General features: G+C 39.1%; 1 gene segment (V, D, J or C); it reads left to right on the forward strand.

Moving 5' to 3' along the window:
* The first annotated feature begins 52,739 nt into the window (after positions 1 to 52,739).
* Positions 52,740 to 53,292, forward strand: LOC100722065 (immunoglobulin heavy variable 3-23-like). The segment is given in 2 exon segments: positions 52,740 to 52,887; positions 52,997 to 53,292. Coding segments are annotated over 2 exon segments (444 nt in total).
* The last annotated feature ends 12,645 nt before the right edge of the window (positions 53,293 to 65,937 follow it).

Consider the following 65,937-nt stretch of genomic DNA (forward strand, 5'->3'; position numbering starts at 1 on the left):
ATTGAAAACATTTCTAAGCACAGGGCTACTTCTGCCAGGCACCAACTGTGTGATTGCCTGTTCTTGAACTCTCAGGGTAGAGAAAGACAAGGAGAAACTTACATCAAATACAGTTTTTTGAGAAAGGATAAACTGTATTTGATGTTTCTCCTTGTGATGTACTTTTACACCTTTAGCAACAGGTATGCACCCAAGAAGTTTGCACATTTGTTATCCTCACATTCTGATTCTCCAGCAAACTCAGCCTTCAGTAACCCATGAATTTCTTCCATCTTAATCTCCTGATCATGTGGCCTGGGTAACCTCAGGCCCAGGTAGTGGTCCTATTTTATTATGTCAGTCTAGTACCTCCAGATCCCATATTTTTATTGAATTGTAATGTCATCCTTTTATGTTCTAATGAAAATTTATTACTTTACACTTAATCCAGTGTGGCTTTTGTTATGGTTGCACTGTTTATTGTAAAGGAAACAACAACAATTGTAGTAAGTTCAAACAAAGCAAAATAGTATAAAACCAATCAAAAGAGAAGAATAAAAGTATGTGGGGATTGGAACCAGACAATAGGAAATCAACAATGGCTGTCATAATGTCTCTTATTCTCTTCAAAATAGCTGTCCATATCCTTACTCATATGGAAATCATGTGAAGGCATGGACAACTATTTTGAAGAAAACAAAAGACATGATGGTAGCCACTACTGATTTCCTGTTGTCTGGTTTAGAAGTCCTGTGTTGTTTGGATTGCTCTGTTCTGATTATCTTTGCACTTTTTTGATTTATTTATTCTCTTTAAAATCAAAAAGAAAGAACAGTATTTCTACATGTCTATATTTTCAAGACGATGAGTGGCTTTCCTTGTAATCACAAGAAGCTTATAATATTTGAATAACCATTAACATGCCAATTGAAGAATTAGAATACAGCACATTATTCCTTGGTATTTTTTGATTGTTTCCTTTCTGCTTTTCTTTGTCTTTTAGGGGATGAAAATGCCTCACAGCATATCAGCAAATAGTCTACCACTGTGCTGTGTCTTCAGTTCCATGTTCACATATTGCAAAATTCTTCAGGATAAATGTCTGTGAGCCCTGACTCTAATAATCATGTGTGGATATTTCAATCAAATATTGTGATAAACGATAAATCTGACCAAAGTTACAGAATGTGTGCTCTTTTTATCAATGTTGAAATAGTGGCATTAGTGGAAAGCAGCCTGAGGATAGTCACAACATGCCTGGGATTGGAGTGCAGGAGGGGAGCAGGGAAGGGAAGGACTGCAGAGCAGCCTCAGGATGCACTGACAATGACATTGCTATTGTGACTGTGTGTATGATGATGCTAGTGTCCATGTGTGTTAATACTTCTCAGGGGCAGACTTTACATGTGGGCAGTTTGTGTCTTATATCTGTCACAGACTAGCAAAGTGCAATTATAGGAAAGTAGTTAGAAACTTGATGCAGTTGAAAATGAGTTATAATATTTGAATAACCAACTCGGGGCTGGGGATTTAGCTCAGTGGCATAAGCGCCTGCCTTGCAAGCAGGCAGTCATGAGTTCGATCCCCAGTACCGATAAAAAAGAAAAAGCCAAAAAAAAAAAAAAAAGATAAAAAGAAAATAAGAGGCTCACAACCAAGAATCTCTTTAAACACTGACTCTGTTTTCTCTTAATAAAGAGCAGAATTCAGCAAAGTAACACCTATTCTTCCTGTAGAAAGAGGAGGATAGAATTATGACCATGTGTGTGAGCACTATGAATGAACTGGGACAGGAAACAGTTTGTTTAAAGTTTAGGAGAACATAGGCCCAGAAAGTGGGGAGAACATTTACAGCACAAAAGCTCTAGTATAAGAAAAGAAACTTTTTTGACACTTTTATAAATTTCATAAAGCAGATACAAGGCATAGAAAATGCATTTTATTTGAACAGGAGAAATAAAAGTACATGAAGAGATAGAGATAGAGATATCAAGACATTATCTCACAGTGAATTCTTATATCGTCTTAAATGAAATTATTATTGCCAAATTCCCTCTCTTACACACACACACACACACACACACACACACACATCTGAGGTGGGCACAAACCTGTGTCAACTTTTCTGGCCCAGAGCCGTTTATGTAGCAGGAGGCAATGCAAATAGGGATTCTCTGCGCTGCTGAAAACCAGCCCAGCCCTGACCCTGCAGCTCGGCAGAGGAGCCTAGCCCTGGATGTCCAGGCATTCCCATTCTATGATCAGGACTCAGCACAGATATCTCACCATGGAGATAGTGCTGAGCCTGGTTTTCCGGTTAGCAATTTTCAAGGGTAAGTTATTTAGAACAAAAGATTCTGAGGGCATCAGTGAACAAGAGTGAGTTAACAATGGACATGTGCAACATATTCCTGAACAAGATGTCTCCCTGTGTTTGTAGGAGTCCTGTTTGAGGAGGGGCTGGTGGAGTTGGAGGGAGGCTTGGTGCAGACTGGTGAGCCTGTGTGGCCTCAGGATTTATTGAGCTTCAGTAGCTACTGGATGTCCTGGATTTCCAAGGCTCCAGGAAAGGGGCCAGAGTGGATCTCACCTATCAGTAGTGGTGGTAGCACATACTATGCAAACCCCGTGAAGGGCCAATTCACCATCTCCAGGGACAATGGCAAGAGCACGTTGTATCTCCAGATCAGCAGCCTGAGACTCGAGGACACGGCCCTATATTAGTGTGTCAGAAGCACAGTGAGGGGAAATCTCAGTGGGAGTCAGTCATAAACATCCATGCAGGGGTGCTTAAGGCCAGCTGGTGGCGCTCGATACACACAGCACAGAATCTACCACCAGAGGACTCATATTTTACCATTTTATTATTTTAGGTTAGCATTATGACATTTTAAGAAATGATGCAATGCATAATAGAAACAACAAAGAAACAAATTTTTAAATCCACACTACATAAAATACCAACTACAATCCAGAATAATAGATTCATTGTGTAACTAAAGATAAGAATTCCAGGATAACAAAATAATCTAATACAGTTTGTTTTTGTCCATTATTGAAACTGTGTATTTTGCATTTTGTATCTTTGCTCAAAGAGGAGAAAATCTTTCTGAATGTTTTAGAATATAATATAAAACAAGTTGGTAAAATACAGTTAAAACTTGTAAGACTGTTTATACATACATCATCTTACCTGTCTCTCACAGATAATATGTTGGGCTAATAGACAAAAATATCTTTCAGATATATGATTACACACAAGACAAATTTCTACCTATTCACAATGCAAAATCACATAATACTATCAGAAAGTGGTCCTAAAACTACATTATTTAATAAGAATTTAATTAAAAAACATGATACTAAGTACCAAGGCTTTCAGAGATTCCAATAATTATCAAGTTTTTCAGTTGATAAAACACTGCCCACTAATTTCACTAAATTATCTTCTAAGCCAACACTACTGATAAATGTCACACATTAGTGTTTACTTCCTTTACCGTAAAAGGTCATTGAAAAACATCTAAAAATATCTACCTATAGATAAGTTGAGATGACACTGAATCATACATTTGTATTATGTTTATTACCTCAAGTTTTTCAATGTTACAAATTTATTCAGTGAAACAAACAGCATGAAAATTAGTATATTTCTGTCTTCACAGGTTTCCAGTGTGAGCTGCAGCTGGCAGGTTTGGTGCACTTAGAGGCATTCCTGAGACTCTCCCATGCAGCCCATAGATTCACCTTCCATGAGTGCTGGATGAACTGGACTTACCAGCTCCAGGGAAGGGGCTACCAGCCCTCACCAAGATGGAGACACACACTATGCTGACCCTGTGAGGGTTGATTCACCAGTGCCAAGGGACCACTGCATTTAAAGATGAACATCCACAGATCGGGGTTACACAGCCATCTGTTACCATGCAAGAATAACAGTGCAGGGATATTAGTGTGAGCCCAGACACAAAGCTGCCTGCAGGGCATCCATTTTCTCTCTCCGTGTGTCATTTTGAGGCTGATTTCAGGGTGCTCTTGAACTCGTTTGGTATTCCAGACTGGCCTTAAACTCACATCAGTCCTCTCACCTCAGGCTCCTAAGTGCTGGTATTATGGGCTCATGCCACAATGCCCATCTCTTGATCTCTTTTCAAGGGTTGCACATGATCAAGCTGATCCAGGATATGTTTTTGCCACCACTGTCCTGCACCCATGAAATCCATTCCCACACTTGCTCATCAGGCATCTGCTGATAGGAGTTAGGAATCTAAGATGTTCTTTGAGAGAACAGTAGAACTCCTCAAGGCTCACACTGCACCAGTGCCCTTTCCAAGCCTTCTGAGTTTCAAAACTGGTTACAGCCTAAAAGCCTGAGTGTATTTGAGTGTAGAATCTGAGGAGTGTCAGCATTATTGTGCTTGGTAACACAGGGTAAGTTTGCTCATGGAAGAGACAGAATGCCAACATCACAGGGCACGTGTGTGGGAATACCTCATGCCCTGTGTAAAGGGAAATTTCTCTATCTGGCAAGATAATCTCAGTAGAGTTTAGGAGTTAAGTATCCTCCACCTCATCTGGGTACTCACAAATATGTCCATCCCATTGCACAGAATCTAATTCTTTCTCATTAAGCACCCTCACTTTTACTTCAGGTATCTTTTAAGGCTGAGCATTAAAGTTATAATTTATGGTGTAGTCAGAATTTAACAGGAAATAAAATTAAATCTAGACACATAATTTTTAAGATTATTTTATATTATTCACTAGATGAGTAAAATGCAGAAAAGAGCCATGTGATCTGTGATCTGTCTACACAGACAGTGTGTGTGATCTGTCTACACAACTAAGGAGCTGGAACGCATAGAAGTGTCCTCCACAAGTTCAGCTGGAGGCCTAGATCCTGTGGAGTGTCTCATGCAAGTCAGTGTCAAGGATCAGCACCTGGAAGGCCCAAAAGTTATCAGCGGTAGCTAGAATGTCTGTACCAGCAGAATGAAGAATCTGAGCCACCAGGCTGACCGATCTGCTCTGGATCTAGGAAGCAACTCTCAAAATAAGTGTCTGAGCTCTGCTAAGAAGATCAGTAGCCATCCTCTGTGACTGACAGGATCTATCTCTTCTGACAAAGAGGATCTCTTAGTTTCTATCAGGAAAACCAGCATGACAAGCTTCTCCAGGAGAATCAGTAACAAGCCACCTTTCCCTCCACTTCTGCTTTTGTGCTGTTGGCAACAAGCTCAGGTGGTACTTAACAATCAGGAGCATGCTGACTGAGTTCAAGCAAGTGTCACATCTGATCATAGTTAACTCACAGATATGTATGTCAGGGAATAAAATTATCAGGACTATTTTGTTTTCAAAGCACAAATAAAAGCTATTAGAGTTACCATTAGAAAAACAGTAAACAAAAACCAGTATCATATTCCTAGTGTGATTAAGGGATTTCAGTGCCTCCATACAAGTTTTAAAAGATGCAGGACTGCTAGTTCCAACCACACCTCTATTTCAGTCTATTTGAGTTGTTCAGAGGATTGATAGGTCTTGGAGAACTGTAGTGAATAATCCTAAATTCAAACAAGTAGCAACTCCAATTGCACTTGCTGAGCAGAGGTGGTTTTTCTGATGATAAAGTTGGTTGTGGTTTTTTGATCTCTTAATAAGTGGGATGAAACTATTATTGCGACACGTGTTCCTCTCTATATCAGCCACAAGGCACAAGGGAAAGAATAAGCTTTCAAATGGAGAGATAAGCAGTCTAAGACCTGCAGTGTCCTTCCTCAGGGCTATATTAACTCTCCATTCCTGGGTCACAACTGACTTTCAAAGGATCTTGGTTACCTTTCTCTCCCACAAGGTGCCCCACTGGCCTCTTTCCCTGATAATGTCATGTCATTTGCACCAAGTGAGTCCAATGTGGGAACAACTCTAGACTTGACAGTAGAGCATGTGAAAACCAGATGATGGAACATAAATACAACTTTAATTGAAGGTCACTGTACTGCAGTGAAACTTCTAGGAGTCAAATGGGACATTCATAGTTATCCATTTTAAGGTGATAGATAAACTGTCACATCTGACTCATCATTAAATCAGATGTGTAAAGCTGAGTGGACCTATTTGGATTCTGGAATGAACATGACCTCACTTGAAGGTTTTGCACTAGCAGTTTACTAAATGATAATGATGATGATGAAGAAGAAGAGAGGTATGAGGAAAAGGAAAAGGAGGAGGAGCAGAAGGTTGATTTGGTTTGTGAGACATGGTATCACTATGCAGTTCAGGCTGTCTTCGAATTCACTACAGAAACCATTGACCACATCCCAGGAATCAGCATAGTGTCACAAATATGCCAATGTTTCCCCCCCCCGATGGACAGCAATTAATTTTTTTCAGTCATTCTCTCACTGCACAATTGATGCTTAAACATAGTGTATGTGGTAGCAGGTATGGGGTTCATGAGTATTAGACACATTTTGGAGATAAGTGCCCTGAAAATTTTTTTCATTTGATCCAAGGTCAGTTTAAATTCAGCTAAATTTTCTTGATTCTGAACATTACTGAAGCATTTCTATTGCTTTTGTGAGCTGTTAGATTTTTTTTGCTGGGTTTTGTTTGTTTGTTTTGGCTTGGTTTGGTGTGGTTTTTTTGCTTGGCAGATCTGGGCATCTTGGATCCCCACTGGCAGGTGTGCTCACAATGTTGGAAGTGTGTTCCAGCAGGTATTTTCTGACATTGTTCTTCTAATTTGTGTGCATAGCCAGTAAAGATTTTTGAAACTTCTGTAACTTAAAGTTGTTTCTTAGAAAGTTTAAACTCTAATCTTCTGTAGTTTTTAATTCCACCTCCTTGTTGGAGTCAAAGAGAGTAGTCCTTACTGATGGTAAACACATTAGTTGCAAGTATAGCTGGCTGTCTCACATCTATTGGCTCAGGTTATATTATTTGATTGTGAAAACACAATGTCTCTTCTGTATGACCTGAAGGTACAGAAACTAGGGAATTTAACCATGAGTGATGGCAAGTGTTGCACGTGGGTCTTGCTCCATCCCATCAGGGTCTCCTGAAAATGATTGCCAACAAAGCTCTGCAGGCCTCAGTAGGGTTCTCACTTCCTGGTTTAGCATGATGTTCTATCAGGGCATACATGGCATTGCAGCACAGTTTGTGGGTACCTTCTAGGAGGCCAAAATTTTCTGGAGCCACTTTGTCCCAACTGCTCTGAGGTGAAACTGCTGCAGAAAGGTTTCTTTTCTCTCCTAATCACATTCTTCTTGAGAGACTCAGAACAGATTTATGCACATGCCCAAGCATCCATAATAGCACTCCATATGTTATACAATTCCTGCTTTTTAAAGGTGGCAAAGATTCAGATATATCAAAGGACAGAAAAATCCAGATGAGTTGGCAAAATAATTGGGTTCAAAGCAAGTCTGGGTCAGGTATAAAGAGATTAAAGAATAAACATTAAGACACACTCAGGAGTGAGGGTCCTGATATGAAGAGGAATGATGGCTCCTCAAGCTGCTCTTTTTTTTTAAAGTGGGGTGATGAACACTTTATTAGAGGGTGGTATAGTGTGCATTGAGGAGCAGAGTATAGCTTCTCAAAGCAGTCAGGCATAGAGTGGCCTTTTGAAGGTGCGGTGATAGCACTTGTTACATGAAAATACTTTGCAAGGCGGGTTTTATTCTTTCCAAATCTATATTTGCCTTTAAACAGGGTTGCTCCAAGGTAATCTGTCTCCCTGGCCATGATTCATGGGTCCAAGAATCAAGTGGTGCCGCCTGGAAGGGTGCCAATTACAGCTAGTCCTAGTGACCTGCAAGCAAATTTTCTGCTTTAGGTTCCCACAAACGTGTGCACTGCTGGCCTAGATGTCTTAGTTTCAAAGAAGCAGGGAGGCTTGTTCCATGCAACACCATGATGATTTCACGTATCCAGAACTTGGATATTTGCCCTGGTTGTTTTGGTCTTCTCCTGTCTCTAAGGAAATAGCTAAAAAGGGAGCGGTAGTGTGTGACTGATCTAAGCTATTCAGTAAAAGTGGACTTATACTCTATGGTGTAGAATAGAAAAACCATATGTGGAGTGCAAATGTTCCTTTAAGACATTCCCTTACCATAGCCTTATATTAAAGTCAATGAGAAACTACAGCAGGGAGTGATGGGGATCCACCAAGCAGAGGCCAGAGCCCAGGAGCAGATGTAGAACAGGAATCTGGGGATTGAGGGCTTCCTGTTGGCCTCTAGAGTTTCCTCTGTGTGTTAACATCATATAACCAGACTAGAACCAAAATACGCAGGCTCCAGATGACTTATGAAATATTCAGGATACAAGTACAGCTATGTATATATTCTTAGTCTATTTCATATGATTTCCCTTAAATAGCGAGTAAAACACAGAATACATCTTGATAATTGTGTACCTTTTGAATGTCACATCATCATTACCTAAATCTACACCCTAGAGTTTAGTGAGGTATCAGGAAAAAGCACAACAGAGGTGCTTAGAGGTGAATACAGGATGCACTCAAGAATAGAGTGAAGGTGCCCAAAGAAATGAGACACTGTAATGTCCATTTGAAGGTGCAGTTACAGCATGAGTCAAAACAGAGAAATACCTTGCAGGGCTGGTTTGAAACCTCTTCAAAGCATCATATGTGCTTTGAACCAGGGTGCACTGAATGGTAATTTGTACCCCATAGCCACAATTAATGGGTCGAGGAATCAACAGATGATGATGAATCACAATTAAATTATTAGGAATGACAAAGTTATAAAATAACTTATTTAAACTGTGTAAGCCTCACACCTTTAATTCCCGTGCTCTGTAGGCTGAGGCAGGAGAATTGTAAGTTCAAGACTAACCTGGGATAGAAAGTGAGCTCAAGTTGAGGCTAAAATGTATAGCAAGATCCTGTATCAAAAAAACCACACACACACACACACACACACACACACACACACACACACGCGCAAATCTAACTTATAGACGTGTTACAGCAAATAAAAATCAAAAGGAGCCTCTGCCTAACTCCCTGTCAAGTAAATACCCTGTAGGATTCAGGAGGCCTTGATGCTTGTTTCCAGCTGGTTTTCTTCTGATACTGTTCAGGACCAATTTCACTATTCCAGCTGATGTTTCTCTCAATGAAGAAAATACATTGCTTCTAACTGGCTTCAAATACTTCAGTTGGCATGAAGTAACGCAAACAAATTTACACTTTCACTCGCTTGCTCAACTTGAACCCTCTCCTATCATCTCCAGAATGTTCCCATGTTATGATAATTCCTTTTAAGCAAATGTGTGCAGTGTTAGCATATCTGACCACAAATGACTGAATTCAATCCACGTAACCAATATGCAATGCCTTGTAATTCTAGTTTGCACACTGGATTTAAAACTGCCCCAAAACTCCCTCAGTGCTGATGATTTGGATCTGAGATCCCTATCAGTCTGCCAGCACAGTAAACAAATGCCTTCTTGATTCCTCAGTGCAAAGAGTCTTCCATTCATTTTGACACTGGTTTTCCTGTAATGGTGCAACTGGAAAGGGTACCAGTCACCATTATCCCTGGTGAAGTACAAGCAACATTTGTGCTTCCATTCCCCAGAATCATGTGCTATGCTGGCCTAAACATCCTACTTCTGAAAGAGAGCGGAGGCTTGCAACATGCACCACAATCATGATTTCCTAGATATGGAAGTTGAGGATTTATCCTGGTCATTGTGGGTTCCTCATGCCTCTGAGGAAACAAAATATTAATGAAGTGGTGGTGAGACAAGGGTTCCTGATTTAGACTATCAAGGGTAAACTGGACTCTTACTCCACAGATAGAAAAGAAGAGAGTACAAGAGAGAACACTCCCTGTTCTTAAGGTCACACTGCTGGTTAAGCTTTTAGAGCCTGTCCTTGAACACATTCCATGGTTTCATATCCATAGCACCTTAGAATGAGAAATATGAGCTAAAGTTGGGACAAATCTGAGAACTGAAAGAAAAGGGCAAAGGTGCCTGTAGCCAGCTCAATGATATGGGGGCTATTGAAGCTACCCTGATCAATATGAGTCAGAAAGTGAGGGAGAGAGTTGATAATCCCTTTCTGGAGACTTTGAGAGCTCAACCTCATGCTTAAACATTTGTAGCAATGGCCTACTCCCAACCATCTCTGTGCCCACTTCCTGAAGCTCAAATGGCCTCTCTGAATTCCTAAAGGAAGCAGCACTCCAAGGAAAACATCAGCTTAACTACTCAAATTCAAAATGGGTCAGAAGAGAGGAAATAGTTTTTTAGGTGCTCTTCATATTATCAGGACCAACATTCCTTGTGGAATATTTGAAAGTTTGGTGGACATTATATGACATTACCATGGGCACTAGCTGATTTCCAGGAGAAGTCCATGGATCTTGGAGACCTCACAGCCTCTTGAAATGTTTGCCTTTTTGAGACAGGGTCGCACTATGCAGTTAAGGTTGGCCTTGAGCTTACTTTGTAGCACAAGATGGTCTCGAACTTGCAAGGAACCTCCTGCCACAGCTTCCCAATGCTGGCATTACAGTTTTGCACCACCACATGTGGCTTATTGCAATTTTAAACTTTTGTTCATTGCACTTTGTTTAGGTTTTCGTCTTAGATCAATTCCACCCTCACGTACCATTTTTACTGATGGCTCTGGCCACATTGAAATGTATCATATTAAAAGGCTCCCTCTGCCAAAGAGGCAAAGATTTTTATCCACCATAAGGCAAAATTAGGTACTATCATCCTAGTTTTATCTACAACACATGATGGATTAGGAGCTCAAATTAAAACAATTATTGTACTTTGTAAATTATTAAACTACTGTCTTGAACATTTTTCTGAATTAATCTAACAGCACTGATTCAAGCTTTCTTAGATATCTACTATGTAGATGTTACTTAGATGTTGGCAGACACTCAAATATAAAATGTAACATTATGAGACTTTCCAATTGAGCTCAGCCATATTTTTCAGAAAAGGTTTATAGTAAGTGTGATGGAGAAAAAGATACAAAGAAGAATTTAATATAAGAGATATACTTTTGAGATGAGAGGATTTTCTGTGATAAAATATGTGCAGGCTTCAGGTCTAAAAACTTGATTCATTAGGAAAAGAGGTTTTTTCAGGGTCATGGATCAGGAGAAAGAACAGAATGTCTGTCTGTCATGAGGAGTCCCAGCATTTCCAGAGAGCAGCAGAGAGTCCTGATATTACAAACCCAAGAATGGACTGAGGTGGAGAGTCATGGGCTCCCTTAGATTTCCCCAGATCAGGAACCATGGGGATCTAAGTAACAAGGCCCTGACATTATCCATAGAGATCACAAGCAAGAATTAAACAGTAATTTTTCAAAAGGCAGTCATGGAGACGAGCACAGGCTTTGCACCAAGAAGCAAGAAAGTTTAGTTACTTTGGAATAATTTTTCTCCATCTCCAATAAGAACCCCACAGGTACACAGTTCTCTGCCCTTCTATAAACCCTCTCTTGGAAATGCCCACAAGAGTAAATGCAGTTAGCAGGTCAGAAAATGCCCATGACAAAAATATTCTAACGTTAAAGATTCGCATATAAAATGTGCTCAAAATCAACAAATCCTTCCCCGTGTTCAATTTCACTTTGCGTGGAAGTGTGACTACCTCAGAAGATGTAGAAAAATATCTCATTGTCAGGAGTCAGCACTGAACATCCTGTGAAAATCCCTCTCCCTGGGAAGCACTAATGCACCATGCCCTAGGCCCCATCCTTATACCTGCAGGGCTTCCCCCATCAAAGCAGCCCCAGGATCAGGGTGAAAAGCCATGTCTGGCTGAGCAACCCCAGTCTCCTCACACAGGTGCCTTCACTGAGCAAGGAGTTCTTGATTCTGCTCCTCTGCCTGGTGGTGGCTCCCCTGCTCTGAGTGTCTTTGAGGTTCAGGAGAGGGACCTGGGCACAGGGAGCCAGGTAAGCTTGACTGATGGTGATGCTTCTTGTCCTCACGTGTCCTGTTCCAGGTGCAGCTGCAGGAGTCAGGACCTGGCCTGGTGAAGCCTTCAGAGACCCTGTCCCTCACCTGCATGGTGTCTGGATTCTCCTTACCAGTTATAATATACACTGGGTCCATCAGAATCCAAGAAAGGGGCTGGAATGGATTGGTGCTACATGGAGTGGTAGAAGCACAAATTATAACTCAGCCCTTCAATCGCGAGTGAGCATCAACAGGGACACTTCCAAGAGCCAAGTGTTACTCACACGGACCAGCCTGAGCTCTGCAGATTCTTCCACATATCCTCAGACACAGTGAGGGGACTTCAGTGTGAGTCCAGACAAAAAAACCTCCCTGCTTGAGGACTAAGGACACCAGGGGCCATGTGAAACACACTGGCTCTTGTGAGGCTCAGGTCCAGGTGCAGGTTCCTGGCCTGCTTTGATATTAGATTCTGTAGTTTTCCCTTCCTTCTGTGACTTTGCTAAAGACACCCTGCCTTGCGAGCTTCTACATTTCTAATTTTATTTCCTTTTATTAGTCCATATTTGCAGTGCAGACAGTTTATAATCATCTTGGGGAGTGTGTACAAGTGTGTAACACAGCTTGATTCTCTTCTAAACCCCCTCCCTCTTTTTTCCTGCCTCTCATCTCTCTTTTCTCAATCTCCTTTCCCCAGCTTTATTAATGCTGATGATACTGATCTTATGTCACATGCGTGATACATAATGCTTACACTCATTTAGACTATTAGGCTGTAGGGAAGTTATATCTATGTTCTACATAATTCCCTTCCCTTCTCCTTTTTTCACATATGTTGTTTCAAACTCCTTTCCATTTGCAAAAGATATGTAAATTTGTTGCCTTCCAGGTTGAGGACGATCTATGAAGCAGAGGAAAGGACCCAAGAGCAGGTGCAGAGAAAGAAGCTGCGGAGCTAGTACTTCCTGTCAGCCTCTGTGGTCCCTCTGTGTCCTAAACCAAATGTCGCAAGGGACCTTGAACACATAGGCTATGAATGACTGATGAAGTCAACAAGTTACAAATGACAATTGTCTCAAATTTAGTTACATAAATGTAGCCTTACATAGTTACTTTTTAATCTATTAATATGCTATTAATTTATTTACTTTTGTCTTTTTGAGACAGGGTCTCTCTATGCAGTTCAAGCTGGCCTTGGGTTCAGTTTGTAACTCAGGCTGGTCATGAATTCACAACAATCCTTCCACCTCAGCCTCCCAAGTGCTGGGATTACAAGAATACACTTCCATGCCCAACTGATAGGAGTCTTGTTACATGGGTAAATTTGACTTGCATGAATTTACCCTGTAAATTTTGTGAGTTTGATTTCTTTTCAGTGTCAAATAATCATTATCTAAAAACAAATATGATAATTTTATGCCCATTACAAGGAGCTGGATCATGCAAAAATAAATTATTCACCCTGGGAATTAAATCATTCACACCCTACTCCTCAGGGTCTGCGAGCACACAGCTCTTCCATCAACCAGGTCACTGCAAGAGACTTTGTCCCCAGGATCAGTGCCAGCACTGTGGTGCAGCAGTGTGCTTATGGGAGGAGGGAATAGAAGAGACCTGGCTGTACTCAGCAGAGCCTCTGTGATCTTTTTCTTCTCATGGTGGCACAACAAAAGCAGGGGCTGTTCTTTCCTTATGGAGCTTAGAAATATGGATTTATAAGACACAGTGGTGACATACTATCCTTTGATTCTGTCTCTCTCTCTCTCTCTCTCTCTCTCTCTCTCTCTCTCTCTCTCTCTCTCTCTCTCTCTCTCGACATCATCCCTCCTTTGGATTGGATCCCATATCCTTTCAAAGCCTCATGGACTGGATTTTAGGTAAGATTTCTCAGAAAAGCATAAACCTAGTGTGTATATTGATGTTTTTAAGGGTGCATGTTAATTATATCCCTTCAGTACAGTTCTGAGAGGAAACAGTGGAAAAACTTCCCCGGCTTGCTTTCACCAGATTTGCTTCATCCCTTATATAGATCAGGAACAAGGAATTTTTCTCTGTATTAATAAAAGCATTGCAGTGCTGGGATCTGTATTTCCAAGACTAAAGCAACAAGTTGAAGTTGCAAAATACTTGACAAATCCTGAAGTGTGAATTTTCTGGAAGGTTATCCATTTTTGTTTTATCAAACAGTTTCTATTTCATTTGCCACTTCTTTTGATACCATGTAATCCCATTCTCAATTGGCAACTCCCCCTCAGGAACCAAATCTAGGTGCTCTTCCAAGTAATCTTAATCCATGTTTAGGATGATATTGTTAGTCAGCTTAACCAGTCAGCTCACAGAGAGGGTAAGTTGGCTTCTTGTTGTTCTTGTTACTTCTCCTTGGCCCAGCATGCTTTGCACTAGGTCACAGGAAGGGTGAATTTGGCTTCTTCTCCTCCCAGAATCTGCCTGGCTTGTGACAGGTCATGGGAATGGAAAATTGGATTCTTTTTCTTTTTGTTACTCCTTCCAGGACAAGTATCACTTCAAAAGTGTTCTTGCCTTTAATAAAATAGATTGTTTAACAGATGTGGGTGACACTGAAGTGCATGAAAATCTTTCAAGTGTAAAGTCACACACAAAATTGCAGGAAAATATTTTATTTGTCTCAGGAGTACATTCAGAAACATCAGCAAAATTTTAAAACATGAAAAAAATAGAAAAATTATGTAATCATTTAATTTTGTTAACAAGTGTTATGTTTGTGGATGATTGTGCATTAATCTACGTGTCTGATGATGCAGTATTAAAGTTATATTATAGTGTTACATGCTCATAATAGATAAAATTCCCAAATGACCTATTTATACTCATGAAGGTTAAACTAAGACAGAAAATGTGGCATATCCACACAATAGAGTTAAACTCGAGTTGTTTTTAGGAAAATAGTTTAATCTTGAGACAATAACAGTAAAGTAATTCAGACAAAGAAAGTTAAATATCACGTTATCTGTCTAAAATAAGACACACACTTTAGAAACAATTTGAAGGACAAAATAATCTTGTTAAGGAACTGAAGCATATCCTCTGCAGAAAGGTGAAGAAATCTGGTGCAGGGGGAATGATAGAGGGATCATGTGACACATAACCAATACATACCACAAACATACAGTGATAAGGAATTTATAAAGACAATAGTCAAACCAGTATGGGCATCTTAGTGAATCTTATTGCCTTCAAAGTAGTTGCCTAGATCCTCAAACTTGATACTATCATACAGAATGGAACAGAGTCTAATCAGTCAAAACAAGATCGTGGGAGTATTACAGGACTTCAAAACAAGTTAATAGAAAATCAAAAAGAGTTCCAACATTCTTTATAAATACTGTAATGTTTACAATGCCTAAGTTTTATTGGTCTTGTTCTCTACTGTTTTGTCCAACTTTATAATATCTAATGAGATAGACAATTCTTTTTAAGGAAACAAGAGACAACGTTGATAACCATTGTTGACAACCTTGTACTCTGTTCTACACCATGTGCTATGTCTATCCTTGGTTTTGACTGACATCTCTGTTTTGCCATATTTGACTGTATTCTCTCCCCCCCAAAAAAGTAATAAGCACTAAGGAGTAATAAAATCCAAAATGTGTAAATTTTGTTGTAAAAAAGAAAAAGAGCTCTAACGGATATAACAGCAAGTGTGTTTAGGGGTGTTAAATAGCTGACTATATCAATGTTTTTGGATCATTGAACACAGCTGTTTGCAGTCTCCCTGTTTGAATGTCCACCTTGTATTCTTTGATACTGTGATTTGAGCAACTATTTTCAAGATGATAATATGTAATCTATTAACAGGTGATTCCTTACTGTTATATTTTTTTTGTAGTTCTGTATTATGTGTACCCTTATGCTGCTTTGTTTTGTTTTGTGTTTTTCTCTTTTTCCTCTTAAATAAAAAATAATGTTAGATAAAAATACATGATAAATAATGCTGAAAGTTTTTTCAGGTGAAAATGATGGACTAGCCTCTGACCCCTCCAGGGTGAGAACTACCAGCATCTCATTAGATCCACACCATGTTGGAATTTAGGATACTGGGAAAACAAGCAACCAGCTCCCCTCCCTGGTAAGCAGCTGTGATGTGGCAGGCTGTGGTGCCTCCAGGGGGACAACCACCAACATCTCCTGAAAACCATGCTGTGTTGGAACTTAGGATGCTGGGACACCAAGCAACCAGCTCCCCTCCCTGGTAAGCAGCTGTGGTGTGGCAGGCTGTGGCCCCTCCAGGGGGAGAATCACCAGCATCTCCTGAGATCCATGCCACGTTGGAACTTAGGATGCTGGAAATCAAGCAACAAGTTTGCCTCTCTGGTAAGTGGCTGTGGTGTGGCAGGCTGCAGTGCACCCAGGGGGAGAACCACCAGCATCTCCTGAGATCACGCCATGTTAGAACTTAGGGCACTGGGAAACCAAGCAACCATCCTGTCTACCTGCTAAGCAATAGGGATCCTACTGGTTTATGCACTGAAAGTCAAACATCCCACTTCCCCTACACTCTGTTAGCAAATAGGAACCAGAGATCTGAGCATCTATTGGGAGGTTGACCTTATGCAATATAGCAAATAAGAGGGATTTCCTTCTACCATCTCTTTAAAGGAAAATAGTTTTACTACTGTTTTTGCTTTATTCTGATGAATGGTACTGCTCTATTCAATATTCTGTTTTTCTAAGTTCTATAGTGTTCTATATTTCATTTTGTTTTGCTATATGTGATTGAAAGAGCAACTATTGTGAAGATAATAAGATATACTGTGATACCTATTACTGTTATCCTGGTAATTTGCTGTGAAGTTCTTTACCAATTTCAAAAAAAAAAAAAAGAAAATGATGGACAAGAATATTGAGAGGAGAAGGAAGAGGCACCTGTGGCACAGAATGAAAATGAGGATATTTACAAACCAGTGTATGTAAATATATAAAGTTAAGAAACACATACCAGGATATATTGTAGACTAAATATTCAGGTAGCATGTTGAAGGTTTGGGATTGTTCCCTTGATTGCCAACTGTTGAAAATATTGCATTTATTTATTGACCATTTCTTCTTTTGTCAAAGAAAAGAGTCTTTTCATTTCAATCATTCATTTCTTATTTTGAGGGGATCTAATTTACTGAAGTCTCCATTCATTATATTCTTGATTCTAGTTGACCATAAAACTGATGGCTGGAACAACATAATGCATTATGTACATGAAATAAATCAGAAAATCTTAAATATTTAATGGTTTATTTTATACAAGAAAACAATTATATAAATAGGTTAAAAAGCAAAATAAAGAAGAGATTAAAAGAAACAAAGATATTTTGCAAGAGTAAATGGACTTAAGAAACAGAGGATGTTTGAGGGAATCTGATGAATCAAGATATTAAAAGTATTTTAGGCACATGAATAAGGGTCTACCATAAATGTATCAATTATGTACTATAAATGCGACTGATAAAAATTAATAAGAACCAAAAATATTAAAAAATGAAGGGAGAAAAAATGTAACAGAGGAAGATAATAACAGGGGAAATTGAGAAACTGATTAGCAGGCTCCTCAAGAAGGCTGGTGCTGTTTCCTTTCAGAAAAGAGCAAAACATAGCACAGTTACAATCATTCTCACCACAGGGAGAGGGGTCTGCTAACTGCAGAAGTAGAGTCCAGGAGATGGATGGGGAATCAGTCTGCTCACAGATCAGGAGAGCAGAGGCCTAGACACTGGGAGTGACATTCATGTGGCATCAGAACATATATGAAGATGCACCTCCGCTACCCCCCCCTCCCGCTCTGTACCTTAGCTTGACCAGCTTCATCATTCAGGTGTCCTGTGGTTAAGAACTGCAATTTCTTCTTCCTGATGTGATAGCCCATGTGTATGTGTTGTTTCAAAGACAAAACAAGGACACCTTCCAGAACACATCACCACTTGAGATGTAGATAAATCTGCTTGGTTGGAAATTTTCAATTCTTCCCACCAGGAAATACCAGAAATCTCTACTTTCCTGCTTCTCTTTTGTTTAGTGTTCAGTCCTGACTGTGAAAATGTCATTTTTAATTACTGATCTTAGAGCCCTGATCAATGTAAGAGTTTAAATTTGGCTACTGAAATTGGGCCTGCTTTTCACTTGAAACTGTAAGACATGCAAAATAATTGCCCACATATTCAAATCTATAAACTTATGGATAAAATAAAAAACATAATTTTCATGAGTCCATGAAATATATAAAATTACAGATTGAGTGATCACAAAGAAGGTACGGTACTGGGGCCTTAGTCTAACTCAAAATCTCATAAAATAAATGTACCCTAAAGGCTTAAGTAGAGAAAAATAGTATGGTTTTAGGGAGTCCAAAAAGGTTAGAACTGTCTCAGAGGTAAAGATCACAGGTTTCCTTCACAGCTTATATTTATTCCAAAGATTCAGGTGGGTGTAAAGACCAGTGAAAGAAGTTAGAAAACAGTCGGTCAATTTTTCTGCTTAAGAGAACTGTATGGTTTCTGAGGTTGACAGTTTTGTTACTCAGGAATCCTTGGTGTGAGATTCAGCTCCTTGGGCATCTGCAGCAGTATTTTAGAGTCTGTGACTCTGAGCTTTTCTGGGCATCCAGAGAGCACTGTGCTCATCATCTTAACTCCCACACAGCTTGCTCTCCTTCAAGTTAGGACATCTAGATTATCAGGTGAGCCCTGCATTCTGTTGTTCAAGGATCTGGAGGTACAGAGTGCAGAGAACATGTAAGGGGGATGTTGGATGACTGGAGCACAGAACACATCCAGGAGAAAGTCACTTCCTGCTCCTCCAGAGGCCCCCAGGATCTCTAGGGGGAAAACTAAAAATGGTCACACAAGAGTCTTACAGGTGGAAGGCAGGCTTGGTCACCGTGAAATGATCACAGACCCTGGTCCAGATAGAAGACACTGAGGGATGTACTTTTCCAGAAAATTATATTACTTGAAGAAAAATATTCTCATTACAGAATGACCACCCACCCTAAAGTATGAAGTAAATGAAAAAAAATAAGTTTATATGAGAAACATGTGAAGGAAATGGAATGTAACATACAAATGATTGGAGGACCAGGAGTACAGCTCAGAGTCACAGCATCTGCTTGAGTTAGGTATCTGTGTTAGGACCAATTCTTGTATCAGGAACATCACACTATTTCTTTTAGGTGGTGGAGGCACTGGAGATCAAATCAGGATGAATCTTCCAAAGACCTATGTCTGATTAAGATGGAATATGGAAGTCACTAATTTTTTCCTGTTTTATGGGTCAAGATAGAGTCAGAAGCATGACCAATAATTTTTCCATTAAGTGACTCTCCAAAAATTAAAATTACAGTGAGAGTATGACGGTCTCACAGTAAAGGAAAATTTTCAATATTTTTTGCATGACCATAGACTGCAGCAGCGACCCATGCAGTCAGAGGAGCAGAAAACACTTGGCCAGGACTGAAACTCAAAGCACCACTGCCAGACTCAGGATTGCCCAGTGTTTAGAGCCAGATCTCAACCTGGCTCTTCTCCTCTACATCCCAGGATCACATAGAAATTACATTGGATTCTAGCAGGAGAAATCCACTCCAGGGTAGTGTGTGGATGCCTTGATTCTGCAGGCACCATGCAGATGCTGTGGATGCCTCTGCATCTGATAGCACCTTCCCTCAGTGAGGGTCCTGGCGCTCCTACTTTTTTTACATGTGCCTGGATGTGGGATGGGAAAGATTCACTAAAACTTCTTTGTCCTTGGGCATCGTGTGTGATCTTACCCTTTGGGAGTCAATTAAAGGTCACACTAAAGACAGTGACCCAGGAGAACCTCAGAGTCCAGAAACAATTGAGATTTCTTTGAAAAGCAGGGGTGGCCAGCCAGCTGAGGCCATTGGAGCCACATAGTCAGAGCACTTCATTTCCTTTGTTCTCTTTCCTTATATAGCCCTCTATGAGTTCACAAGGTCAGGGGATTCCCTGGATACCATCTTTTTGCAGCAATATCATTGATTTGGAATTTTACAAGGTCTCTTACACATCTGGTTAATTGACACAGAGTTTGAGGTACTGGGCAGTATGATTGCCTTGAGATAATCCTGTTTGCTCCTCTTTTTGTAGTTTTTATAGCAAAATAAGTGTGTGGAGGAGTCCTTTTGAGGATATGGCCAAAGTTCAATTGCTATTTAAAATCAAACTGCTAGATAAGATTCTCAGGTGTAACTGATAGTCCATAAAATAAAGTTTTCAAATCTCATGTTTAGGGAGTTTTAGAATAAAATTTTAAAAAACTCAAATAGTGGGTGTTATGAATTCCCTCTCACCAAGACCTAGCCTGCTGAAGCCCACACAGACACTGTTCATTACCTGAACTCTTACACAGGTTCAATAAGTACCAACATCAAAAACTGCATTTGGCTCACTGCAGAGAAAGCCGTACAGTCGGTGGGGTACTTCATAGGGTGCACAGGCTAAAACCCAGATTTCAAGGGGTGCACCTTCATCTTTGCTGACACTGGCAAGAGCCAGTTCTTCCTGCAGCTCAACTTTCTGGCCATTGAGGACATGGGTGTGTATTATGTACAAGATATAATGAGAGACTATCACTGTTAGGAAAAAAAAAACTTTGTGCCCAGTGTAATCTTCTATTTATTTGCACAGTGTTTCATTTAGCTCCATGAGTCTGGAATGCATATCTTACATTAGGTAAATGAAAAGGTGAAAGTTTCATTTTGGATTAGGGTTTCAGACCAGCTTTTCCTTGCCTGAGCAGCTCTGATACTTCAGAGCTGGGGTCCTTATATCTCCTATAAAAACATTTGGTCAGTGACTTAAATTCCTTCCTCTGGATCTCACTCCTGGAGGTACCATTATGTCCTTGCAGTGCCATAGGTAAGGTACAAAATGAAATTGTGGAACATTAAAGGCTAGAATCAGAGCACAAACTGAAGCCATATACACAATTCAGATGCTTGGCATAAACATAATAAAAACTATATTTCCTAAAAATAAATGAATAAATAATTTAAAAAGTAAAGTTTATAAGAAGACACAACACAACTGTAAAACATCAAAATGCTATAGGTATCCACAAATAACTATAAAGATAATGTATATACAGGTCCCAGACTAGTAGGAAACATTCATAACATGCATAAGTTAGAGATGAATTTCTTTAGAGTGTACAGAGCGTATCATATATTCTACAAAATAAAGCTATAAGTGCAATGATAAATGAGCCAAAAATCTGAACATATTCTCCAGAAAAATCAAAGATAGGAAAGGTAAATAAGAATTCAGAGTCATGTACTACTATTAGTTATCAAGAAAATTAAACTTAATGGAGATTACATGAAAGTAAGCAGTGTAAAAGAATGAAGAAAGTCACAGGGAAGTAGTACAGTGAACAACTAAGGAGGATAAATGTAAACTCAGTAGGTTTATGTGTGTTTAAAGATGCAAAATGAAACTCATTTATCTGTACATATATATCAAACTCAAATAACAAATTAAACATTTTTAACTAACAACTCCCACATGCTAAAACGGATGAAATAAAAATAAAGCAACTTAAGTGTTAGTGAAGATACCACGCACCAGGTGTCTTACTTATTCATGAGAAAATGTAAGCAGTGTGACAATTCTGAGCCTCATTTTTCCTGTTATTTTATAGTAAAAATGAGTCTCAGCGTATACTCCCAGCACAGTTACAGAGTGAAGGCCGGTCATAAAAGGACAGTGTTATGGATAACCTGTGAACGGCTTCCAGTTTAATTTTGTAGTGAAATATCGCAGTGGGACCTGTTTCCTGGGTGGTTGAATCTCATATCTATTTTTAGGACACAGGCCTTCAGTTCTAAAGTTCATATTTGTAATCGATTTGTAACTTCAGTTGTTATATGGAGTCAAGAAAAAATTTGCAGCTCAGTTTTGCTGTTCTATTCTCTTTGTTTTAAAAAAATATGTGATCTACTTTTTCTCATGTAGTTACATTTACAAGATGACGTGCAGCATTTCTTGCAGTAAGTTGAAACTTAGAACATTTAATTACCTGTTAACAAATCCTACTGATTAAGTTAAACAGAAATGCATTTTCTGGTGTATGTATTTGTATGGTTCCAGGAACAAAACCCAGGGCCACACACAGGATGGGAAAGCAGTCTACCACTGAGTTGCAGCCCCAAGCTTGTATTTATATATTGGGGTACTGCTGGATGTCACTGTTAAGCTGCTGTCCCACATAGAGTCAGGACAGCATTTCCCATGTGTCCAGTCCTGCACAGCATGACCATGTGCACCCTTTTAATCTATTTATCCTTACTAATGTTAAAATAAGTGTTGCCTGCAACCAGGCCACCTGTTTATCCTTAGATTTTTAGAGGTCAGGAAAAGGTAATGAATGTGTGTTATGCATATGTATTAATTACCCATGATGATGGCAATCAGCCTGTACACCAAATATGTGCCAAAAAAATAAAAATTTGAAGTAAAAATGATATGAACCAAATTTATTAAGTGGGATTACAGTCTCTTAAGGAGAAGCTATGAACAAAAGAGTTTCAGGAACATGGATACACAGCAGTCATTTAAATGCCGAGGACAGGGACCTGTCCCAGACACAGGTGTGGCTCATTAGTACAGCAGAGCAGGCATCTCATAGGATAACAGCTGCCATTTCCAGAGTTCTCTTTTGTCTCTAAGGTAGAGAAACAGCACTAATGATCATGAAGATGGCATTGGACGCTTGTACCTCCCTGCTGAAAAGGTAACATGCGTAGGTAACTCTGCATCCAGCATTTGTGCTTCTTCATCCTGGCAGTCATAATGCATACTACTCACTTTCTTGGTCTCCCAGTGAGGAGGGATGAAGTTTGTCTTTGATCTCCAACATGACTCACTCAGCAATCCTCAGCCTTACTTTCCTGACTCAGAGATGAATTGATAAGGATGTCAGTTAACACAGGAATTCTTTAAGGAGATTTAATGAAAGGCGTGGGTAGAGTCCATTTCTCTGCGCTAAACTTAGGTAACTCTTGAAGCATTTGATGTGGAACTAAGTAGCAAGGATTCATGAGGGCCCTTGGTAGTTCATTACTGGAAATTCTTTCAATGACCAATAATAAACAAGAATGGGACACCTGTGACTGAGAGAGAGTTAAATGAAGACCAGTGCTTTCACCACCATTGAGCCAAGAACCTTTCAGTGACAGGAACTGTGCTCAATAGTGATTATTTAATGGGCAGCATTGTTCTCCATCGAATGGGAACATGACAGCTTCATGTGTCCTCACAGCAATGTACCTTGCTACAGAGAATGTGCATCACTAAAAACTACAAAGTATTTAAGCAGGCTACAAATTACCCTAAACTAGTGTAAATGTCTACTGTGAGCCAGAAAACAGTTTAAGGAGCTTTGAGGTTAAAACAAAATGTATCTTAGCATAAACTCTTGAATATACATTATTGTGAGTACATGTCATGTGCACAAGATAAATATAATCAGATGAGCCTAACAGTCTATAAAATTAATGAGTTATTCTGTATATTCCAGGGTTTTTAAGCCCTCGGGTAAATTTCACAAGGTGACAGAATTTAGCAGAGGGCTTCTAAACCTCGGAATATGGAATTGACTGTATGAGAAAATACAGAATGGAGAATCACATTGGATATTTCCTAGGATTTGAAAATGAAAGTGTATATACGTACATAGAATGTGAATTGATTTATGTGTTATGCACATGCACCTATACATGAGTTTTGTATGAATCTCATACTCCTGTTATCCCTGGGATCTGTGTTCAAGTTTTCATAACCACAAAGCCATCTCTCATCTGTAAGATTATACAGCTCCCTGACCAGCTCTTCCATTCCATGCTCTGTTTGATGTAGGAGGATTGGGCCTGGATCAATGGACAACAGGGACATCAGTGAGTTCTCTGAGGGCTCAGTCATCATGTTTCACACAGAGGCATCCCATAAAGATTCATATCCTCTGTCTCCTTGTGACCTTCCTGTACAAGAATGAACCAGCCATGCAAATGCTTTGGGAGCTAAAAGATAAATTCATACTGCATGCTGTCTTAATTTCTTTTGTATCTCAATATTTAACATATTATCAGAAATGTCTAAATCTATTCTTCAGGAACCTGGAAAAATGCTGACTCCTTCTCTTTCTGGTGCTGCCTCCCAGATGTGTGCTCTGGATAATTCAGACAGGATGATTTGGAGACGCTGCATCTGATCTTAGGACTCACTGTGTTCTGCCACATTCCTGTCTCTACTCTTGCTGCTGCAAGAGACCTGACTTGGCCCTGTGAAGCCCTCACAGAACCTCTCTCCCAGCTGCACGTTCTCTCCTTTCTCCAGCTCTGGGTCGCTGCCCCTGCAGCTGGATGCTTCAGCCACCAGGAAGGAAACTGAGTGAATATATCAAGATAATTGATAGCGGAAACACAGCTTGTGAATCATCCTTGAAAAGTGAGCATGTCTAAAGACACAGCCAAAAACTGGTTTCCTGTGCAACTGTCCTCAGCATCCATGGAAAATACCACCATGCAGTGCTGTGCAAGACAGTTTCTGATGGAGATAAATGGGATCCCAGACACAAAGCTATGAACAGAGTAGTGTGGACCAGTAGGTGAACAGGTTTTCAGGTGCTCAAGGCCAAGAAGAGGGTCTTCCTGAGGTTAATAGGGGGCCCATAGCACCTTGTGAGAAAGCTCTGGAAAAGTGAAAGTACCCTGAGTGTCACCTGAGAACCTGGAGTGGCCCCAGAAGGAGGTGCAGAAAAGGAAGCTATGGACTGCGTGCTTCCTTTTAGTGTCTGCATGTCCTCTCTGTGTTAGAATCACACATGCTTTAGAGAATGTACAGTGTGTCCCCTCCACCTCACATAATAATTCCCCAGAGCCCAAGCAGTGAAAGTGGATTCCTAGTGACAGATTACATTTACACCTCATTATTTTTGTCTCCTTCACATGGATATCTGTGTGCTGGCAATAAGAACTTGTGTAAAATGGAAATAAAACTGAGAATCTTCAGAATTTAGATATTGTGAAATACACAATACTCAGGATCATTGTCTTGGAAAACTGGACTGCTAATTTTGTCACCAAGAGAAATAGACAGGCTCATATTGTAATAAAAGTTTCAGCTGTTGAAATTCTACAATAAAGGAAGAGACATTGTGGAATACCACAAGAGAATTTAGGAGTACTGATCCATAGCATATCTTCACAATGGGCATGATTTTGTCAGTATTATCAAGTTGTGTGTCTGTGTCATAATGCAACTCATTTATGCATCATTAATATTAATATATATATATATATATATATATATATATTTGTAATAGGTAATTTACTGTGAAAATTTTAATGCAGACATAAGAAAATGCAATGCCAGATTCTGGAAAATGTGTTTGCAAAGATACTGCTTGTCTAGTCATTTGTAAATATAATGCCATTCAGAAAAATTCTGTCAAGTTCTCTGAGTAGAAGAAGATCTTTGGCAGATGTTATGGAGCTGACCACTCTGTCTTGGAACTGCTCCATTCAGCCCTTGAGAACTGTGTCAAGGATTGTAAGATCAAATATATGGGAAGTTTTATAAAATGTGCCTCACATTTCATAAGTCATTATTCTTCTCACACTATCTTCAAAACTGCAAACAAATGAAGTCAACAAATCCATTAATTACATATAGAAAAAAGGAAAACAGGTGAGGTTATGTGTTTATCACTACACAGACAGAGGAAGAAACCGAGTGTTCTATAGTACAATGCTCTTCCCAACACCTCTCAAAGCACTCTCATATGCTTCCCTCTCTGAATCTTCCTCAATCTAACTGCCGATAGAGCAAGAGGCCATGAAAATATGGTCTGCCTGTGCTGATGAAAACCAGCCCAGCCCTGACCGTGCATAACTGCAAAGAACTCCCAACTGCCCAACCCTGGAACTCCAGCTCTTTCCACTTGGTGATCAGCACTGTGCACAGACAACTGACCATGGAGTTTGAAAACACTTGGGTTTTCCTTCTTTTCATTTTCAAAGGTAATTTATGAAAACGAGTGATAGTGAATGTGGTAACGACATGAGTGTGATAAATAGAGGACATCCGTAATATTTCTCTAAATAAAGTGTCCTTCTGTTTGCTTCTGTAAGGAGCAGCTGGTGGAGTCCGGGGAAGGCTTGGTGCAGCCGCGGGTGCCCTGAGACGCTCTTGGGTGGCCTCGGGTTTCACCTTCAGTGATTCATGCACTAGATCCGCCAGACTCCAGGGAAGGGGCTGGAGTGGATAACATACATCACTGATGGTATTAGTGCTATAGGATACGCAAACTCGGTGACGGGTCGATTCACCATCTCCTGAGACAACAGCAAGAACACACTATATCTGCAGATGGACATTCTGAGAACCGAGTACACTGTGTATTAAAGACACAGTGAGAAAACGTCACAGCCCAGACATAAGCCTCCCTGCGTGGGCACTCACGACCAGCAGGGGGCGATGGGGATCCACTGAGTGAGACCAGGCCAGAGCCAAGGGAGCAGGTGCAGTAAGAAAATACTGATGGTTTCCTCTAGGCCTCTGGGGTTTCCTCTCTGTCTTAGCATCACAGGAAGAGACCGGAGATACCCAGGCTTCAGATGACTTAGGATTATTCAAGATACAAGCCCAGTTTTTGTTATTTATAGATATTATTTTCTTGGTATCTTTCATGTGATTTTTCTGAAAAGGATGATAAAACTCAAAATACCTCTTGGGAAGTTAGGTTTCTTTTGAATGTCATATCATTATTATCTAGAAATAGCATTCGTAGGTTTCTTCTCACAAGGAGCCACTGTCTATCACAGGAGTAAATGTTTCAGGTTAGAAAATTAAATTATCCCTATCCCTCTGCACAGGATCTAAGACCTTGCAGCTCTCTCCTTTTCTTGGCACCTCAGGAAACCTGGCCCCCAGGCCCAGCTCAGTATTATGAGGAGCTTTGGGCTCGGAAGAAGGAAGAGCTTCAGGAAGCTGGACTCAGAGTAGCGTCCAGAGACCTTGCTGAGCTCTTTTTGTTCATGTTATGTGTCTGGAATTAATTTATGTAGCTTTACATTAAGGATTTATAAAATAAATTTTTCTTTAGTCTCTCTGTCTCTGTCTCTATCTCTGTCTGTCTGTCTGTCTGTCTCTCTCTCTCTCTCTTCTCTCTCTAGCTCACTCTGTCTTTCTAATATGAATGTACAAGTTTCAACCTATATATTAGTGCAATAAGGGATAATATGTAAGATCAAATGTTCCTGTTTCATAATTTTCAATTTTTTGCTAAACTTGTGTCCAATTCCTGTCTTTATACTTTTTAAATTTTATATGTGTTCATTCTGTATTAATTAGTCACATATCTTTTAATAATTTTTATAAAATACTCATACACACACACACACACACACACACACACACATATATATATATATATATATATATATATATATATATTCTAATTAATTTATCATGGCACTCCATGTAGCAAGTATACGCCTAAGAGAAGAAAGTTGTTTGAGATACCCAATCTAGAAGGCAGAGCTGAGGTGATTCACACATTGATGTCACACATTTCCCTCAGTCCTGTCCATTGAAATCATGGTCACTGTCATCCTAGGAAACTAAATCACCTCTCCCTCCTCACCCAGCTCTGCACATCACCTGGGCCATCATCATAACTGTTGTTCCCTGGTTTCAGAGATGAGCGCCCCAGGTGCCCCAGGTGAATCTGTTATTTTCAGCCCAGGGTGGGATCACCTTCCAGAACATGCCATCTGCTGAGATGTAGCTGGATCCAAACTACTGAATGTCCTGAACTCCATTTTTGTTGAGATCTTTAAAATATCTAAATTTGTTTTTAAGTTGTAGGAGACTATTTGAGCAACTACCCTTGAATGCAGAACAATTGCTGCAGAATTGATTATATTGAGCCTTCTTTCCATATACTAATATGCACAGCTCTGTGCGTACACTAATATGCACAGAGCTGATATGGTATTTCCTTCTCTCTTTAGTTGACACTAAATTGCAAATAAGGCTAGCAGAGATACTTGTATGTAATCTCTAAAGCCATCAGACAGACTCCTGTTTCCTCACAGTGCTTTCTGTAGAAGATATGAACAAAACAGGATGGTAGAGCCAGTCAGCTCCAGGAATTCCAGCTGGGTATGAGTCTTAAAATAAAAAGACTATGAGTCCCCAAGTCACAAAAATTTAAAGATCATAAACTGAAGTAACAGCCTCCAAAAATAATTTCATTGCTACCTTAATTGAATTATGCGGACTGATCCTTCTGTGTGTCATTCTCCTTGCATTTTGCAAAGATACTTTTCTCCCTACCTGGCTAGCCAGCCCAAATTATGTAGTTCCTGCCATCATCACCTTCATACATCCTCAAGATAATCCCTTCTTCACAAGATATTAAATACTATGACAGCCCTAGGATCAAGACCTTTATCTGTACATCCTCACAGGGGTTGGATTTAGGACCTCTTGATTGCTCTTAACTTTGAATATGTCATTATTCTCACTGTGGGTTACATTGGAGGTGACAGTTTGGAATTAATGTGCTAGGATTCTAATAACATCTCAGGGGGATTACAAATATAACTTTTTGGATTTTGAGGAAGACTTGCAAAGGGATTTCAATATTTGGATGACAATATTCAATATTTGGTGTTACAGTATTTGGAGCTCAATGTGGTGAGAATACACATCCTTCACATCACAACTACTGACCATCACCCAGGCAACAACCCACTGGACCTTGCAGGATGAATTTCCTTAGAAACAGCTTCTAATCTGACCTTTTAGCTCTATGCTCATGTTTTGCTTGCAAGGGCTTTGATTAAACTTGTTTTTTGCCTAAAGGATTCCAAACTGTAATATGTCATTCAGATAAACAAAAATAATAAATATGCTAGATTCCTTTTAGTGGGATCGACCAGACTCAGTCTATAGAAAAGATTATATGATGCATATCAAGCCCTTAACTAACTATATCCAATGGACCTCAAATGGCACTGCAGCTGGTCACTCTTCCCTAAATAAAAAAGCTAAAATTAGTAAGACACACTATCCTCCAAACCTGGAAGCTGTGAGGTAGGTACTACTTAGCACAGGAGGTACTCATACAATTGTAAAAACTTAACACGTACAATTCTGATCCTTCTGCTAATGTCTTGGTAGCTTTTCAAGACATTAGATGAAAAATAAAGGGATTGGGGATTTAGCTAAGCAGTATAAACATCTGCCTTGCAAGTGTAGAATCCTGAGCTCAATTCCTGGTACCAAAAAAAAAAAAAAAAAAAAAATCAATGACATGTGAGATTCTAAAATTCCCTGGACTTTGTCCTTATAGGAAGTCATTAGTAGCTGTTTTGATGAAAATATTTGTTTACTGTACTCATAATTATCTTAATAATTGTATTATTTGGCCCATACATAAATAATTGTCTACTACAGACTTAAAGCTGTACACCTAACCAAGATAGAAATTCCTTGTATCTATCAAGGTCATTAGATGCAGTCTCTGTAGAGTATCCCTGACTGCTGATCAACAACTACAACCCCTTCAGCCTGAATAAGTCACATCAGTCATCACCCATTACTCCCTCGGCCCATTCTGGGTTACTTCTTCGGAGGGGAAATTGTTATAGGCAGTTAATTTAGATATAAATATTATAGGCAGTCAACCAGGGCTAGGTCCTCAAAGGAGCTAGACCAGAAGCCCAGATTTTTGCAACTTGGGAGGAGAGAGACACCTCCCACTGTGAACCAGGCGTAAGACAAAACATCAAACAAATATACTGGCATCCTAAGGACTGATATTCTATATAGGTCTCTATCACCCTGAGGAGCCTAGAAGTCACTAACCTATCCCTAGAGGGAAAGTTAGTTCTCTGTATGTAAGTCTGCTTGCTATGTGACTTGTCTACCCATTTGTCCCCAACTTAAACAATTTTACCTGAGCAGTTAATCTTATTGGCTTCCCATAGTTCTGTCCCACCTCATGCTCCCTTGTGAGTTCCCATGTTTTCCCCACATTAAACCTGTCTCACTTTGTTCTTTTGCTCATTAAAAGTCCCTAGAAATGACTGTTTGGCAATCCATTTGGACCCCTTCTGTCGCTCAGAGAGAACCTTTGTTTCTCGAATAAATATATTCCATTGTTCCTAAAATTCACTCATCAGTTTTTCAGAGCATGAACTCATGATGGACATATAATAGGCTTGGAATTTCATTCTCATGTATCCAAATGATGTGGGTAAAAGAGTTAAAAGATCATGGATTCACATTTCTCAATCAACTGAGTGAGCAATGGGCTCAAGTACAAGAAGCTGTCCCACTCCCAGATGTGGCTCATTAACACAGCAGGCTATGTGTCTTGTGTGGTCACAGATGAGGATCCCCATGGGCTTACTCTATCTCCAAGTAGACAAATAGCACTCGTGAGGATGGAGATGATATTGAACTCATGCGTCTTCATGCTGAAGAGGTCACATACAGAGTGATCCCTATCTGTAGCATTTGTGCCTCTTCACACTGGATCTCAGAATGTCTAGTCCCAATGATCAGGCTCTCCCAGTGAGGAGGGATGGTGCTGAGCTCTGCTCTCCATCATGACTCACTCAAGAATCCTCAGCCCCACTTTTCCGACTCAGAGACAAATTGCTAAGGATGATAGATCACAGAAGAATTATTCAAAGAGATTTAATTTATGGCACTAGTAGATGCACATAGAATGTGAATTTCTGTTGTTTGTTATGCACATGTACCTAAGCACATCTGCTGTGTGCACTTCACTGTTATTTTTGGAACCTGTGTGAGGGTTTTCATATTCCTAAAGTTTTCTTTCATCTGAAGGCACAGCCATCTCCATGCCCAGCTTTTCCACTACATGTCCTGTCCTGGAGTAGGAGGTTTAGTTCTTGAGCAATGGACTGCAGGAACATCTCTAAATTCTTACAGGGCTCAGTCAACATTCTCCACCAAGAGGCAAAGACAGAAATTTGTCCATCCTCTTTCTCCTTCTCATCCTCATGTACAAGACTGCAGTGCAGATGCAAATGTTTTTCGAGATAGCATTTGCACTTTGCCTTAATTTGTTTTTATCTCAATATTTAAGATGCTCTCAGAGATTAGTAAAGTTAGTCTTCAATAACATAGAATAATGATGGTTCCTTCTCTTCCTGGTTGTGGCTCCCACATGTAAGTGTAGAAATATTCATACAGGAGGATGTGGAGCTTCTGCCTCTGATCTCAGGACTTGCCCTGTTCTCCGACTGTCCTGTCTCAGCCACTGCTGCAAGAGACCAGTGCTGAGAACATGAAGCCCTTTCAGTTCCTGTTTTCAAATTCTCTGGTTAGCTCAGCTCTGGGAGGTTGCTCCTGGAGTTGGATCTTTCAGCCCCCAGGCAAAAAACTGATCGACACGGCTGGATGGTAACAGTGGAGGCACAACTGGTCATTCACCACTGACAAGTTAGCATCTCTAAAGACACAACCATGAACCAATTCTCTGAATAACTGTCCTCAGTTTTCATGGAAACACAATCATGTTATCCTGTGCAATGCATTTTCTGAGGGGATCTAGGTGTGAGCCCCAGCACAAAGCTATTTACAGGTGATGGGGACCAGCAAGGGGGGTTGAGGATCAGCATCTGGTGCACAGGACCAAGAAGAGGGGACCACAGGACACTAGGTCCAGGTGCTCAGGACCAATGGGGAAAGATCTAGACCAGCACAATGACTCAGGGATCTGCAGGAAAACAGGAGTGACCCCAAGAGGTGGTACAGAGAAGGAGGCTATGGACTGAGAGCTTCACAATGTTTTGTACCCGGGTTTTCCCTCTGCCTTAGCTTTACACATACTGCAGAGAGTGTACAGTGAGCCCTCTCCAGTTCACAGGTGAGGTCTCCAGACTGTAGAGCATGGAAGGGATTCTGGTGGTGACAGAATATATTTACATCTTTTTTAAAAATCTCCTTCACATGAGCTTGTGTGAGGCAGCTGTAACAACTTGCATACACTGGAAAGAAGACTGAATCTTAGAAACTTTGACGCTTTGGAAAATACCGTTCTCATAATCATTAAGCAAAAGTAGTGTGTTACTTTTGTAACTATGAGATGCAGCTGTCGTAGAAATACACTTGTTAGTTTAGGAAAGAATAGGATAAAGGAAATTACAGGAAAGGAGTTTATGGAAAAATGCATGAGAGTTTATGAGCACATTAATTATGTATCCTGAGAATGGACATGATTTTGTGAATATTTATCTACTTTTATCACTATGTCAACATGTTCCTCATTTATCCATCATTAAAGTACATATGCAATATATATAGCATAATTTAGAGCAAAAAACTCTATAGAGCTTTCTTATCTCTCTCCAGAGACATAAAAATGTCATATTCTTGAACATAATTTTGAAAAATATGCTGTTTGTCAGTTCATTTATGAGTATAATAGACTATGGAATGATATTGTCATATTCTCTCATTAGAAGAAGATATCTGACAATCATCATGAAACATGACCTCTCTGTCTTGGAATTTCTCAGGAAGCAGTTGAGTTCTACAGGAAGGACTGCAGGATCTAATACAGGGGATGATTTCATAGCCTATGATGTCACATCTCATAGGGCATTATGCTTCTCACTCTATGTGCATATCTGAAACATGTGGAATTAACAAATCCATTAGTTACATGTTGGTAAGAATAAGAAAAAGAGATGCAATTAAACATAGGAGAAAAGATGTGTTCTATATTATTCAGAATATTCTGAAACACATTCCAAAGCCCTTATGTGCTTTGGATCCTTCCCTCTCTGAGGCTTCAACCATAGAATAGGCTATATCGCAGGAGGCCATACAAATTGTGCCTCCTTGTGCTCATGGAAACTATCCCAGCCCTCACCCTGAAGCTCTACAGAAGAGCCCAACCCTGGTGCACAGCTGCCCCCACTCAGTGATCAGCACTGAGCACAGATGGCTCACCTCAGAGTTCACAGTGATCTGGGTTTTCCCTCTAGCTGTTTTAAAAGATAATTCATGAAAAAGAAGAGAAAGTGAGTGAGGGCAATGAGTAGGGTGATGAATGGACCTCACTGACAGTTTCCTGAGCAAGATGTCCATGTGTTTCCAGATCTCAAGGATGAGGTGCAGCTTGTGGAGTCTGGGGGAGGCTTGGTGCAGCCCAGCATGCCCTTGAGATTGTCCTGCATGAGCTCAGGATTCACCTTCACCTTCATTGACTACTGAATATGAACATGATTCACCAGGCTCCAGGGAAGGGGCTGGAGTGAGTCTCACGTATCAGTGGTGATAGTAGTTACATATAATATGCAGACTCCGCGAAGGGCCATTTCATCATCTCCAGAGACAGCAGCAAAAACATGCTGTATCTGCAGATGAGCAGCAAGAGATCCGAGGAGAGTCTTGTAGGCCCAGACATAAACCTCCTTGCAGAGGGGCCCCAGACCAGCAGGGGATGATGGGGATCCACTGAGCAGAAGCCAGGGCTCCAGGAATAGTGGCAGAGCAGTAAGCTGGGGATTGAGAGTTTCCAGTTGGTCTCTGGGCTTTCCTCTGTGTGTTAACATCACATAACCACAATGGGACCTGAAATACACAGGCTTCAGATGTTTTATGATATATTCAATATACAATTTCAATATATATATATATATATATATATATATATATATATATGTTTTGTCTCAGTTTCTATAATGACTTTTCTTATAAAGAGCAATAACCTCAATGTTGCTGTACACTGGAAATTAAGTGTCTTTTAAATATCAAATCTGTTGGAGTGTGGCATAACTAACACCATCTCGTGCCCTGTATTTGACCCAGAAGAGTAAAAGTTAAGCCAGGATACAATTCCCATGAGAAAAGTAAAATGAGCAGCTCCCACAAGAGAAAAATTAACCTGCTCAACAAAGAAGCAAGATACAAATGTCACCAAAAATTAATGTAAGATTCTAGCTTTATTGTTTACAACAGGATGTCTTTTTGTGGTTGTCTGTTTTAAAATTTCTGTATCATTCAAGTTCAGGATCACTCATTTGGTCTCTGAAACAGGGGTCCACGGATGGTCGGTGAGTTCAGCTAATAAAATTCCAAATTTATCAATTTGGATTTTTGAATTCCTATATTGTTCATGAATCCACTTCAAAATTATCGTAATCTAAAATGAAATTGTTGTTTTTCTCATCACGAGGAGCGATTGTCTACTGCCAGAGTAAATGATTGAGATTAGGAAATTAAATCCTTCTCATCGCTCGGCACAGGGTCTGAGACCTTGTAGCTCTCTCCTCTCCTTGGCACCTCAGGATCTGGTCCCAATCCAGCACCATGAGGAGCTCTGGGTTCAAGGGAGGAGAAAGAGGGGCAGCCGGGATTTCACTCATTGCAGTGTCCAGAACCTCCTCGAGCGCTCTCTGTCAATACTATCTGGCTGGAATTTTAGTTACATAATTTAAAAATTAGAAATTTATAAAATATGCTTTACTATTCTTCAGTATTCCTTCCCCCCTCTGTTTTTATCTCTCTCCTTCATTGAAATACACATTCACAGATTTGAGCTACACATCAGGGATTCTAATAGGTAATGTTAAGACAAAATAATGCTGTTTTATTTTGCTTTCTAAACATTTATTTTATTTTCTAAACATAATATCAAATTTATATGTTTTTAATTTTACATAAGCTCATTCTGTATTCATCAGTCACATATCATTTGCTAATTTTTATAAGATAGATACACGGCTATACTGACTGCCATCATCCTTATTATAATGGTTTTCTGTGAAGTAACTTTCCATTGAATAGAGAGAATTAGTTGGAACACCAATCATCGCACATGCAGGCTTCCTGAAGCTATAGTTGATGTGAAACCTTCACACATGGATGTCACACATACCCATCATGTGGATGTGGCCTCATGGTCACTATCATCCTTGAAAGCTAAATCATTTCCACCTTCTCACCCAGCTCTGCACCTCACAAGGTCCATCATCGTCACTGCTGTGTCTGGTTTTAGGGATAGAGTTCTGGTTTCCCTTGGTGTCCCAGGTGCACATGTTGATTACAGCCCAGGGTCAGATCAGCTTCCAAAACATGACATCTCCTGAGATGGAGCTGTATAGGCACTGTTGAACTTTTTCAATTCCATTTTTTTGAAGAACTTTTGCTGAGTTTGTGTTTATCTCTTTTGTGAGTCCCAATGTCGTTTTTAGATTGTGACAATAGATCTGTGAGTCAAGGAAGTGGACAAAGATGTCCGGTGAGTTGCACCTGGATTTTGTTTCAACACAGAAATACATAATGAGGCATTCCTCGTATTTTATAGTCTACAAACATTTGGGAAAAACTTTGTTATCTATGGAGAATCTCCCATACTCTTGTGCTAAAATTTGGTGATAGTGGATTTGAGCTGAAGGAATGGCAGGGCAAGATTCACTTGTTTATATTTTATTTTTAATTTTTTTTGTTTTAAATAGATTAATACAAAAGAGCATATAACAAAGCAGATCAGATCAGAACAGTATAAGCAACGCATTATTTTACCACAAGACAATCCATAATTAACAGTAACTACCATAATGTGTCTTTCTTTGAAATAGTTGAGCATAATTTCATATACAATACTATCAAACATAACAAAATAGTATAAAACCATTTAAGAGAATGAAAGTATTACAGGGAATTCAGAACCAAATAACAGAGAACAAATAATGGCTACTATATTACCTCATTTTCCATAGAAATTTTGTTTATACTTTAACACATAATAAAATCCCGTAAGATACAATTTGATAGAACCAAAGGAAACAGAAAAACAAACACATGGTAGGACTTCAGAGTAAGATGACATTAAATCAGCTCTGTCTATTCTAATGTGTTGTTTTCTTCAAAATAGCTGTTCATACTATCACAGATCATAATATCAAACAAACCAGGATAAAACCATTCCAACTAATGAATGCTAACATTATATGGCTTCAAAGTAATGTAATGAGGAATCATGGTTACCATAAATTCGTATGTACTCTTACCATTTCTTACACTAGGGAGACTATACGATATTTATAAATGTTAGTTTGACTTATTTCGCTTATGATTATGGTCTCAAGTTGCATCCATTTAATTATAAATAACACAATGTGATCATTCTTTATAGCTGAGTAGTGCGCAACTGTATAAAAATACCACAGCTTTTTTTATTCATCCCTCAGTTGATAAACACTTAGGTTGTTTCCAACATCAGAGCCAGATCCACTTGTAGCCAAACTCCAAGGAAAGTGTCAAAGATTCTCCACACATTTCCATGGTGCAATAGAGTAAAAGTTTTAGTATTTTATAAAATACAAAGTATTCATTAAGTTAGGTTCAGTGGCAGCCTACAGAGACAAGGTTAAAATTGCAAAATGACCATGTGTGAACCACTGAGCTGGAGGACTGATGTGAAAATCAGACACTTAGAGCTTTTCATCAAGTCCAGTGAGTTTAGGTGTGGGCAAATGTAAGGGTTTGAACTGTAAGGCTTAGGAATCTACACACGTGATGTGAAAGAACAAGGAAAACGCATTGAATGCCAATAGTGAAGACTGGGTCCCCTCTGAAGAAGAAAGTGCTGTTTTCCTTGTTTCCCTTTTGATTCCTCCAGTCTGCAAGCTGATAGGTTGGTGCCACCTACAATCAGAATGAAACTTCCCCTCTCAGTTTGTGGGAAACATGACAATAATCCACAGCCACAGGTCAAGCTGTGCTCTACTAATCTCATAGACATTTCCTATTCTATTTAGACTGACATACTACAATTTAGAATCAGATGTGGGGCGGTTAGGAAAGCAAGTGACTGCTGGGTCTGACTCTTCATGTCCGTAGGGATCCATTTCTAAATGCAGCAAAAAAGTTTGGACCTGGCTGTGTGAAGCTCTCACAGACCTTGGCCCTCAAGCAGCACAGCCTCTATTTACTCCATTGCCAGTGGTAACTGCCAGATATGGATGCGGCAGCACCCAAGAAAAGGACTGGAGTGGATGCTGCATAGAAGACATGGTGAAAACTCTTAAGTACATTCTATTCCTGAAGTCACATGTGTATCTGCAAATGTCTCAGAACTGGTTCGCTATGCATCTGAGCTCTATGATGACTGAGGGTACAGGCACACACTATTGTCCAAAAATACAGTGCCAGAATATCAGTGTAAGTCCAGACAGGAACCTCCCTTCATGGGTGCACAGGACAAGTACATTAAGTCCAGATTCAAAGAACTCAGGGAAGCAACTTTATTGTGAATGCAGAAACATAACTGTAGGGTTTCCTTTCTAGTTGACTATCATGCATACTTTTCTGGATCCGATCTATGCTCAAAACCCAGATACGCTCAGTAGTGCATATTTTGAGAGGTGAGTGCATCATGGCTGTGTGATGCACATGACTGAGTTAGTGCACTGAAGGGGCTCATAGCTGGCTCTGATGTTGGAGATAAAGCCTCTCACAATGAGATGAGTCCCTTTGGGTGGGCCTGGGAAGGAAAATGTACTTCCATCTCCCTTGTTCCTGTCCACTCCCCACTGTCATACTGTGAGAAAGCCTCCTCTGGCATGTAACTATGGCATGCCATCCTGCTTTGGAGCCAATGACCATGGACTGAAAACTATAAAAACTGTGCCCAAAATATGATTTTTGAGAGTGGGTCCTAAGGAGTGTGCCATTATCATGATTGGTAACACAAGATTGGCTTTCTCAGCTACAGCAAGAAAGCCAAAATCATGGGAGGTTGTCTGTGCAAATCCCTCTGGCACTGTAAGTAGTGAAAGTTCTTCATCTGGCAGGATAATCATTCAAGACTCCAGTAGCTCAGTGTCATCAGCCTCATCAGGATACTCACAAATGTCTCCATCCATGACCTGGATGTCACTGATCCACTAAGTCATACATTTGGAAATGCACAGCAACAGCTCATCATGAAACGGAAGAGGTGCACACATGGCCAAGCCAGGGAAACACCACTGGGAACAAGCAGGGCATGTGAAAAAGCAAGAAAGTGTACACAGGCTCCTATGCATACTATGAATCCTTTAATTTGGCAGCACATATCTATGGCCTAGTGGAATCTGTTGTATGATAAGATGCAGAGGATGAGAAGACAACGGCCTGTTTTACAGATGACCCTGAGTATTTTGGTGCAGCACACACACACACACACACACACACACACACACACACACAGCTGCAGAATCACATCGTCCTTACAGGATGTACTTGATGGACAGATTTGAAGGGAAATAGGCACAATGGGTAGAATATTGGGCAGTTCACAAAATGCACTTGGTAGTACATTTTGTTGGGAAAAAATATGGCCATATTTGTGACTCTGTGCTTATTCCTAGGCTGTAGTCAGTGGTTCCATAGTGAATTCAAGAATAGCCTAAACTAGATAGTGATGCCCTGTCTCACAAATCATATCAACTTTCTGCTCTTCCTCTTCCACCTCTTCATCATCATCATCATCATCATCATCATCATCATCATCATCATTATCATCATCATCATCATCATCATCATCATCATCATCATCATGTGAATGGGATGACTTGTTCTGTGGACAGCAGTTAATTTTTTCAGTCCCTCTCTCATTGCCCATTGGACTCATGAACAAAGTGTCTGTGGTGGCAGGCATGGATTTCACAAGTGTTAGACCTATTTAGGAAATATTGCCTTGAAAAACATTTTCATTTGTTCCATGGTCAGCTTAAATTCAGCTAAATTTTCTGGATAATGAAAGTGTCTGAAGCATTTCTATTGCTTTTGTGAGCTGTTATTGTTTTTTGGTGGGTTTTGTTTATTTTGCTTTGTTTTCTGCTTGGCATATGTGGGTGGCTTGGATCCCCACAGGAAGGAGTGCTCAGGATGTTGGAAATATGGACCAGCAAATATTTTGTAGCATTGCTCTTCCTATTTTGTGTGAAAAGCAAGTAAAGTTTCTTAAAAGTTCTATAATATGAAGTTGTTTCTTAGGAAGTTTAAGCCAAAGACGGTGTTGTCTGTCATGATAATCATGTTGGTTATAATTATAGCTGGCTGTCTCACATCTACTGGTTTAAGTTGTGTTCTCTCTAAAGATGCAGAGTCTGTTCTGTATGACTTGAAGGTACAGAGTGTAGTGCATCTGATGAAGAGGCATGGCCAGCGCTACCTATAGGTCTTTCTCCTTACCATTGGGATCTCCTCAAAATGACTTCCAACAGAACTGTGCAGCTCTCAGTAAGATTCTCATTGCCTTGTTCACCTGGCCTTGTCCCACCAGGGTACATGTGGCATTGCAGCACAGTTTGTGGGTTCCTTCTTGAAGGCCCAAGTTCTGGAGCCACTTTTCCCCAACTGCTCTGAGACGCAACAGCTGAAGAAAGGTTTATTTTCCTCTCCTCATCCAAGTCTTCTTCGGAGCTCCAGAAGAGATTTACATAAATGGCTAAGTATGCATCAGAGCATTCCAAATGTTATAGAAGTCCTGCTTTTTAAAGGTGTAAAGTCTCAGATATATGAGAAGAGGCAAAAATATAGAAAGTTTAGCAAAATAAATGGGCTCAAGTAATTTTTGGTCAGATAAAATACTATAAAAAGAGTAAAATTGTTTTGTGCCATGCTTGGCTGGCTCTGTGGGTCTTGGGCCTGCCTGTGCCCTCAATTCTGGAAACTGGGCAGCCAGAGGTGGGTGTCCCCAGACCATCCCAAGCCCTGGGAGATTAAGATCATCACTCCAACCACTCAGGGAATCCCCAGCTTCCTGTCACACTCGACTGGCTCCACAGGTCATGGGCCTGCCTGCTACAACTTCCTAGGTTCCTGCCATGCTGGGCTGGCTCTGCAGGTCTTGGCCCTGCCTGTGCCCTCAATCTTGGGAACTGGAATCAACACCTATTTTGAATCTATTTTGGAATCTACACCTATTTCGAAAACCTCTACTCTCATAGGTTTGATAACACAGAAGAAATAGATTCCTAGCAACATATGAAGTACCAAAGCTGGGTCAAGAAGATGTAAAACTGCTGAATGATCCAATTTATATTAATTGAAAATGTAATTAAGTTCTTTCCTACAAAGAAGAGCCCAGGCCCTGATGGATTCACTGCAGAATTCTACGAGAAGGACAAAGAAGAATTAATTCATTCTTGATAACAACCTTACAGAAAAAATAAATTGAAGAGGATCTCAGTAAATGAAAGAAATCCATTGCTCATGGATAGGAAGAATAAATATTGTGAAAATGGCCATCCTCCCAAAACTGTTATACAGATTCATTGCAATCCCAATAAAAATACTATCAACATACTTCATAAGTCTAGAGAAATCATTCCTCAAATTCATCTGAACCAGAAGAGACCTAAAATAATAATGACAGTTTTAACAACAAAGGGAGGGAGGCATCACAATCCCTGACTTGAAGTTATATCACAAAGCAACTGTAGTAAAGTCAACATGGAGCTGAAATAAAAACAGAGCCATTAATCAATGAAATATATTAAAAGCTACAACCACAACTACAAACACACTCAACCACCTTATCTTTGATAAAGTGGCCAAAAATCATCACTGGAAGAAGGACAGTCTATTTAATAAATGGTGTTGGAAAAACTGGCTCTCCATATGCCAAAACTAAAATTATCCCATTGCCTATCACTATGTAATAAATTAAAATCTAAATTGATCAAAGATTTGAATATTAAAATATAAACACTAAACCTATTGGAAGACAAATTGGATAAAAACCTTGAAGACATAGGAGTAGGTAGAGAATTAATGAACAGGAATCAAACCACATGGGAAATACTCACCAGAATCAATAGCTGGGACCATGTCTTATTAACAAGTTTCTGAAAGTCAAAAAAATCTCCAGCATAGTCAAAAGAAAACCCACAAAGTGGGAAAAATATTAGTGAACTGTCCCTCAGACAAAAGACTTCTGTCTAAAACATATAAAGAACTTAAAAAAATCCGACCCTATAAAAATTCAAAGATCCAATCCTAAAGTGGGCGTCTGAGATGAATACACAGTTCTCAGATGAAGAAATACAAATGGCAAACAAATACATGAAACATGTTCATTGTAATTCGTCCTTAAAAATTCAAATTAAAATAACACAGATTTCATCTCACTCCTTAAAGAATGGCCTGGATCAAGGAAACTACCAACAATAAATACTGGAGATGCTGTGGGGAAAAATGAACTCTCCTGCACTGTTGGTCGGATTCTAGGGTGTAAGGTTCTTATCATGAATGAGTGTTGGACCCTATCAAAAGCTTTTTCTGCACATATAGTTTATGATCATGTGACTCTTACTTTTGGTTTTATTGATAAGGTGGTTTGCATTTACTGATTTACGTATGTTGATCCATCCCTGCATGCCTGGAATGAATCTCACTTGGTCATGGTGTATATAATCTTCTTAATGATTTGCTGCATCTTGTTTGCCAGTATTTTATTGAGAATTTTTGCATCTATGTTTATTAGGGAGGTGGGCCTGTAGTTCTCTTTTTTAGTTGGGTCTTTCTTAGGTTTTGGTACTAAAGTAATATTTGCTTCCAGTAATTACTTAGGAAAGATGTCTTCCCTTTCAATTTCCTTATAGATTTGGAGGAGTGTCAGCATTTTTCTTTCTATTTCTTGTAGAATTCTGCAGTGAATTTATCTGGGCCTGGGCTCTTCTTTGTAGGTAGGGACTGAATTTCATTTTCAATTTCATTAATAGAAATTGGATTAATCAGTAGTTTTACATCTTCTTGATCTAGCGTTGGTACTTCATATGTTTCTAGGAAGATGACCATTTTTCTGAGTTAACGAACTTATCAGAGAGAAGGTTTGTGAAATGGGTTGCTGATCTTCTGTATTTCTACAGAGTCTGTAGTGATTTTGCATTTTTCATTCCTTATTGAACGAATTTGAGATTTTTCTTTCTTTTTTATAAATAAGGTTGACTAAGGGCTTATCATTTTTTTATTCTTTGAAAGAACCAAGTGTTTGTCTCTGAATTTTTGGATTGTTTTCTTAGTCTCCATTGTATTAATTTATGTTCTGATTTTTATAATCTCTTTCTATCTTTTGACTTTGGGCTTGAATTGCTCTTCTTTTTCTAGATGTTTGAGGTATAGCAACAGATTGTTTATTCATACTCATTCTATTTTCCTGATGTGGGAACTCAGTGAAATCAATGTTCCTCTGAATACTGCTTTCATTGCATCTCACAGATTCTTGTAATTTGTATTTGTATTTTCATTTACTTGTAGGTATTGTTTAATTTCTTCTTTAATTTTCCCCATGACCTACTGATTTCTCAAGAATGTATTATCCAGTTCTCATGCTTTTCTGAGATTTTTGCAGTTTCTTTTATCATTAATTTCTACTTTCATGGCACTATGATGTGATGACATAAATGGGATAATTTTAACTCATTTGCATTTATTTAAATATGTTCTGTGAGCTAGTATATGGTCTGTTTTACAGAATTTCCAATGTGCTGCTGAGTAGACTGTATATTGTGATGTTTTTGGAATGAACACTATCTATATGTCTATCAAGTTCTTTTGTTCACAGGTGCAATTCACTTCTGTTATTTCTTTGCTGATTTTCTGTTTCATCTGTCCCTTGGTTTCAGTGGTATGCTAAGGATTCCTGTTATAATTGTGTTATTTCTAATTTGATTTTTCATTTCTATTAATACTTGCTTTGTATAACTGGGTGCTCTGTAATTTGGTGCCTATACATTTAAGATAGTTATCTCTTCCTCTTGAAATATTTCCCTAACCAGTATGTAGTGACATTCTTTATTTCTTAAGAACATTCTGGTTTGAAGTTCACATTATCTGCAATCAGAATAGCTACCCTCACTTTTTTATGAGTTCCTGTTGTGTGATGTATTGTTTTCCATCCTTTGACTTTCAGTCTGTGAGTTACCTTTTGGGTTACATGGGTTCTTGTAGACAGCATATGGTTGGATGTTGTTGCTTGATCCATTCTGCCAGTCTGTATTTTAATTGCTAAATTGAGACCATTTATATTAATGGCTATAAATGTTATATGCTGGTTTACTGTTGACATGTTGTCTTCATTCTGTTGCTTCTTTATCTTTCCATTCTGTTTAACTGTGCACTTTGCTTTATGGTTTTTTCCTATGTGTATCTAGATTGTCTTTCAGTTTTCTTTACAGGGTTGGTTTGGTGTTCATTAAGTTTTTTTAGCTGTTCTTTGTCATGGAAGTATCTAATTTCTCCATCCATTTTGAAGGACATTTTTGCAGCGTGCATCTGTCCAGGTTAAAAATCATTTTCCTTTGGGATTTGAAAGACTTTACTGCTTGCTCTTCTTGACTTCATTGTCTGTGTTGAGAAGTCTGATGTGATTCCAATAGGCTTTCCTTTTTGGTGATTTCTCTTTTGTCTCTAACAGCTTTTAGTATTCTGTTTTTATGTTGGATTTCTTGGATGGTGATTACTATAGGTGTGGGTGTAGTTTTATTTTGGTTATGGTTATTTGGAGTTTCATATGGTTCACTAATTCTAATGTCAGTTTCCATTTTCATGTAGGGGAAATTTTCAGCTATTACTTCTGTAAATAGCCTCTTGATATAATTTGTGTTGTCCCCTTCTTTTGCACTTATTCCTATCAATATTATGTTGCTTTGCTTTGCATTATCTTGCAGGTGTTGAATTGTTAATTCCTGATCCCTTGTTACTTTTAAAAGATCTTTCCTTTCCTATTCAGTAGCTGCAATCTTGTCTTCGAGGTCTGAAATTCTATCTTCACTTTCGTTGAGGCAATTTTGACAACTTTCAATGGGATTTTTTATTTCCTGTATATATCTTTGAATCTGCTTCATGTATTCTGTTTGTTTCTTAATGGTTCATCCAGATATTCTATATTTCTGTTTTCTACCTTTAAATTTTTAACTATGTTTTCTTTACATGTGTTCAGCATCTGATTCATTACTTTTATGATTTCTTCTTTTACCTGGGAGATTATTTCCAGTTTGAATTCCTTTAAATCTTCCTGGAGTTGCTTCTTTATTTCAATTGCTATTATTTCAGATATTTCAGGTGTATGGCATATATTTTCTTCTATGGACATGGCTCCTAGGCTTTCTTGGGATAGGCTGGAAGTTTGAGATTGCATTTTGGGCTTTTTTTGTCCATTTTCCTATATTTCCGTGTTTCAAGTGTTTTTCCAAGGCTTCCCCTGGGCATGTTGGAAATCATCTCCTTTGCCCGTGACTCCTGGGACTGAATGGAGGTTGCTGAGCATGGCCCAGTAAGGCCCACAGGACCTCCTATGCCATCTCCAGTGTTCCAGGAAGCTGGGTGGGATCCTATCCACTGTGGATCGTGTTCCAAAGCTCTCCCGAGGCAAGAACCTATGCGCTCCCATGCGCTCAACTCCCCTGATTGAAGAAGTTCACTGGATGTAATGTAGTCTGTTCAAAAAACCTCCCAAGCCTAGTCTAGTGTGGCTGGGAGCTGGGCAGGTTTTTGATCACTGCAAGCAATGATCTTACATTCTCCTTGGGCCTGGGATAATGTGCAGGAACACACTCCAAGCGGCAGCCCAGTACCCTCCTCTGGCAGCAGATTTTCCTGTATTGAAATAAGGTACCTGGGTATGGCTCAGATAGACCTAAAACCTGTAGAGCCCAGGCTAGTGTGGCTGGAGCCTGGGCAGGTTCTTGACCACTGGGAGCAATGATCTTAAACGCTCCTGGGGCTCAGAATGATGATGAGGAACTCACCCTCCTGGTAGCCCAGTTCCCTCCTCTGGCAGCACAGTTCCCCGGATTGAAAGAAGCATAAGTTTCCTTGTAATGTCATATCATCATTATCTAAAAATAACATTTTTACTTTTCTCCTCATAAGTACCAGTTGTCTCCTGCAGGAATAAATGTTTCAGGTTACACAATTAAATTATATCCATCCCTCTGCACATGGTCTGAGACCTTGCATCTCTCTCTTCTCCTTGGCCCCCTCAGGAGACGTGGTTCCCAGCCTCAGCTCAGCAACATGAGGAGCTCTGTGTTCAGGAGAAGGAAGTGGGGCAGCCAGACATGACTCAAAGCAACGTCTAGGGACCTTGTTGAGCTCTTTCTGTTCATGTTATTTGGCTGGAGTTAATTTATGTAGTTTTAAATTAGGAATTTATAAAGCAAACTTGACTGTTCTTTTTCTTTAGTCTCTTTTTCTCTCTATCCCTCTCTGTCTCTCTCTCTCTCTCTTCCTCTGTCTCTCTAATACAAATATGCAGGTTTCAGAGAACCAACCAAACAGCATCTCCTGAAACCCACACCATGGTGGAACTTAGGGTTCTGGGCAACAAAGGAACCAGCTTGCCTCCCTGGTAAGCAGCCATGGGTCAAGTGAGCAGCAAGGGACCCAGGGAGAGAATCAGCCAGCCAGCATCTCCCAAGATCCTTGCCATGATGGAACTTAGGGTGTTGGGAAACAAAGGAATAAACTTGCCTCCCTGGTAAGCATTCATGAGCCTAGTGGCACATGGGCTGAGAATCAAACATCCTTCCCCCTCTCCATTATGAAATGGGATCCAGATGTCTGAGCACTTCTTGGGAGAATGACCATATGCAGTATAGGAAATATGGGGGATTTCCTTCTACCATCTCTTTGAGGGCAAATATTGTTATCACTGTTTTGTTGTGTTCTCATTAATTGTATTGCTCTATTCAGTACTCTGTTTTGATAGATTTTATGATGTTCCATATTAGGTTTGACTTTGCTATACCTGACTGAAAGGACAAGTATTGTAACTATTGTGAAGATAACAAGATATACTGTGGAATCTATTAATGTATTCTGGGTATCCTGCTGCGAAATTCAATACCAACTTCACAGCATTGTCTTGATTGGCTTTGTTCTGCTGTATTTTACTACCTTCAATAATATCACTGCATTTTGCTACCTTCAATAATACTGCTGTATTTTACTACCTTCAATAATATTGCTGCATTTTACTACCTTCAATAATACTGCTCTATTTTACTACCTCCAATAATATTGCTGTATTTTACTACCTTCAATAATACTGCTGTATTTTACTACCTTCAATAATATTGCTGCATTTTACTACCTTCAATAATACTGCTCTATTTTACTACCTTCAATAATATTGCTGTATTTTACTACCTTCAATAATACTGCTGTATTTTACTACATTCAATAATACTGCTGTATTTTACTACCTTCAATAACATGACTGTATTTTACTATGTTAAATAATAATAAAATTATACACACACACACACACACACACACACACACACACACACACACACCACACACACATACTTCCATGGGCTCAAATTACCAGTAACACTTAGAACATTCTTCTACATCTAAATTTAAAAAATTATACAGGTTTCAACCTATATATCAGTATAATAAGGAATAATGTTTAAGATAAAATTTTCCCAGTTGACAATATTCATTTTTTCCTAACCTGATTCTCCTGTTTCTGTGTTTATACTTTTAAAATCTTATATCTGTTCATTTTTTATGCATTAGTCACATATCACTTAGTAAATTTTTATAAAAGTTTCAGATATATGTCTATTGTAATTAATATTGTTCATTTTATCATTGAACTCTGTGAAGCAAGTGTATGCTGAAGAGAACAAGATTATATGAAACACACATTAACACACAAGCACACTTCTTGAAAGCACAGGTGAAGTTATGTCTTCATGCATAGATGTCGTACATATTCCTCAGTTGTGTCCATGGAAATCATGGTCACTGTCATCCTAGGAAACTAAATACCTCCATCTCCTCACCCAGCTCTGCATCTCACCTGGGCCATCATCATCACTGCTGTGTCTGGTTTCAGGGATGAGAGTTCCTGCTTCTCATGGTGTTCCAGGTGTACCTGTTGTTTTCAGCCCCAGATAAGATCACCTTCCAGAACACGCCATCTCCTGAAATGTAGCTGGGTCCACACTACTAACGGACATGAATTTCAGTTTCCTGGATATCTTTGAAATATCTAAAATTTGTCTTTAGTTTTTTTAGGAGACAATTCGAGTGACTCCTCTTAAATGCAGAACAATTGCTGCAACACTGATTTTATTGAGGTTTATTTACATAAGCTAATATGTACAGATCTGACTATGAAATTTCCTTTTCTCTTCAATTGGCTCTATCCATTGCAAATGAGACCAGCCGAGGTTCTGGTAAGTAACTCTAGAGCCATCAGACAGTCTCCTGTTTCCTTGCATAGTGCTCTCTGTAAAAGATATGAGCACAGTGGATGGCAGAGCCAGTCAGCTCCAGGAATGCCAACTGGGATGAGCCTCAAAGTAAAAAGGCTCTAAGTCCCAGGGGAAAAATTACAGATGACAAATGGGAGAAAAAAACCTCCAAAAACAATTCTACTTAATTGGATTATGCAGACTGATGCTTCTATGTCATTCTCTGTGCAGTTTGGAAAGGTGCTTTTCTCCCTACCTGGCTAGTCAGCTCTAGTTACATAGGTCTCATCATCCTCACTGTCACACATCCTCAAGCCACCTCCTCCTTCACAGGATAATAAATTCTAGGACAGCACTGTGATCATGGCTTTTGTCCATACATCCTCACAAGGATTGGACTTAGAACTCCTTGTAGGTCCTTAACTTTGAATTTGTCTTGATGTCTTTACACTCTCTGTGAGTTGCATTGGACGTGATAGATTGAAATTAACTAGCTAGGATTCAAATAATGCCTCAGTGGGATTAAAAATATAACCTTTTGGATTCTGAGGAAGACTGGAAAATGATTACAATATTTGGATGACAATATTCAATATGTGGCCCTACAACATTTGGGTCTCAATGTGGCCAGAATACACAACCATTACATCAGAACTAAAGATCATCTTCCAGGAGACAAGTATCTGAATACTGTATGATGAATTTGCTTACCACTAGTTTCTAAAATTAACTTTTAGCTATAATTATCATATTTTGCTTCCATATGCTTTGATTAAACTAGGTTTTTGTCTAAAGGATTCCAAATCCAAAGACATCATTCAGATAAACACAAAAACAATACTAGATTCATTTTAGATTCCTTATACTGGGATCCACCAGACTCAGTCTAGAGAAAAGTTTCTATGATCCATATCAACCTCTTATCTAGCTATACCCAATGGATCATAAATGGCTCTGCAGCTGGTCTCTGTCTCCTAAATACAAAAGCTAAAATAAGTAAAACAGGCCATCCTCCAAACTCAGAAGCCATGAGATAGGAGGTACTAAGCACAGAAGGTACTTATGCAATTAAAAACATTCAGTGCTTACATTCTAGAACTTTTGCTAATGTCTAAGTAGCTGTTAAAGCTATTAGATGACAACCCAGTGATATGTCAGATTGTAAAATTCCCTGAACTTTGTCCTTATAGAAAAGCATTACTAGCTCTTTTGATGAAAATCCTTGTTCAATGTACTCATAATTACCCTAAGAATCATATTATTTAGACAATGCATGCATAATTCTTTCTTTTTTGTCTTCTCAAGACTTAAAGCTGTATATTTATTCAAGATAAAAATATCTGTTATATATAGAACTCATTAGATACAACCTATAAGAGTATCTCTGACTTCGGATCAACTATGAACACCTTCAGCCTGTAGAAGCCAGATTGATCATTGCCCATTACTCCCTAATGGCAGTTTGGGTTACTTCTTCAGAGGAGGGATTGTTATAGACAGCTCGGTTAGATAGAAATATTATAGACCATCAGACAGGCCTAGACCCTCAAAGAATCCAGTGCAGAAGCCCAGATAACTTGTACCTAAGGTAGAGACAGACGCCTCCCAATGTGGGCTAAGTATCAAGACAAAAGATCAAACACATACACCCACATCCTAAGGACTGATATTGTATATAGGTCTCTGCCACTCTCTAATTCCAGGAGACACCATCCCAACCCCCTCTAATAAGAGTCAATGCTCTAATGTTCCTGCCTGCTTGCTATATAACTCCCTTCCCCATTTGTCCCTAAATTAATCGATTTTACCTGATAGTTAATCTTATTGGTGATCACAGTTCTGTCCCACTTCACGCCCACCCTGTGTGTTCCCATGTTTTCCCCACCTTGGCCCTGTCTCACTTTGTTGTTTTGCTATATAAAAGTCCCTAGAAAAGACAGAGTCTTTGGCAACCCACTCAGAACCACTTGTGTCTCTCAGAAAGTAGCTTTCTTTCTCTCTATAAATATATTCTGCTCTTAATGTACACTGTTCCTAAAATTCATTCATCAATTTTAGAGAACATGAACTCTTACTGGATATCTATTAGGTTGGGAATTTTTTTCATATATCAAGATGATGTGGGTAAAATAGTTAAAAGAACACGGATTCTCATGACCCAACGAATTGAGAGAGCCTGGGACTCAAGTTCAAGGAGCTGTCCCAGCCCAGCAGTGACACAGCAACACAGCAGAATGTCTGCCTTTTGGGGTCACAGGATCAATTTCCCATAGGATTAATCTGTCTCAAAAGTAGCACTCATGGCAGTGGAGATGACATTGGACTCTTCTGCCTCCCTGCTGAAGCAGTCACATACAGAGTGACTCCTTCATCCAATATGTGCTCCTCTTCACACTGAAGGTCATAATGTGTAGTCCCCATGTTCAGTGTCTCCTGGTGAGGATGGATGGAGCTGTGCTCAGCTCTCCATCATGACTCACTCAGGAATCCTCACCCCACTTTCCTGACTCAGAGATGAATTAATAAGGATGTCATATCACACAACAATTCTTTAAGGAGATTTAATGAAAGACATTGGTGGATTACATCACTCTGTGCTGATGTCAGATAACCCCTGAAGCATTTACTGTTGCACTCAGTAGCAAGGAATTGTGAGGGCTCTTGCTGCATCTTACTGGAAAACCTTTCAGTGCACCAAGAGTAAACAAGAGCTGGATCCCTCTCATTGGATGATAGCCCTCTAAAGAACAGTGTGATCCTCATGACAGCTGAAAGCCTTTCACCTGAAGGCTCTGTGCTCTGCTCTGAGATTCATGCACAGCATTGTTCTCCACTGTGCAGGGAGTGGACAGTTCCAGTGTCTTCAAACCATTCACTTTGCTTCAGCACAAATGTGTCAGTAAAAACTATTTAGCATTTCAGAGGCTAGAAATTACACTTACATACATGTAAACATTAATGAATGGGAAGAAGATTCTCAGAAACCCACGAATATACATATTTTGAATGCATTACACACACACAAAGAGAAATACAATCAAATGAGTTTATAAGAGTCTACAAAACTTATGATAAAATTTAGACAATATTTGCCCACTTCAGTGAGCAACCAACAATGTGTTAGCCATTTCAAAATCTTGGTTTCCACCATTTACTAAATGAGCAAATAAAGAATGGAGAACACAAATTGATTTGAGCAATAATCCTGAAATGGTTGTGAATAGATGCACACAGAATGTGAACTAATGCTGTGTGTTATACATATGTGCTGCATACACCTCACAGTCCTGTAATCTTTGGCACCTGTGTGCTGGTTTTCATATTCTTAGAGTTTTCTTTCATCTGCACACAGCTAGCTCCCTGACCAGCTCTTCCACTCCATGTCCTGTCCAGGAGTAGGAGGTTTGCGTCTTGAGCAATGGACTTCAAGAACATCACTAAGTTCTTAGAGGGCTCAGTCAGCATCCTCCACCCAGAGGCAAGCACAAAAATTGGTCGATCCTCTGTTTCCTTCTAGTCTTCACTTGCAAGACTGCTTTGCAGATGCAAATGTTTTTGAGCTACCAGATAAGTTCATATTACACATTGCATTAATGTGTTTTGTTTCTCAATATTTAAGATGTTTTCAGAGATTTGTAAAGTTAGTCTTCAAGACCATAGTATATTGCTGGTTTCTCCTCTTTCTGGTGATGTCTCCCATATGTGAGTCTAGGAAAATTCAGACAGAAGGATGTGGAGATTCTGCCTCTGATCTCAGGACTTGCCCTGTTTTCTCACTGTCCCATCTCAGCTACTGAAGCAAGAGACCGTACTAGAGCCCACGAAGCCCTCTCAGTCGCTTTCTCTCAGCCTCACATGCTCTGGTTAGTGCAGCTCTGGGACACTGCCTCTAGAGCTGGTTCCTCCAGCTGCCAGGCAGCAATCTGAATGGATGTAGCAGGACAGTAACAATGGAGGGACAATTGGTCAATAATCCCTGACAAGTCAGCATTTCTTTTTTTTTTTCATCTTTTTCATTTTTATCGGTACCAGGGATTGAACTCATGACTGCCTCCTTGCAAGGCAGGCGCTTATGCTGCTGAGCTAAATCCCCAGCCCCCAAGTCAGCATTTCTAAAACCAAGAAAAAGTTATCTGAGTAACTGTCCTCAATATCCGTGGAAAACTCAACCATAATGGCACTGTGCAATACATTTTCTGAGGATATATAAGTGTGAGCCCAGGTACAAAGCTATGTACCGGGTGGTGCAGACCAGGATGGGGCGCTCAGGATCAGCAGCAGGTGCACAGGACCAAAAAAAGGGATCTGGTGAGGACCCATGGGGAAAGCTCTGAACCAGCACAGTGTCCTTGGGATCCTCAGGGAATCAGGAGAGACTCCATAGGTGGTTCAGAGAAGGAAAGTCCACACTAAGCCTTTCACGGTGTTTAGTGTCTGAGTTTCTCCACTGTCTTAGCCTCACAAACACTGTGGAGAGCATACAGTGTGCCCTCTCCAGATCACAGGTGAGGTCTCCAAAGTGGAGAGAATGGAAGGCATTTTTGATATTGACAGAATATATTTACACATGCATTTTATCATCTCCTTTACGTGGGCTCTTATGGGAGGACTGCAAAGACCTGAATTTTCTAGAAAAAATACTGTGAATCTTGGAACATAGATGCTTTGGAATACACAGATCTCATGATCACGATGCAAAGGTAGCCTGCTATTTTTGTCAACATGAAAAGGAACTGTCACATATAGTACTATACATTTCATTTTACAAAAGAATAGAATGCAAGTGTTTACAGAAAGAGAGTTTTATGGAGAATGACTCGAGAATTTATGAGTAGATACGTTAGGTATCTTGAGAATGGGCATGGTTTTGTGGATATTTAACTATTTGTATGATTCTGTCAAAAATATATCACTTATCATTAAAATAAGCATGTAATGTTTATTTTTGGCATAATCTATATAATTAGTGTATTTTTAATGATATACTACCTCTACAGAGGTAATAAAAGCTGTCATATCCTTGAACATATTTTTTAAAAAGATGCTGGTTGTTGATTCATTTATGAATATAACAGAACACACAATAATACCGTCATATTCCCTCATTAGAAGAAGATATGTGACAATCATCGTGCAGCTTGACCAGTCTGTCTTGGAATTCCTCAACAAGTTGTTGAGTTCTGTGAGAAGACTGTAGGACCTCACAGACAGTATGATTTTATAGCCTATGTTGGGACATACCACAGGACATTATGCTTCTCGTTCTATGTACACATCTGCACTCCTGTGAAGTTACCCAATCTTCTAATGACATAAAAAAGCAGATGTAGTTACACCTAGGAAGGAACCATGTGGTCAGTATACTATGGATATTACAAAACAAATCTCAAAACACTCTCATGTGCTTTGAACTCTTCCTTCTCTGAGACTTCAAGAATAGAACTGGCCATATATACAAGATCACACACAAATATGGCCTTCCTGTGACAATGAAAACCAGCCCAGCCCTCACCCTTACAGCTCTGCAGAGGATGCTAACCCTTGCACCCAGATGTTCCCACTTTGTGATCGGCACTGAGCACAGGTTCACTGTGGAGTGGGTGCTGAGCTGGATTTTGCTTCTTGCTACTTTAAAAGGTAATTTATGAAAAATAATAAATACAAAATGAGTGTGTGAGTGGCACTAGTGGGATAAACAATGGGCATGTGTGACAGCTTCTTGAGCAGAATGCCTCTGTTTTTGCAGGTGTCCTGTGTGAGGAGCAACTGGTGGAATCCAGGAGAGGCTTGGTGCAGCCTGTAGGGTTCCTGAGACTCTCCTGTGTGGCCTCAGGATTCACCTTCAGTAGCTATGGGATGAGCTTGATCTGCCAGGCCCCAAAGAAGGGCCTGGAGTGCATCTCATGGATTAGGTATGATGGTGGTAGCACAAACTACGCAGAGTCCATGAAGGGCCAACTCACCATCTCCAGGGACAATGGTAAGAACACGCTGTATCTGCAGATGAGCAGCCTGAGAGCTGAGGACATGGCTGTGTATTAGTGTGCAAGAGACACAATGAGGGAACATCAATGTGAGCCCAGAAAAAAAACCTCCATGCAGGGGTGCTTAGGACTAGAAGGAGGCACACATGACATGGGGAACACAGAGTGTGTCCCAAGAGTACAGGAATTAAAGCTTTTTGTTTCAGCCAGGCTTCATGGCATTTAAAAAAGTAATTATACAAGTAATAGAAAGATCAGAAAACAAAGATTTAAAATCTCAACTATGTAAAATGCCACATAAAAACACAAATAATTCATTGTCTACTTAAAAATACCCCAAAAGCAATTAATACTATAAAATACTGTAATACAATTAGGAAATCTGTTATTGAGAGTGTGAATTATGCGTTTTCTATCCTTTACATAGTGAAGAAAAAAACTTTTAAGTGTTTCATATCATACATAAACAATTTAGAAAAATACAGTTTAAACTTGTAAAAATGGCTTTTAATATATGACTGTATATATATATATATATATATATATATATGTATGCATGTATATATATATGTATGTACGTATGTATATAGGTATATATGTGCATGCATATATATGTATATGTATATGTATATGTATATGTATATGTATATGTATATGTATATGTATATGTGTATATACCATAGGGCATAGGTTGGGTATGGTATACACATAGCAAGAATCTACTAAGGTATTACCATACTACCAACACTGCCGGCTGGAAAGTGAGGGCCCAGCCGAGCAGAGGGAACTCCGGTCTGGCCCTGCCTGCTGACTCTTCTGCCTGGGGACCACACTACCACTGTTGCCAGCCACAAGGTGAGGGCCCAGCCAAGCGGAGGGGACTCCAGTCCAGCCCTGCTTGCTGCGTCTCCCACTCATGGACCACACTACCACTGCTGCCAGCCAGAAGGTTAGGGCCCAGCCCAGCGGAGGGGACTCAGGTCCACCCAATGCCTCGTCTGGCCAAGGAGCACACCACAGGTGCTGGCCAGAAGGAGGGAGCTGGGCTGAGCTGCTGAAACCTGCTCTGACCTCGCCTGCCACCTTCTTTTGATCTGGAGAGCACCAGCACTACTGCCACTGCCTGGAGGATAGAGCAGTCCTGCTGAGGAGGTTTGAGGCCTACTTAGGCCATAAGGGAATCTTCTATAAGCCTGGGGAGTTTTGCCATCCAAGGAGCTGGACTGTTACAAAACATCCAATCCCTGGGAGATTATGAGATCCTTGCTCTAGGGGTTTGGGGGCCCACTGTGCTCGCAGCCACACTATACTGGGCTTAACAGGATTTGGGATTTCCTGGACCACACCAGGTGGCCTTCTATCCCTCAGGGGAGCTTTGCTACCAGAATGGGAAACTGTGCAAATTGAGGAGGCTTTAGGTTTACCTGAGAGTAGACTGGCAAGCCTCTTTTAATCCAGGAGCTCCCCTGCCCAAAGAGGCAGCTATGACCAGAAGAGTCCCAAGAACCTAGGACGTAAGAGTCAATTTACAACACGACCAGGGGAAACTCTGTAACAACACTTGAAACACAGTAATATAGGACAATCACAAAACAAATGACCAAAATGCAAACTCAAACATCCAACCCATCCCAAGAAAGCCTAGTAGTCATGTACATAAAAGAAAATACATACCAAATACCTGAAATACCTGAAACAGTAGTATCGGAAATAAAGAAACAGCTCCGGGAAGCTTTAAAGGAATTCAAACTAGAAATAATCTGTCAGATAAAAAAAGCAATAATAAAACAAATGAAGGAGATGCTGAACATATCTAAAGAAGACACAGCTAAAAAGATTGGAGGAACTAAACAAAAAGAATCTCTGGACGAACAATAGTAGAAACAAACAGAATATATAAAACAGATGCAAAGACATATAAAGTAAATCAAAAACTCCATTGAAAGTTGTAGAAACTGCCTGAATGAATGCGAAGATAGAATTTCAGACCTCAAAAACAAGATTGCAGCCAGTGAACAGGAAAGGAAAGATCTTTTAAAAATAACAAGAAATCAAGAAATAACAATTCAACACCTGCAGGATGATGCAAATAAAAAAAACATAAGGTTTATAGGGATAAATGAAAAAGAAGGAGACAATACAAAGGATGTCAAGAGGATATAAAGAGAAGTAATTGCTGAAAACTTCTCAAACATGAAATTGGAAACTGATATCAGGATCAATGAGGCATATAGAACTCCAAATAGCCATAAACAAAATGAAACTCCACCAAGACATATAATAATCCCATTCCAGATATCAAATAAAAGAATAGAATATTAAAAGCTGTCAGAGAGAAAAGACAGATCACCTATAAAGGAAAACCTATCAGAATCACAGCAGACTTCTCTTTTTTTTAAATTTTATTTAAAAGGAAAAAGAGAAAACACAAAACAAAACAAAGCGGTTGAAGGGTACAAGTAATACAGATCTAAAAAAAAAAAAAAAAAAAAAAAAAAAAAAAAAAAAAACAGTAAGAAATTGCCAGGTAATCGGTTACATATTATCATCTTAGAGATAGTTGCTCAAATCACAGTATCAAAGCATACAAAGTGGACATTCAAACAGTGAGACTGCAAACAGTTGTGTTCAATGATCCAACCAAAAACATTAATATGGTCAGCTATTTAACACCCCTAAACACACTTGCTGTTGTATCCTTTAGAGTTCTTTTTTTCCCTCTCTTTTTTACAACAAAATTTACACATTTTGTGTTTTATTACACCTTAGTTCTTATTACTTTTTTTTTGAGGGGGAGAGAATAAAGTCAAATATGGCAAAACAAAGCTGTCAGTCAAAACCAAGGATAGACATAGCACATGATGTAAAACAGAGTACAAGGTTACCAACAATGGTTATCAACAATGTCTCTTGTTTCCTTAAAAAGAATTGTCTATCTCATTACATATTATAAAGTTGAACAAAACAGTAGAGAACAAGACCAATAAAACTTAAGCATTGTAAACATTGCAGGACTTCCAAAGGAGACAATAGTCAAAACAGAATGGGCATCTTAGTGAATCTTATTGCCTTCAAAGTAGTTGCCTATACCCTCAAACTTGATATGATCATGCAGACTGGAACAGAGTCTAATCAGTCAAAACAAGATAGTGGGAGTATTACAGGACTTCAAAACAAGTTAATAGGAAATCAAAAAGAGTTACTATTATATATCCTGCTATTTTTTAAAAATTTTCCCCTTAATTAAAACAAACATAAGAAATAACTAAATATTTTTTTAAAGAATAAGGGAGAGATTGAGATAAAACAGGACATAACAATACAACAATACAGGTCAAAGCATGACTGTTTTAGCAACCAAGTGCTTCACCATCAAATAACCCGACTTAATGGTAGTTACCATAGTGTCTGTCTTTTTCCTTGAAATATTTGAATAAAACTTCATATACTATAGCTTCAAATATTTCCATATCAAGAAGCCCAGAATATAGCCTTTAAAATTAATAAGTGAAAACCTTATAAGGCTTCAAGGCCACATAATGGGGAATCATGATTACAACGTATTTTTATATATTTGAATCATTACACATTAGGGAAACTATTCAGTATTCACACATGCAAGATTGGTTTATTCCACTTATGAGTATGGTCTCAAGCTGCGCCCCTTTATTGATAAATATCCCAATGTGATCCTTCTTTACAGCTGAATAATACTCCATTGTATAGAAATACCACAACTTTTTTATCCATTCCTCAGTTGATGGACACTTGGGTTGTTTCCAAGATCTGGCAATTACCAATTGTGCTGCTATAAACATAGGTGCGCATATATCACTGTGGTATGATGCTTTCAATTATTCTGGGAATATGCCTAGAAGTGGAATAGCTGTAATAAATGGGACTTACAATCCCAGCTTTTTGAGAAATCTCCAGACTGACCTCCACAAATGCTGCACCAGTCTACACTCCCACCAAAAGTGTACGAGACTTCCTTTTTCCCCACAGCCTCTCCAGCATTTGTTGTTGTTGGTTTTCTTGATCCTGGCCATTCTTTCAGGAGTGAGATAGTATCTCAGTGTGGTTTTAATTTGCATTTCTCTAATGACCAATGATGATGAACATTTTTTCGTGTATTTATTTGCCATTTGCATTTCTTCATCTGAGAATTGTGTATTCATCTCAGATGCCAATTTTTGGATTGGAACTTTGAATTTTGGGGGTCTGAGTTTTTTTTAATTCTTTATATGTTTTAGACAAGAGTCCCTTGTCTGAGAGAGAGTTCACTAAAATCTTTTCCAAGTTTGTGGGTTTTCTTTTCACTGTGCTGGAGATTTCCTTTGACATGCAGAAACTTTTTAATAAGAAGTGGTCCCAGTTATTCATTCTGGGAAGTATTTCCTGTGCGGTTTGAGTCCTGTTCATGAATTCTCTACCTACTCCTATGTCTCCAAGGTTTCTACCCAATTTGTCTTCCAATAGATTTAGTGTTTCTCTTTTAATATTCAGATTGTTGACCCATTTAGATTTTAATTTAGTACATGGTGATTGACATGGTTCTAGCTTTAGTTTTCGGCAAATGGAGAGCCAGTTTTTCCAGCAACATTTATTAAAGAGACTGTCCTTCCAGTGAACTTGCTTGGCACCTTTATCAAAGATAAGGTAGTTGAGTGTCTTTGTAGTTGTGGTTGTATCTTCTAATCTATTCCATTGATCTTTGGCTCTGTTTTGATTCCAAAACCATGTTGATTTTACTACTGTTGCTTTGTAGTATAACTTCAAGTCAGGGATTGTGATGCCTCCTGCTTTGTCTTTGCTGCTTAGAATTGCCTTTGCTATTCTAGGTCTCTTCTGGTTCCACATGAAATTTAGGAGTGATTTCTCTAGATCTATAAGGTATGTTGACGGTATTTTTATTGGGATTGCATAGAATCAGTATAACAGTTTTGGGAGAATGGCCGTTTTCACAATGTTTGTTCTTCCTATCCATGAGCAAGGGATGTCTTTCAATTTTCTGTGATCATCTTCAATTACTTTTTTCAGTGTATTATAATTTTCACTGTATAAGTCTTTCACTTCTTTTGTAAGAGTAATTACTAAATATTTCATTTTTTGCTTGCTAATGTGAAGAGTGTAGTTTCTTTTAATTCCCTCTCTGTGATTTTGTTGTTCGTGTGTAGGAATGCTATTGATTTCTGAGTACTGATTTTGTATCCAGCCACATTACTGAATTTATTTATTGTATGTAAGAGTCTTTCCATGGAGTTTAGGGGGTCTTCTATGTAGAGTATCATGTCATCTGCAAACAATGATAATTTAACTTCTTCTTTTCCTATCTTTACCCCTTTTATTTCTCTTTCTTGCCTAATTGCTCTGGCTAGTACCGCCAGTACCATATTAAATAGGAGTGGTGATAAAGGACATTCTTGTCTTGTGCCTGATTTTAAAGTAAAGGCTTTCACTTTTTGGCCATTTCGTATGATGTTGGCTGTTAGTTTGTCATAAATGGCCTTTATCATATTGAGGTAAAGGCCATCTATTCCAATTTTCTGTAAAGTTCTTATCATGAATAAATGTTGAACCTTATCAAAGGCTTTTTCTGCATCTATAGAAATGATCATGTGATTCTTATTTTTGGCTGTATTTATATGGTGGATTATATTTATTGATTTATGTATGTTGAACCATCCTTGCATTCCTGGGATGAATCCCACTTAGTCATGGTGTATAATCTTCTTGATGATTTGCTGCATCCTGTTTGCCAATATTTTATTGAGGATTTTTGCATTTGAGTTCATCAGGGAGATCGGTCTATAGTTCTCTTTTTTAGTTGGGTCTTTCTCAGGTTTTGGTACTAGAGTAATATTTGCTTTTAGGAATGACTTAGGAAGGATTGATTCCCTTTCAATTTCATTGAATAGTTTGAGTAATATCGGCATTAGGTCTTCTTTGTATTTCTTGTAGAATTCTGCAGTGAATCCATCTGGGCCTGCGCTCTTCTTGGTGGGTAAGGACTTAATTACAATTTCAATTTCATTAAAAAAGATAGGGTCATTCAACAGCTTCACATCCTCTTGATCTAGCTTTGGTACTTCATATGTTTCTAAGAATCTGTCTATTTCTTCCGTGTTATCAAACTTTTGAGAGTAGAGGTTTTCGAAATAGGTGTTGATGATCTTCTGTATTTCTATTGAGTCTGTAGTGATTTCACCTTTTTCATTTCTTATTGCATGATTTTGAGCTTTTTCTTCCCTTTTTTAATAAGGTTGTCTAGGGGCTAATAGATTTTATTTATTCTTTCAAAGAACCAACTCTTTGATTCGTTGATTCTTTGGATTGTTTTCTTAGTCTCTATTGCATTGATTTCTGCTCTGATTTTTATAATTTCCTCTCTTCTTTTGGCTTTGGGCTTGACTTGCTCTTCTTTTTCTATCTGTTTGAGGTGCAGCATCAAGTTATTTATTTGTATTCGTTCTGTTTTCCTGATGTGGGAACTCAGTGCAATAAATTTTCCTCTGAGGATGGCTTTCATTGCATCCTACAAATTCCAGTAAGTTGTATCTGCATTTTCATTTTCTTGTAGGTATTGCTTAATTTCTTCTTTAATTTCTTCTGTGACCCCCTGATTACTCAAGAGTGTGTTATTCAGTTTCCATGTGTTTGCGAGATTTTTGCAGTATCTTTTATCATTAATTTCTGATTTCAGAATGCAATGATCTGATAACATGCACGGAATAATTTCAACTCTTTTGCATTTGCTTAAATATGTTCTGTGAGCTAATATATGGTCTTTTTTAGAGAATGATCCATGTACTGCTGAGAAGAATGTGTGTTCTGATGTTGCTGGGTGGAAAATTCTGTATATGTCTATCAAATCCATTTGTTCGCAGGTGTGATTCAGTTCCGTTATTTCTTTACTCATTTTCTGTCTGGTTGATCTGTCCCTTGGTGTCAATGGCGTATTAAGGTCTCCTGTTACAATTGTGTTACTGATACTTTGAGTTTTCATTTCTGATAACAGTTGTTTTATATAACTGGGTGCTCTGGAGTTTGGTGCATATATATTTAAGATAGTTATCTCTTCCTCTTGGAGTTTTCCCCTTACAAGCATGTAGTGACATTCTTGGTCCTTTATGGTCATTGATGGTTTAAATTTCACGTTGTCTGCAAACAAAATGGCTACTCCTGCCTTTTTTTAGATTCCTGCTGCATGAAGTATTGTTTTCCATCCTTTGACTTTCAGTCTATGAGTATCCTTCTGGGTTAGATGGGTTTCCTGTAAAGAGCATATGGTTGGATTTTGTTTCTTGATCCATTCTGCTAGTCTGTTTCTTTTGATTGGTGCATTGAGACCATTTACATTAATGGTTATTACTGTTAAATGCTGGTTTATTGTTGACATGTTATCTCTCTCCTGTTGCATTTTTATCTTTCTGTTCTGCTTAATTATCTGCTTTCCTTAGTCTTTTTTTTTTTCCTTTGTGTATCTAAACTGTCTTTCAATATTTTTTGCAGGGTTGGTTTGGTGTTCATGAAGTTCTTCAGCTGGTCTTTGTCATGGAAGTATCATATTTCACCATCAATTTTGAATGATAGTTTTGCAGGATACATCAGTCTGGGTTGGAATTCATTTTGTTTTAGGATCTGGAATACTTCACTCCATGCTCTTCTTGACTTTATTGTTTGTGCTGAGAAGTCTGCTGTGATTCTGATAGGCTTTCCTTTATAAGTGATCTGTCTTTTCTCTCTTATAGCTTTTAATATTCTATTCTTGTGTTGGATTTCTGGGATGGTGATTATTATATGTCTGGGTGTATTTTTATTTTGGTTATGACTATTTGGAGTTCTATATGCTTCACTGATCCTGATGTCAGTTTCTGATCTCATGCTTGTGAAATTTTCAGCTATTACTTCTCTAAATATCCTCTTGACATCCTTTATGTTGTCTCCTTCTTTTTTATTAATCCCTATCATTCTTATGTTATTCTTCTTTGCATCGTCTTTCAGTTGTTGAATTGTTGTTTCCTGATTCCTTGTTATTTTTAAAAGATCTTTCCTGTCCTGTTCACTAGCTGCAATCCTGGCTTCAAGGTCTGAAATTCTATCTGCACTTTCATTAAGGCGGTTTTTACAACTTTCAGTGGAGTTTTTTATTTCCTGTATATCTCTGTGCATCTGCATTATGTATTCTGTTTGTTTCTTATATTGCGCGTCTAGGGATTCTATCTTTTTGTTTAGTTCCTCCAATTTTTTATCTGTGTTTTCTTTAGATATATTCAGAATCTCTTTCATTTCTTTTATCATTTCTTCTTTTATCTGGGAGATTATTTTGAGTTTGAATTTCTTTAAAGCTTCCTGGAGTTGCTTGTCAATTTCAGTAGCTATTGTGCCCGATATTTGAAGTGGATGGCATATATTTTCTTCTATATACATTGCTCCTAGGGTTTCTTGAGATGGGCTGGATGTTTGAAGTTGTAATTTGGTCTTTCATTTGTCATTTTCCTATATTTCTGTGTTTCAAGTGTTATTTGAAAGTTTTCTCAGGATCTGTTGGAAATTCCCTTCTATGTTTGCAGCTACTGAGACTCTGGCACCATGCTACCCCAAGCCACTGGGCCTGCAGAACCAAAGGCCCTCCTCTGCCTGCTCAGAACTCTGCAGCTCCAGACAAGCTGGGCCTCAGGGACACTGTGCGCCCACCTGCCCATTGGAAGCTCCACAGTTCTCCAATCACAGCCAGGATGTGGAGGCAGATGTAGATGCCTCAAACCCACCTCTCCACTTCACTGCACCTGGAATGCTGGAGGGACCCAAACAGTCTCGGCTCTGGGCAGATTGCGCTGAGCACTCACCACAGGCTGCAGTGCCTCCTGAACCCGTGATGCTCCACCACCCACGGAGACATCCACAATCCTCCAGACACACGGGGAGGCCAATGCAGGACCCCAGATCTGCCCAGCCCCTCCTCTGCACACTGATGGCTTGGCGCCAGAGGCCCAAACAGGCTGGGCTCCGAGAATAGCATGGGCCAGCCCACCCGTTGGAAGCTCAGCAGTTCTCCAATTGCAGCCGGGATGGGGAGGTGGATGTAGAAGCCTTAAACCCACTTCTCCACTTCACTGCCCCCGGAAGCCTGGAGGGTACAGAACAGTCTGGGATTTTGGCAGAGCGCACTGAGCACTCACCAAAGGCCATGGTGCCTCTGGAACCTGCGATCCCTCCCTGCTTGCTGAGATATCCACAGTCCTCCAGACATATGGGGAGGCCGATGCAGGCGCCCCATATCCGCCCAGCTGCTCCTCTGCACACTGAAGGCTAGGTACAGCAGACTTCTGAACACAAACAATAAAGGCAAGAAGAACATGGAGTGAAGTATTTCAGACCCTAACAGAAAATGACTTCCAACCGAGACTGATGTGCCCTGCAAAACCCTACTTCAAAATCGATGGAGAAATAAGATACTTCCATGACAAAGAACAGCTGAAGAAAATCATGAGCATCAAGCCAATCCTGCAAAGAATACTGAAAGATAGTCTAGATACACTTAAGAAAAAACCACTTAACAAAGCAGTCAATTAAATAGAACAGAAAGATAAAGATGCAACAACACAAATATAACATGTCACCAATAAACCAATATATAACAGTTATAACCATTAATGTAAATGGACTCAATGCAGTAATTAAAAGAAACAGACTGGCAGAAGGCAGAATGGATCAGGAAACAAAATCCAACCATATGCTGTCTACAAGAAACCCATCTAACCAGAAAGGATACTCACAGACTGAAAGTCAAAGGATGGAAAACAATACTTCATGCAACAGGAACCAAAAAAAAAAAAAAAAAAAAAAAAAGCGGGTGTAGCAATTCTGTTTGCAGACAATATGAACTTCAAACCAATAATGATCATAAGAGATAAAGCAGGTCACTACATACTGGTTATGGGAAAACTTCAAGAGGAATAGATAACTATCTTAAATATATATATGCACCAAATTCAAAAGCACCCAGTTACATAAAACAAGTAATATCAGAAATGAAACACCAAATTAGCAGTAATACAAATTATAACAGGAGATTTTAACACACCATTGACACCAATGGACAGATTAACAAGACAGAAAATCAGCAAAGAGATAAAAGAACAGAATCACACCTGTGAACAAATGGAATTGATAGACATATACAGAGTATTCTGCCCAACAACAACAGAATACACATTCTTCTCAGCAGTACATGGGTCATTCTCTAAAATAGACAATATATAAACTCACAGAACATATTTAAAGAAATGCAAAACAGTTGAAATTATCCCCTGCATGTTATCAGATCATAGCACTAAGAAAGTAGTAATTAAAGATAAAAGATACTTCAAAAATACCACAAACACATGAAAACTGAATAACGCACTCAAGTAATCAGTGGGTCACAGAGGAAATTAATGAAGAAATTAAACAATATCTACAGACAAATGAAAACACAAATACAACTTACTGGAATCTGTGGGATGCAATGAAAGCTGTCCTCAGAGGGAAATTTATTGCACTGAGTTCCCACATCAGGAAAAAAAAAACAAATACAAATAAATTACTTGATGCTACACCTCAAACATCTAGAAAAAGAAGAGCAATTCAAGCCCAAAGCCAAAAGAAGAGAGGAAATAATAAAAATCAGAGCAGAAATCAATGCAACAGAGACTAAGAAAACAATACAAAGAATCAATGAATCTAAGAGTTGGTTCTTTGAAAGAATAAATAAAATTGATAATCCCCTAGCAAGCTTTATTTTAAAAAGGAAGAAAAAGCTCAAATTCATGCAATAAAGAATGAAAAATGTGAAATCACTACAGACGCAATAGAAATACAGAAGATCATCAAAACCTATATCAAAAACATCTTCTCTCAAAGGATTGATAACACAGAAGAAATAGACAGATTTCTAGAAGCATATGGAGTAGAAAAGCTAGGTCAAGAAGATGTAAAACTGCTGAGTAACCCAATTTCTATTAATGAAATTGAAAATGCAATTAAGTCCTTACCTACAAAGAAGAGCCCAGTCCCAGATGGATTCACTGAAGAATTCTACAAGAAATACAGTGAGGACCTAATGCCGACACTCTTCAAATTCTTCAATGAAATTGGAAGGGAAGCAATCCTTCCCAAGTCATTCCTGGAAGCAAATATTACTCTAGCACCAAAACCTGAGAAAGAACCAACTGAAAAAGAGAACTACCGACCAATCTCCCTAATGAATACAGGTGCAAAGATCCTCAATAAAATATTGGTAAATAGGATGCAGCAAGTCATCAAGAGGATTACATACCATGACCAAGTGGGATTCATCCCAGGTATGCAGGGATGGTTCAACATACGTAAATCAATAAATGTAATCCATCATATCAATAGAGTCAAAAGTAAGAATCACATGATCATTTCCATAGATGCAGAAAAAGCTTTTGATAAGGAACAACATTCATTTATGATAAGAACTTTACAGAAAATTAAATAGATGGTCTTTACCTCAATATAATAAAGGTCATCTGTGACAAACCAACAGCCAGTATCATACTAAAGGCGAAAAATTGAAGGCCTTTACTTTAAAATCAGGCACAAGACAAGGATGTCCCCTGTCACCACTCCTATTTAATATACTACTGGAAATACTAGCCAGAGCAATTAGACAAGAAAGAGAAATAAAAGGCATAAAGATAGGAAAAGAAGAAGTTAAATTATCACTATTTGCAGATTATACGATACTCTACATAGAAGACCCCCAAAACTCCATTGAAAGACTCCTAGATATAATAAATAAATTCAGCCATGTGGATGGATACAAAATCATTACTCAAAAATCAATAGCATTCTTATACACTTACAACAAAATCACAGAGAGAGAAATAAAAGAAGCCACACCCTTCACACTAGCAAACAAAAAAATGAATTACGCTCATGAAAGAAGTGAAAGACCTATACAGGGAAAATTATAATACACTGAAAAATGAAATTGAAGATGATCTCAAAAAATGGAAAGACATCCCTTGCTCATGGACAGGAAGAATAAATATTGTGAAAATGGCCATTCTTCAAAAACTGTTATACAGATTCAATGCAATCCCAATAAAAATACCATCAACATACATCATAGATCTCGAGAAATCAATCCTAAAATTCATCTGGAGTGAGAAGTGACCTAGAATAGCAAGGACAGTTCTAAGCAGCAAAGGCAAGGCAGGAGGCATCACAATCCCAGACTTGAAGTTATACTACAAAGCAACTGTAGTAAAATCAACCTGGTACAGGAATCAAAACAGAGCCAAAGACCAATGGAATAGACTAGAAGATAGATCCACAGCTACAAACACAGTCAACCACCTTATCTTTGATAAAGGGGCCCAACATATTCACTGGAAGAATGACAGTCTCTTTAATAAATGGTGTTGGAAAAACTGGCTCTCCATATGCCGAAGACTAAATCTATACCCATGCCTGTCACCATATACTAAAAATCTAAATGGATCAAAGCTCTACATATTAAAATGGAAACACTAAATGTATTGGAAGACAAATTGGGTAAAAACCTTGAAGACATAGGGGTAGGTAGAAAATTCATGAACAAGACTCTAACCACACAGGAAATACTTCCCCGAGTCAATAACTGGGATCACATCTTATTAAAAAGTTTCTGCACATTGAAAGAAATCTCTAA

The sequence above is a fragment of the Cavia porcellus genome, unplaced genomic scaffold (assembly GCF_034190915.1).
Source record: "Cavia porcellus strain 051 isolate PalLab524CR breed Dunkin Hartley unplaced genomic scaffold, mCavPor4.1 scaffold_8, whole genome shotgun sequence".
NCBI lineage: Eukaryota > Metazoa > Chordata > Mammalia > Rodentia > Caviidae > Cavia > Cavia porcellus.